Genomic DNA, 72,089 nt, shown 5'->3' on the forward strand with positions numbered 1-72,089 from the left:
TTCTTGCCCAGGCCATGTAGGCCTGACTAGCTAGTGTTGCTCAAGCCTAATGCTGTGGTCAGCCACCAGGGTCACATCTTTTGGTGCAAGAACTTGAACTCAGAGGCCTAAATGTGAACTCTGGCCTTTTTTTGCTTTCTTTACACAATTTACTTTTCGGAGAGAGCCACCAGATAAAGTGACCTAAGTACTGGGTTCTGCACCTGGGCTCAAATCCTAACTTTATTTACTGACTTTGTGACATTGTTCAAGTCCCTTTACTGCTCTCAACTTTTATTTCTTCATCTAGAAAATAAGGATAATGTTATTTGTAAGCAGAACTCCAGGCTCCAAACGAGGATATGGTAAAATGAGGGCCTGGAAGCAAACATTGATGCAGAAAATAAACCACACAGTGAAAAGGTACAAGAATGGGGTCAGGAAATCTAGCACTCAAGCAAGGAATCCAACCACACAAGTCTTCTGCTCCTTAGAAGGAAAGCAGCTTAGTGGAGGAAAACCAAAGAATAAGCACCAGCCTTCCTCATTCCTCTGCTTTTATTGACAAAAACCAGGCCATACCTTAGGGTGGTAGAGAAATACCAAGTAGGGAATAATCCAATAATCCCATAACCAGATTACACCCTATGATGGAGTATGAATATTGATTAGGGTAGGACCAGTAGTTTAATAGTCAATGACTTCTGAGCAGTTTCTGGTTCAGTTAAAGGGGCTGACTTATATCAAAGACCTTGGCCTGGTTCTGAAGAGATGTCCAGTGAGTAGGGCACTTGCCTTATATGCGACTGACTCAGGTTCAATCCCTGCCATTTGATATAATTTCTTGAGCAGCACAAGGAGTGATTGCTGAGTGAAAGCCAGGAGTCATCCCTGACTATTTCTTGATGTGGCCTCAAAACAAACAAAACAATAAACAAACAAAAGGCATTTTCCTAGAGACAGAAGCTTTTTCCCTTGTCATTCCTTGGAATCACCCATGTCAGGTTAAATTGTTGGTCCTGGGCCACCACCTCTGACCATCTACTCTAATTTTCTGGGCTCTAGAAGCTTCAGGAAGTACAGAGCACCATTGGGTCCTGTGTTTGTAGCCAACATTTCCAATATCTGACAAAACCAGATCAGATCCTCAAGCATCACCATTGAGAGGTAATTCAGACCCAGAGGATAAGATAGAGTCCCTGTGTGGATAGCACAAAGTACCAGGGCTGAAGATTTTTGTACTGTTCAGTCATAGCTCCTGGGAATGAGGCCTGGTTCTTATTGATTTTTCTCCCTTCAAGTTTTTGACACATTCAAATGCCAAAGCTCTCTTGTCAGTATTCAAATGGTTTTCATTTGAGGTGGGACAGGGTGGAATAAACACACAGAAATAAAAAGTGGAAGACAGCACTTGCTTAAAAAGAAAGATAATAAGGGCCAGAGCAATAGCACAGAGATAGGATGTTTGCCTTGCATGTGGACCGATCTTGGTTCAATTCCTGGTGATCCATTTGGTTCCCTGAGGCAGGAGCGATTTCTGAGCACACAGCCAGGAGTGACCCCCTGAGAATCATAGGGTGTGGCCCAAAAAGCAAACAAAAAGAAAGATAATAATAAATATTGTAATATATTCCTATATAAATCTCTTACATATCTTGATCCTAGGATTATTTTGATCTGGATAGTACAGAGGAAAACACTTAGTCAATGGTGGAGAAAATTCTAAGTCGTTGTTTTCCTTGGTTTTGGATTTGACTTTTGCTTTTGGTGAGTTTTCCCAGAGAAGACTAGTGGCTATTGTTTGGACATTTTGGAAGATGCTAACCAACATATTCCCTCTCTCTATTTGGGTCCTTCTTGTCTACTTTTCATTTTTATGTTAGCCCTTTGCAGATTTTGAGGGACCACACTGGTCCCACAGGAGAATAGACTTCAACTAAATCAGCTGGAATTAAGAGAATGGCAAAAAGCATGCACTTTAAGCTGTACAGATGCGATCCAAATACTAACTTTTCCCCCTGCTTGCCCTGTCCCCACGGACATCTTATTTAACTACTGAAGACTCAGTTACCTGTCAGATGGAAATAAAAATAGCACCTGCTCTATTTTGCAGAAGGAAATACATAATTATGTAAATCACATCATAGCATGTCTGACTTAAAAAGCCTCCCAAGAAAACCTTAATTCTTAGCTTATTGGATTATTCACAGACTCAGGAGCTCTAACCACCAGCAGTAAGCGGGTCACACTGGAGGCCTCCACAGCGCTAAGCATCTCTGGGAGGCGAGAAAGAACAGTCCTGTCCCTGGGCTCTCGGATACCTATGAGAAGCAAGACTAGAATCCTAGCTCAGGAAGTCAGTAGCCAGACAAGGGCATGGCTGTGCAGAAGATGCTGAGTTGGCCAAGGCAGGTTAATAAGTGGAATTAGAATAAAAGCTATGCAAGAAGTGCCTGTAGGCTTGGCATTTATTGTGCACTACCTCATTCAGGTTTTGGGGTATGGGCCCCTCAATCCTTCCCATTGTCCTAAGAAATAGATCTTCTTTCCTTGTTTCCTTTATGAAAGGAGAAAGAAAAACTCCCCAAGGTCACATGGCTGGAATAAGCTCGAGTTGATACTAATACTTTGAGGTACCACATGACTTTCTCCTCAAAAGAGGGCAGAGGTCAAAAAGGTGCTTTGTTTCTTGGCCCAATGGGGCTGTGGAAACAGGTCCCCCAGGAAGATATTAGAAGTGCCACCCTGGGGGCATGCTGTGGGGCTTGTCATGCCTGACAGGCCGTGGGCAGCAGTGCTGGCCAGTCCTGGCAGGTGAAGACCAAGTGCGGCTCCTTCCTTGCCACCACCCAGCACTGAAACTTGACACGAACCTTGGCTTCATGAGGTGCCCTGCATTTGCCTTCTTATCAGATTGGGCACATCCATGGCTGAGTAGCCACCTGGGTCACCAGTGCCAGGACACATCCACCATGGGCTAGCCCACATTTGCATGGCTGCCCGCCTGGTGAGTTTTGCATTTTTGCAAGTCTGGCCTGGCTAGTGGGGAGGGGGTGTGGAGTCCTGACAGCAGTGACACTCAAGGTGTCCTGTACTAGGATCTGGATTTGAATCTTACCCACTTTTCTTGGTTGATGACCTTAAACAGGTTAGTTTTTTCCCCAGGACCTCTTCCTTTGCTCTAAAATGGGAGTAAAATGGTTTTATTCTGAATATCAGATATTATAAAGAACCTGAGTGACCATGTTCTTTATCCCATATCATTAATTGTCCTTTTTTTAGTTTTGTTTTTGTTTTATTTATTTATTTATTTATTTATTTATTTATTTATTTATTTATTTTATGTTTTCCTTTCCCTTTCAATTGGTTGTTGTAATGACTAGGTCACACATACATCTGGGTGCTGTACCCTGGAGATCTAACACTGTTGCAGTGCTGGACTCACTAATGGTCTTGATAGCATGGTCACACTTGAACATGTGGGTGGTACTGGGAATCAAACCCCATGCCTGCAGGTGAGCACTCTAGAAATGAGCTATTCATCCTAATTTTGGGTGGGATTAGAAATTTGTAAGTGTTGGGGCCGGCGAGGTGGCGCTAGAGGTAAGGTGTCTGCCTTGCAGGCACTAGCCAAGGAAAGATTGCGACCGTGGTTCGATCCCCCGGCGTCCCATATGGTCCCCCAAGCCAGGGGCAATTTCTGAGCCCTTAGCCAGGAGTAACCCCTGAGCATCAAACAGGTGTGGCCTGAAAAAAAAAAGAAATTTGTAAGTGTTGAGCTCCAGGACAGTGCTCTGACGGAGGTGGGCAGGAGGGTGTGAGAGTGGTTTGAGGTTCCCTGATCTCACTTGCTCAGATCTGAAGCTCCTGCTTCTGTTCTATTAAGCAATGGAGGTGTTGCATTTGAGGTGGAATCCTGCTTCACCTCTGAGCTGCTGAGACTGGAGAAAAGTCTAGCCCCTTCTGGGGATTACGTCTATAACCAGGTATAAGAGGTGTGTATGTTTCTTGCTCACTATTTTGAAGAGTGTGCAATGGAGGCAGCAGGAATCAAACCAGCAGCACTTAGGCTGCTGTGGGGAAAGTGCCTTCTCTTCTCTGTCCATCTCTTGTCAGGAGGATTGTCTTCCTGCATCTCTTCTTTCCTGCAGATTCACAGGAGCGCTGAGAGGTTGTGTTAGTACAACATGGTCGTGATCACACAAGATAAGCAATAAGCTTGCTTAAGTGACTTCCCCTTAATCCAGCTAAGAAACCCAGAGAGCTAATACATTGGAGCAGTGTGCTTGCCTTGCATGAGGCTGACCTGTATTCGATCCCCAGCACCCCATATGTTCCCTGACCCCAAACAGGAGTGATTTCTGAGCACAGAGCTAAATAAAGTATTTGGTATGCCCCCCCCCCACAAACACACACAAAAGAAAAAAATCTCTAGTTCTCCACAATCACATGCTTTCCCAAAGTGAATTTCTGTTTGCTGTCATAATAACGACTAGATATTGGTATAATGTATCTCTAAGGAAAACTCCAGGCCCAAACTATATATTAGAAGTTAGGAAGTAAAAACAACTATTATCTTCTTCCCCCTTTATCCAAGCCCTTTAAAATATACTACAAGATGGTGCTACTGAGATGTGTTGAGAGAGTAGATCTGACTTTAAGAAGACATCCTGAAGAGTAACATTGATTGGCCTTGGGTTTTGATTCTGATTAAGCCAGAATGCAGTTAGCTTTATTATCACTGGAATTTGATACATGCAGTTGGGTGTGGGTGGTTAGTTTGTGATGCTCCTCTGAGTTTTAAAAAATGAAGGAGTGAAGGAGGAAGACCTGGACCATACTAGAATTCCATTTTCCTCTAGAAAATAAAAGAATAGCTCCTGTCTATCACTATAGAGCTGATGAATTCAGGATCAGTATTATTTACTTCCCTGGGCTTTCTGCCTGTTGGCAGGAGAAGGGAAGCTGCTTAGAGGTACCCGGAGGAAGGTGATGAAGCATAAGACCATAAGTGCAGATTTTTGCAAAGCAGTTTAGGTGGGGATGAAAGGCATAATCTTTATTTTAGGGTGAAGAGGCAGGGAAAGATGAAGGTGAGATGCAAGTGAATTGAGCCAGGCACAGAACTGGAGAGTCCACTGTCAGGACATGTGACCTTGGTGTCAATCCTATGCCCACAGGGCTTGTCACTGTTGTCTCTTGGCTACAGGAAAAGGAACCAGGGGTAATGTTACTCCAAGTCTTCTCCTCTTCCAAAGGTTTTGCCAAGCCCCTCAGGTTTCCCTCTACATGTACAGGCCTTGCCAGAATTCTCATGGGCTGGCTTCCAGACCACCTCAGCAAGGAGAATCTTTAAATAGAACTAGTCACACACACAGTTGTTAACATTTTAGTGGGGAGAAAACTCCATTTACACTCAAATCTGTGAAGTGCACTGAGCTTTGTGCTTCAGAACTGTTCCCACCTTTGTGGGCTTTTACATGAAGCAATGATGTATCTCTAGGACCATCCACAGGTCCCTGTATTCTTGCCAATTGTGTCTCTCCTGAGAGGTTTGTGCCTGAGTGGCTGTGGCAGCAAGGGTGCCAGCTCACCCCATCTTTCTTTTCCAAAGGATGCAAAGGGATTAGCCCAGTGCTATCCTCAGTGAAGGATGGAGCCTTCTGTTCCCTTTCCTTTCAGTCAATCTTGGTGACCAAACCATGAGCCAAAGCCCTTCCTATGTTTCCTCTTCCCAAGTCTCTATTCTTTATTATCCCCATCCTTTCTGTACTTTTATTTCCATCCTTTCACTTCACCCACTGTATGCCTTTCCTTTCTCTCCATACACTCCTCAGGTTTCCAGGCCTGACAATGCAAACTTACAAAATGTTTGAGCATTGAACCCTGGTAGGCCATATGCAAAGCAAACACCTTACAAGTTGTGCTATCGCTCTGACCTCACATGTGACTTTTAAGTTAAAATCAATTCCAAGTAGCTTATTCCCCCAGACTTGATATGCAGAAAGTATAGTGGAGCTATTGATTCCAGATGTGGCATCAGAGAGTCTGAGTTGGAGAACTCTGGCTCTTAGTTACAGGTTATGACCTTGCATTTTCTCTTGAGGCTTCAGTTTTATCATGGTTAAAAAAAAGGGTTATACTAGACTCTGTTTGTGATTGCTTGAGGATAAAAGGCAGAAGGACCACTGTTTAGACCCGTAGAAATAGCTAAGATCATATAAGCTGTTACGGAGTCATTAAGTCCTTTTGCCAAACATTTCAGACATTGACCATGTCACTGCTATTCAAATGTAGACAGAGGACAAGTTCTATCAGACTCAGTGAAGATGCCTATTTTGGCCCTAGAGAGTCATGCTTCCAGAATCTGTGGATTCTCCAGCTTTAAGATATGTGAAGCTGAGAGCATACAAGGTTCTTCTAGAACCTGCCATCTCAGTGGGTAAGAGATGAAGTCAGAAGCAGCCATTTGTGACTACCTACCTTACTGGGTAACTGCTGTCTGAAATTTATGGCATCATCTTAAAGAACCATTTAAGACATAGCTGTTTAATATGATGAAGGTATATAAAGGAAGGCAAATTAGCCTTCCATTCATATATGTATGGATTTTCCCATATAAAATGTAGTCAAAATCTGATGAGGTTAAGAAAGAAAGAAACAAGAAAAGAGTTCTTTTAGAGTTACAACAAGAAAAGACATCTATTAGAGCTGCAACTGACCCACAACAGAAATTGGAAATTAGGAATTAGAAAGAAAATGGCATGTTGGGAAAGGGTTTTTTGGTGTCAATCAATGGATAATTGGGGTTCTCTGGGTTTTTTTCCCCTAGGGACAGCTGCTGGGCATGGCGGTGTGAAGAGGTGTTGGTCTGTGGGAACAAATTTGTTGGTAACGGTCCAATTTCAATGTCATTTTAAAATATTAAGAATTTGGTTTTATTGGCATCTAAAAAAAAGGCAGTCCTTGTTTGGTCTCCTGAACACAACTATCCTGGGAGGCAAGTTATGACATGTCCTGTTTGCCTATGAGAGTCACTAGGGAGGGGCCAATCAGACTGTGTCACTGTCAGGCACAGGCACACACTATCTCCTAAGAGTAGAGGACCACCGAGATGATGGTCATTCAGTTTCCCTCTCATCAATGAAGCAAGGTCCACTAGTCATCCTTGTGCTCTGCACTTACATATTATGTGACTATCTAGCCCATTAGGAGTTCCTGCAGAGTTATGAGGACACACTGTGTGGTTGAGGAAGTTGGACTTGAATGGGTAGCTCTACAGGTTCTTAAATAATCTTTCCCCAAAGCCACCTCCAACTAAACTACCAAAGAGTGATTTAGGTGCAAGGCCTTGTTCTCTTATTGGCTAAGTGCCAGTGGATGAGTAACTTAACTTTTCTGCGCTCCGTAACTTCATTGTATTTTCAGGAATGTGAAGATTAAATGGAATAATATGTGAGAATGGTCTTAAAAGAATTCTGGCATACAGGCTGAAAATGGTAGTCAGGGTCACTTCACTAGTACTCCTAGTGTTGCCTTTACTCTGAACCTTTCAATACTGAAAATGCCCCAGACGTCACTGCAGGGAGTAAGTCCCATTCCTTACTGTCTCTGAAGATAGCATTTAGCAGTATAGTCAAGCACAGTGGGCTTAATATTTCTTTACCTTGAAAGACAGTTAGTTAATTAAAGGAGGTAAACTCTGAAATTCTGTTGTAAACTGCTTTGTTAATTCTATACATCCACCAGTATACATTAATAATTAATAAAGTTGAGAGGCTGTAGTGGTAGTACAATGTTTGGAACACTTCCTTTGCATGTAGCCAACCTTGATTCAAACCCTGGTTTGATTCTTGACACCTCATATGACCGATGAACGCTGCAAGGAGTGATCCTTGAGCACAGAGATAGGAGTAATCCCTGAGCACTGCCCCCAGAAATAGAACAAAACAAAAATAAAGCAGAAGTTCAGACATTTTATAGGTGACAACAAATTCTACCCTTCTTTGGTATTCCAACTATTTGGCAGTTCTCAAGAGAAAAAGAGTCAAGTATTTTCCCAGAAAGCATGTAAAAACTACACTTTGGAAATGAAATGTAGTTCTCTGCAAGTTAGCATTGCTGTCAGTGAGCTGTGCTTTTCAGTTCTTAATGTTTCATTTACTAATAAAGTCTTCTTGGATGTTCTCCAAGCAGTGCTCCTCATTTAGACGTAATTTTAACTTCCCTTTCAACTACTGTAGTAATGTCTATTCTCCCTTCTCATGAGAACCAAGGCATGTACCCAATTTTAAAAAATAGTCAATATAGTACAGTGAGTTAAGGCACTTGCACACAGCTGATTTGGCTCTGATCTCAACACGGCTACGACTGTTGGAAAAATTGAGAAGCACAAACCAACATTTAGTAAAACAATATTATTTATTAGTAAAAAAAAATGAGAATTTGTTCGACATAGAAAAGTGAAACAATCAGATGATTCCTACAACAATTTTCACTTGGAGCATAGAAAGTAGAGTGACCTGAGAATTGCACTCGACTAAGCTAGTGTCAGAACGTGGAAAATGGCGACAGGTGATTGCCCTTGTGACATCTGGTTACCAGTTTGCTGATTGCAGGTTGTCATTTGGTAGAAACATAGGTGAACTCTTACCATATTCCAAGTGAATGCTGTTTCTATTAACTGTAGCACATGTCACAGTTTGTGTCTGTCTTGTAGAAATCACTGGTGGGGGCCACTGAGGGGGTGAACCCCACATAGTCTGTGCTGGGGTAGGAGAAATATTCAGCAGCTTGAAGGGTGTCCAAGCGATCAGCCTCACAGGATGCACAGTAACAGCCGGAGGTGGTGCCTGAGAGGAAGCTGTCATCCTGGGCATGTGAGGGCAAGGCGGCACATGTGTAATCTTCTGAGGGGCAGTCATAGTTTCTAGCGTCTAGAGAAGGGGGGCAGTTGTAATTCTCTGGCACGTAGGGAAGTAACTGAGCAGGTGAGTAACTGTAGTCAAAGCAGCCAGAGAGACTGGAGGAATCCGCAGGTGATTCTGGGGTCTAGAAAAATGGAAACCAAGGAACAAAAAGCTTGAGAACTTAGCTAGGATTAAACTCACTGAATAGAATGACTGTGTTAATTCACACCAAAAATGTTTGGGGTAAAAAATATAACAAAATAACATAAAAATCCATATACATACAACAAAACCCCCATCCCAGACCAGGTCTGCAGACTGTGTGATTTTACGACGTCACACTCTCTGTTTACCCACTTCTTTCCCAACAATGAATTGCTCTGCTTCACTGGCTTCCTTTGTTATATCCCTACTTTAGAGGATGCTTTGTTCTTAAACCACAAAATCCCATTGTGCTTCCAGTCACCTGCACAGCGATCCTGCTGCGTGCCACAACGGAAGCTGCAGGTGGCACCTTGGATGTTGCCCCACACCTCTGACTGGAGAACCAGGTGGACAAGCACAGGTAGGGCCGGACCCAGCATCCAGAGGGCTCCAAGACCTGCAATTGCTCTTCCTGTCACTAAAGTCTGGTCTGTTGAGAGGACGGTGCTTCTGCCTTTGAGAGGCCTAAGTAGGGAACAGGGGAACATGCATTATCAGGGCCATGTACTCAAGGCCTGCAGTGGAGCTAACTTCCTGTCCTCTTCAAAGGGACCCTGATCCCTACACAGACTACTGATGAAACAGAAAAAAAGTAGTTGTGTTTTATTCTTAATAAACAAGCTTTCTGAGGCTTACAAAATTGCTAGGAATGTCCCAAAGTCAGCCAGGAGCACTAATATCTACTAATGGACACTTTACTTCATTAAAAAGTATAGCATAGGGGCTTGAGATATAGTATAGGGTGCTTGACTTGCACGCGGCTGACCCAAGTTGGATCTTCAGAAACACATGTGGTCTCCTGATCCTGCCAGGAGTGATTCCTAAATGCAGAGCCAGGAGTAACCCCTGAGCAACAACTGGGTGTGACCCAAAAAACAAACAAACAAAGAAAAAACCAAAAACAAAAATTACAAAAGCATATTTTCAAATATTCGAGGTTCAGCAAAACTGATCATCTGAATTCTTTCAAGTATCATGGCATAATTTGTTACTCTCAGACCCAAATTTGATCTCATGCTGATAGACTAAAAGAAGCAATTAGCAGTAAAAAGCCCTTTCAGTGATAAATCCCTAACCTCTTATCACAGTAACAGAGAAAACTTCATCAGGCCTTTCATTTTCAAGAACTCAAAAACTATTCTTTTCAGTTAGTGATTGCAAATTAGTAGATTCTTAACTTAGCATTTAAAAACCAGTCAGCTATCATTGCCAGGCAAACCATTTCTATTGCCATCCATAAGCCTACATGGGCATAACTGACTCAGCAAATCATAATTATGAGGGACTCCAGCGGTATATGTCTAGCACTGTGTAACTAATTCTAGCTTCACTGAGTTTGTGCTGACTCTGCTCATGTCTTTGGCTAATTTCCTTATTGATAGTGTTTGTGGGATACCTTATGAGATGAATACCTAAACAATACTCCCCCATAAAGAGAAATCATCAGGATTTGTAAAGAACTGAGATGAATTACCAGGTTCTGGTTAAAGCAGAAAGGGGTGACCTGGAAGCTGTCCGAGAAATAGTGTGGAGCACTTTGCATGAAACTGATTGAAGGGTCCCGATCGGGCTCTGTCTGAAGGTAAGACTCGAAGATTTGGTCGAGGTAGTTTGGGATTTCTTCATAAGAAACGCAACTGGAAAATTCTCGGGGTGGGAAATAATTGGGCGTGGAAGAAGAAATTGGTTCAGGCTCTAAATATATCTCTAAAAGAGAAAGGGGAAAAAGATTATTTTTGTTTAAAAATTGCAATGATGGGTTTGAATGGAATTCTTTTCTCTTATCTTAAATAATTACTATATTTTGGGGATATAAGAGGACTTATTGATATCATAAAGTAAACTGACATGCAGACAGGCCATATGGAATTTTTTTAATCATTTGCCTTAGCTAATTCAAGTTCCAGTGAAATAATTTGGAAACTAGTTTTCAAAGTCACCAGGGGGAAAATAAAAATAAATACAAAAATAAAAAAGAAGTCCCAATCTGTGTTCTTTTTTAACTGTTCAATGGTAGCTCAAGCCTTCAATTTTTATACTATAAAGTGCTTAGTTCCTCTTGCTTGATACCTCTAATAAAGCTTAGAGCTGTTTAAGTTGTTGCTTTCCTTAAATTTGACACACTTCGTAAAAATATTAAGGAATGATGCCAACAGCAAGGGATATGATCAAAATGGAATCTAGAACAGAGAGCAGAAGTTGGAGCTACTTGTTTTAAATTACAAAAAAGAAGAAAAAGATAAGGGGACTGGACTAAGTTGTTCTGCAGCAGAGAAAAATCATTCTGAAAGCGTGATTCCTTTTTCCAATTAGGTGTCAATTTGTGATTTTTTTTTATTCTTAAAGGCCCCAAGAAGATAGTTTTAGAATATGTGCATCAGAAGGATAACAGAATGCTGAAATCTTCAATTTCCAGATTCCTTAAGTTCCAGGCACACTTTGAGCAGTGAGCCAGCATAAGTACAGGCTTCCTTATATGTGACCTTCTCAAAGCCTTCGCTGCTGAGTGGCATAGGCAGGAGTGTTTATGTAATAGAGTTATTCGTAATGCTCTGGGAAACCTATACTTGTTTGAATTGCTTTCCGGGAAGAAAGAAAAGAAGAAGAGGGAAGCCCCTGTTGGCTGGAGACTAAATGGGGGCAGAGGCATATTTCCAGAACCTCAGCTGTCCTGGACTAGTAGTTCACCAAACCGAGGAGGTTAGGGAAAACAAAGCTGATCTTTGAAGCGAGTTTAGTAACTTGGAGTTGAGGAACTGGAATAGAGGTGAGGCACACACTCTTGGACAGAAGAGCCAGCAGAGAGTTGACAGCTAAGAAGTAGGACAGACATTGCATGGGGCTCTTCAGCTGGGACTGCCTCTGTGGCTCTGGCTTTTTGCCTTTTTCCCCTCTCTGAGTAGTTGGACTTTCATGCAATGGCGGTGCCTATATTCATCCCCAAGTCAAAAGATTTTCGAGATGGCCTTTTTTGAGGACTATGTGAACAAATTGTAAAGTTGGCTCCACTGACCTGCAGAAGCGGGTGGGGCTGGCACAGAGAGGGGAGCACTGTTACCTCCGGATACCTGCCAAGGCAAGAACATAAAGGGAAACAGGGTGAGACTGGGGTTTTCGGGGAAGCCTTCTTGCCTCTGCACACAGGTAAGCCAGAGTCTTTCTTCCAAAATCATTAAAGACAACCACAGTTCTAGTTTTATTTCTGTCCACATCTCATTCTTGTTTTTGGGATTCTATTTTTATTCCTAATAACAGGTTCTCTAACTTGAATTTTAAATGTTACTTATCAAATAACATATCAATTCATCAAAATCTTTATCTTTTAAAAAAATCATTATAAGAAATGATCTTAATCTGATAGAAATGTACTTATTTGAGAAATATCAGTAAGCCATCATGTTAAGTTATTCAATTTAAAATGATGAAGGACTAATATTTATTTAACCCTAATCCTTTGTGAGCTACTTGCTTATTTTTCTTAACATTCACATCTACTATCTAGATGTTCAGTTTTAAGAATTTATTTTCTCCAGAGGACTCAATTACTAATTTGGGTTAGTCTGGATAGCAACCAATATTCACAAACCTGTTTTGTTTTGTTTTTTGTTTTTACCAACTCTGAAATATCAAAATAGAAAATATCTTTTTGGAGTTGAATCAATGAGCTGGAACCTCTCCACAGTCTAGTAAATGATGAGGAAATATTTCAACGAAACAAAAAGACTATTTTTATTAAAAAGTTGATTTTTTCTATTACTGGACTGAAAAAATGGAAATTCATGAAATGGCCCCCCATTTAGCTGCTTAAAGTAGTCTGTATCTTCCCCTTGAAAATATAATAGTCCTGACTGAGTAATTTAGGCTTGTATTGTGTTTTGCTTTTGCATTCCAGGTTGGGGTTTTAAAGTTTAAAGGGCTCCATCTGGCTCTGTTTCTGTGCTGGGAAGGAAGCCTTGCTCACCACACCTCTCTCTTGGGTTACAGGGTAGACTTACTCCCTTACAGGAGCCACTGCAGACTGCAAGCTAGCCCCTGCAGGAACAGGAGGTGGTGTTCATTTTGAAAATAATCCATGCTGTAAAGTCATGAACCAGGAAGCTGGAATCCGTCACCAGCTCTTTATGCAAATATTTGACTGCAGCTTGAACTAAAGGACTAGGAAAGAGTGGGTTTTAAAAACCCAGCCTCATTGTAGTGCTCTCATTCACCCTGTTCCTCCTCCCCTCACCCCCAGTAAGGTCTGTTTATCTGCTTCCCAGTTATCTCCCGAAGGTATGTTGACAATATACTACTTGATATTATCTTTCTAGTCATGGGTTCACTTTCAACTTTGCTCCAAGAATATAAAGAAAGACACCTTTCTCCTTGATTTCAAACAATACAGAAACCCACAACCTGCAGTTTATAAAAGTACATCAAGACTGCTTTAAAAAAAAGGAATGGTGAAAATAAAAGGGTAAATGATACCTTTTGAAAACGCTAACTCAAGTTTCACTTCATTCTAAAGGTGAAAGAAGAACTGTGTGTGTGTGTGTGTGTGTTTCTACTGGCATGTTTGAGATGGATTTTTATCAATTGATGTCTTTTGTTCACGATTGCTATAATGAGTCTGGAGGTAGCTTGGCAGTAAAGAACTTGTCTAGTATATGTGAGGCTTGTCCCCAGCAAAACACACACATACACACACACACACACACACTTCCAAATTTAAAACTTATTTTGTTCCTCTTCGGCTATTTGAAACACCAGGAAGGACACTTGCCTTGCACTCAATTGACCCAGGTTCTATACCCAGTACTCTCTAAGTATTCTCTATGTTTCCTGAGCCTGCCAGGAGTGATTCTTGTGTGATCCCCAGGTGTGGACCAAAACAAAAATAAATTAACACTTTTGTTGGCATTATGCATTCCAGAGGTCATCCTTAAACATCTGGAGAAATGTTAAAGCAGAAGGTGTCAGCAAGGAGCAGGCACTATCCCTGGATATCTGTCATTCTTGCCTACTCAACTTACTCCCAAGCTTTCTTAGAATTCCAGATCCTTCTGACAGGTGAGGAACTTTACCTCTGCCTCTTATAATTTAATTATCTGCATGTCATCCTGATATACCTGTAAGGGCCTGGGAACATAGAATCTTTTAGGAAGCAAAGAAGAGTGAGCTCTGCTAGGCATGTTACTGCAAGGCACTGTTCAAGTAGGGCTGGTTTACTTTCTTCATGGAGGGAAATTCAAGAAAACACAGATAATCAAACTGCTGCAGGGAATTTCCTCTTGTTTCTGTTTTTATACCTTGCTAACAAGGAGATAGTGGCCAAACCTACCTGTGAGGGGACGCAGCAATAAAACTAACTTCTGTTCTGCCATGCACCTTAATAACAGGATTCATTTTTGTTATGGACATTTTGATTATTTGGGGGGTTTTGCACCACAAAAATTTATCCCAGGCCCTTGTTTCTGCTTTGATTAATTTTTAACCACCTCTGAACTAAATGGGTTGATAGTTGAGGATATCAGCCCAACTGGATCTGCAGAAGGATGAACTTAGGAAGCCAAGAATAAAGGAGGGCTTAGGGTGAACTTTTCTCTAAAAAAGTAATAACAAGAAGACACTTGTCCTTTTAGCTCTATCATCTGTAACTGCTAGACTTTGAACTTTGGCTGTTAGAAATTCAGACACCACTCTGATCTGTTTACCTCCTTTGGCTGGTATAAGAACTAATTGAAACTATATGTTTGTGAAGCCACTGTAACTGGCCTCATAAACCTGTTGGCAAATGGCCATTTTTTAATTGAAATTCTGCAGTGAGAGGGCCTATGTTTTCCCTCAGACAGACCATTGCCAGATCACACAGGGTGTGAATGGACATTCCCAAGTAACTGGCATTCAGTCCTAGTTTATAATTTTATTTTAGTTGCTTTTTGCAAGTAGTCATAGTGATAGAGTATTTATTGAGCACTTCCCATTTAGAGGAAAACACTCTTCCAAAAGCTTTATGTGCAGTAATTCAGTTAACCCTCATGCAGTCATCACAGAATGGAGGCTGGAGCAGCTGGAGCCGTCTGCTCAGATACCCACCACAAAGGAACTGGACTCTGAACCCCATCCACTATTTCCCTCTTTCTACAAAACGCCATTTATTGCAGTCCTGAATTGCACAGAAATAACCCCCAGTAATAAAACTGTGGCGGAGAAATGCCATGAGCTGAAAGCATAGCCAGCACCGGTACCCTGAGTGTTAGCTATGGGACCCTCTGCTAGACACCCCAAACCAGCGAGGCACAGCTGATACATGAGGGCTTCCCTAAGAATTGCCCTCTTTAAAGCTAAGTCCACCGTGGTTGGTCTCTGATGCTACCCTGGGCATGCTGGGCAATACTCTGTGATAGAACATATAGAGAATATGAGGGTAGCTATAGGTCTACTTTATGACAACCCGACACTGCACTGCATATGGCTCTAGAAACTTCACGGGAAGCAATTGTCTGTGCCCAGACATCTCCATGATAGAGCCCAGGCCCCGTCCCATGGACAATAGCAGGGGCATTTACACATCAGTGACCTCAGAGGCTGTCTCTCTAGCCAGGAGGTTTGCCATATTTGTGAGATACAAACATTTGCTGTATGCCTGTGCCTGTGAGGACATATCTTCAGGAGAGTGACCCCCTTAGCCACCAGCTGCATTCCCCTTCACAGGCCCCACAAGCCTTGTAGACTCAACTCTGCTCAGGGAGGGACGACCTCCCCATCCCAACTCAGCCCCAGAGCCCACACAGCTGTTCTATATGGCTTCACGGGGCAAACCAGAAGGAAGGGGACACGAAAGGTATAAGAACAGTGGAAGAGCCTTGAGCTCCTTCTAAAACTCCTGGTTGCAAGGGCCCTACCATGAAGTGGGGTTAATGAGGAGGTGATGCTTACGGTTCCCCCAGAGGCTGCCTGATGAGCCCTTCTCTGCTGCAGCAGTTCCTTCACGGTGATCTTCACCCGGACACCTTGATACACCTTTGGTTTTTCTGAGTAAAAGCAACCAAGTCAGTGGTCAAATGTGGTGTTTAGACATCTGGTAGGGTGTGAGAGTCCTCTTTAAGCAATTGAAACCAGGTTTCTAGGTGTGGAGAAAGCAGAGAAGGCTAGCAGGTTGGCTGGAAAGGACACCTCCCTCCACCTTGAATAGATAAAGGGAGGTTGGGGGGGGGGGCAGGCCTTTGGGGATCTGTGATGTCTCCCACCTCAGGGTGGCTCCATTCTTAGACCAATAACGCACAGGCTTTTCTGCTCAGAAATGTGGAAACCAATTTTGGGGTGGTGGTGGTGATGAGTGGGTTTATCACTTTAGCTACTTAATCTGGGGGATCCTGGGATTGGGCCCCATCTGCTGGCCTGGCAGAGGGCAGCGCTTTCCTCTGCAGCAGCTGGTCTAAATTACAATCCCCCCCCTTCGTCCCCCAGTTTTCTGATTGTAGAAGCCCTGAGACCCTTCTCCACCTTCTCCAGCTGGACAGGTGCGGACTTCTGGCAGGTTCTGACCTCTAAGTGTCCTTGGTCCGCAGGGATGGGGTGGGGGAAGCAGCTGGCAGTGGGGTTTGGTGAGTTCTGACCTTGGACATTCAGAAACCTGCCAGACCCCTTGAAGGGATCGACCAGGCCAGGGTACAGGGGCCTCCCAATGAAGCCCCCCCCTCCAAGTCTCATTTCTTCTCCGCCGTTCCTCTCCCCATTTCTTCCACCCTGGATGGCCCCTAGAGTCCCCCTTTTCCTCTCCCCACCCCTCCCTCTCGGACAAGCATTTCTGGGCGGCTGCCCTGGAGGGTTTGGGAGTCAGCGGCGCGCCGGGCGCATGGCTAGGCTTTGCGGGGCTCACTCCTGGGGCGCTCAAGGGAGGTGCCCTCGGGGCTGCCGGGCCAGACAGCCGGAGAGGTAGGTAGGAGGAGCCCCCCGCTCCCTCTCCGGCTAGCCACGGCCCCGAGCGGACTCTGCCGAGCCGCAGTGAGTAGTAGCCGGGCCGGGCTGCTAGCCCACGCCAGCCTGGGCGCGCGCTTTGGCGGTCGGGGTGGCCGCAGGGGCCCGGCCACTCCAGCTCTGACCTCGACCCCAACCAAGTGAGCGCACGGGGAGGAGCCGGGCCGGGCTTGGGGCGGCCGCCTTTGGTCCTCATCCGGTGGCAGGCCTCCAGCGCCTCGCCTGGCCATTGCGCAGAGCGCAGCTGAACCGCAGGGAGCCCCCCTTAAACCGTGTCCCGGAGCTAGGGGCTCCCCAGGAAAAGAAGCTGCTTTCTGGGGGCGCCCCGACTCCGGCATCCAGTACGCGGTTCGCTGGGACTGGGCGCCGCGGCCCCTTTGCGCTCTACCATCTGGTCTCCCCATTCCTGGACCGGGTAGTCCCACCGCGGGCTGCCTGTGGGCGCAGCTCGGGGTCCCCAATTGCATGGCCCCAGCACAGCTCTGAGCGGCCCTGCATCCCCCGCTGGCATCCTGGGCTCTCCATGAGTCTCTAGCTCCCCCCTGCCGCTGCTTCTGGGCGCGCAGAGCTCCCGCGGCGGCGTCTCCAAGTTCAGGGTCACTAATGGCAAAGTGGGAGAACGGATAGGGGGACCGGGACACAGATATCTGGAGCGGCTAGCTCGACCTCTGGACCTCTGCCCTCGCTTGCAGACGCCTAATGGTCGCTGCCACGGGCCTTGGCCAGTTCCCTCTCCAGTTCCGGGGCTCAGACTTGCACGCCCTGACTTTTGTGCCTCTCTCTCTCTCTGTTCTGTGCAGGAAAAGCTGTGGCAATCCACCCGGATCGAAGCGCCCCTGGCCCGCGTGACCCTCCCCTAGGAGAAGCAGCTGAGTTACCAGACATGGTGGTCAGCAGAGGCTGGGTCGCTGGCCAGATGCTGTGGCTTGAGGGACTCGGTGCCCTGGAGGCTCCTGTGCAAAGGAGAGAAGCAGAGAGGCAACATTTTTTAAAGTTTCACAAAGCATTCAGGTGCACCCAGGTTCCTGGAGCAGGAGACAAACAGAATTCATGTTTTATACCTTCGGGTATAGGTTTGAGTTTTTCCCCCCTCATGCCAAGTATTTAAAACCTCTAGAAACCCATGATTTGACAATCAATGATTGCGCGATACTTTCAATTTGAATATTCAAAGGCTTAACAAAATGGACTATCTTCTGCAGAAATCCTGCACACAGGCACCCACAGAGAGTCTAGAGAAACAGGGAGTGAGACCCCTTTGGGTATTGGCCCTTGATTTTAGTGGATTTTGAGCATTTTTCCCACTTCCCCACCAAGAGGCCAGCAGCCTTCAAAGATGCTCTGTGTTTCTGGCCCAGCAGCAGCTACAGGGGCTCTGAGTGGCTTAGGCTGCCCTTCATGTCCCTCTGGGCCAGGGTGACTGGCCCATGTGAGGTCCACATCCCCATCTCCATTTTAGGGGGAAACCTCAGGTTTTGGAGAGCGAGTGTGGCAGCTGGTCAGTCTAGTGGGGCTGTGAGTTGTGCTGGGCCCAGGTTGTAGGCCAGAGGCCTAGCGAGGCCCTAGCACTTAGCCTTTGTTCAGCTCCATCTGGCCCTGCCTGGTCCTGTGGTCATCTCTCTCTTTTAAAAGCTGCTTTCTATAAGGGCGGAAGACTCTGGGGTGTAAGCCCAGAAAGATCCTCTGCTGTTCTCCAAAAGCCCTATCTGCTGTAGGCCTCATGCCTGGGAGACACATTTTCTGAGGCTGCTGCTGCTTCACTGGGAATCTCAAACGACCCCCTTTGTGCCATCTCTGCTTTGGTGCTGCAGGAAGCTGTGGAAAAGTGTGTTAAGGAACTGGGAAGAGCCTCATTCCTCACTTAAGCTGACAGGGTCTGGCTTTGCCTTTAAACCTCACTCTGTGAGGCAAGATGTAGCAGGGAATGGAAGTCAGGACTCTTCCATCCTTCAGGCCCAGGGCCCTTGCTTAAGCACAGGGGTTATGCTGGTTTTTTAAATTTTTTTCTTTCTCCAAGCACCTCTTCTGGGGAATTGGAAAGCTGGAGTGGTCTAGAGAAGCAGTGAATGCTTGGCCCAGTTCTCTCCTGCCTTCCAGAGGAAGTGGGCATCCCTAAAAAGGTGGGGTGGGGTCCTCTTTATTGGTAAGTTAAGACTCTCAAGATGGGCCCTGTATACAAAAAAAAAAAAAAAGTTTAAAAAGGGACCGGAGCAGTGGTGCAACAATAAGGCGTTTGCCTTGCACGCGGCTGACCTAGGATGGACTGCAGTTTGATCCCCTGGTGTCCCATATGGTTTCGAGCCAGGAGCAATTTCTGAGCACACAACCAGGAGTAACCCCTCCCCCTGAGCATCACCAAGTGTGGCCCAAAACAACAACAACAACAACAACAACAAAATCTGCTTTGTAATTTGTTCTGAGTTCTCTGAAAATAAGCAGTTGCATAGAACATTATAGAAAGCCTCAGAATGTGTATAATGCAATCGAAGGAAGTCACAGAAGTGTGGAAAGGGCTGGCTGAGGGACCAGCCCCAGGTTTTGTGATGCAGGAATTCTTGGCACTACAGCCTTCTCTCTGGATAAGGGTCAAGGCTAGGGACACCTGTGCTGGTATCTGGCAGAAGATGGGGTGTGTTGGTCTCTAGATTGGTTGAATTTTTTGTGCCAGAAGTGAGGAGCTTTTCAGGAAGGTTTTGCAGGTGTCTGTGTCCTCTTCCTGCCCCACTGTTGGGTATTGCTTGGTCTAGGGGCACAGCAGCATGATATAAGCACATCTCTTCTTGTTTTTCTGACTTTCTTATTGCCCTCCTACCTTTTCTGTACTTATTTTAGGGTTGACTTCAGAGAATCTTGATGTTTCTTTTGGCCTGGATCCCCACCAGCACCCCCTGCTGCTGCCACTACTTTTCTTCCCTTGCATTTCTTCTGGCCACTGCTGTCTTCCATGTCTTGCACCCTTGCCTCCAGTGTGGCTCTGTTCCTGATATGAGGGGTGGTTCTATTTTATTTTTTATCAAACTTTTTATTCTTTTTTCTAACCTCTCCTTTCACCTGAGAATGGACAGAGAGGAAAGGGGCCATTGGCAGCACCACTGAAGTTAGTAGGGGGGAGATGCTCACCTCGGATATTACCTGACCTTCAGGGGCAACAAAAAGTTTGTTTCTGCTACCAGCAGCACCTGCTGCTGAGCCAGATGTTCCAGCATTTTTAGCAAACAGGGCCTCTTCAGGCCAGAGTCCTGTTCACATAGGTCCCTGGTTTTTAGTGCACCATTAAACATTTAGGGTTCTTATTTATTTGTATCATTACAAAACCTTAGCACAGGAATTGAAGATACAAATGGTGTGTGTGTGTGTGTGTGTGTGTGTGTGTGTGTGTGTGTGTGTGTGTATAGGGGTTGCTAGGAGACCTCATTTTCAAAGTGGCCTTGCAATCTTTTGACAGATGCTGATGATACAAGGCTTGGAGCACCCAGATTTCCCCTGAGGTTCTGTGAAGTTGGGGATTAATCTGAACCTAGAAAGTGTTGTTCTGTGGATACTCATTCACTGTCCTCTTCACAGATGAGATTCAGTGGAAGAAGCAAACCCAGAATTATTGAACTCAGAAGTGGCAAGGCAGGAATCAAACCTCACCTGACTTTTGGCCCATACCTGGGGCTACTCAGAGCTTACTCCTGGCTCTGTGCTTAAGAATCACTTCTGGAGGGTCTTAAGAAACCATATGTGGCACCAGGAATTAAACCTGGGCTGGCTGCATACAAGGCAAGTGCCTTGCCCATTGTACTATCTCTCCTGCTCATTTGGCAATATTTACAAGACAAAGTTTTCAAGAAACAATATTCACCAGAATATATAAAGCACTCATAGTTTATAAGTTTATATTTCATTTCATTCCTCCATTTTTTTTTGGTGTTTTGGGCCACACCTGATGATGCTCAGAAGCTACTCCTGACTGTACACTCAGAAATCGCTTCCGGCTTGGGGAACCACATGGGATGCTGGGGGATCAAACTGCAGTCCATCCTAGGCTAGTGCCAGCAAGGCATATGGCTTATCGCTCCACACCACTGCTCTGGCCTCTCATTTCCTCCATTTCACTCTTTCTGTGAAAAATATAAGTTGTTTGGGAGCCACTAAGAGAACTGTGAATGACATTGGAAAAATAACTGCTTCTAACTGATCACCTTGCCCATGTGATACTTGTAAATGTACTTCCTGCTAAGTGTGTGTGTGGGGGGGGGAGACTTGGGTTGTGCATAATATGCCTTAGGACCAGCATATCGGGAACTTCTGAGTAAGACTCTTGTTAGAATGAGGGTGAGCTGCTGACATGCATTTGGAGATGGAAGAGCTCTCTTTGTCCCAAAGCCTGTTGGACTGTGTTAACACTTGATGGTTAGCAAGAGGGAACCACAATCCAGAGGGATAATCACTCCACCAGTTCCGCCCCAGGCATGGTGTCAAACACTAACATAAATCACTCACTCTGCTTCCTGCCGTCAGCTTCTCCCATTTCTGCACACTTCTTTATCTTGGGGTTTGGGCTTTATTCACTCACTGACTCATTAATTTGGCAGCAGAGAATGATCTGCTCTGACCAGACCTGGCCTGTGATAAGACTGAAGAAGTTACTAGGCCTTGTCTCACTGATGCCTGAACTTTCTCTTTTGAGGTTCACTGTAATTTCTATAGAGACCCACATATTAGAGATTTTCAAATCTCTCAGCTATGGAGTTCAGAGGCCCTTTCATTTGTTACTGCATATTGGTCAGAAACTAGATTTTTAAAAAATTATTGTGTGTGTGTGTGTGTGTGTGTTTTTGGATCACACCTGGTGATGTTCATGACTTACTCCTGACTCCGAGGTCATGGGTCACCTTTTGCAGCCTTTGGGACCATAGAGGGTCAAACTTGGGTTGGCCAAGTACAAGGCAAGCACGTGTGCTTTACTCAGTGTACTTCTTCGATCCAGTTTCTTTAAAATTTAAAACTGAAGATAGTCACTGAAAACATTTAGCAGAATTTTGTATGCAAATCATATTGCAAAACATTGTATTTTTATACCCAAGTAGACTACTCAGCATGAATATGAAAAAGTTTTCAGTAAAAATTTAAGTGATAGTTTATTCTCTTTAAATTTGACTACAAGTCTAAATTCTTTCTATGAATGCAAAGTTCTTTTGTCATTTTGCCTTTGGTACACTATTACCAAACCTTGGGGGAAATATCAAGTTCCAAAAACATAGAGGCAACAAATACCTACTTGCATGCAAGGGAATACTTGGTTCATAGGAAAATGGCTGGGAAGACTTGTAGATGAGGTTATTTGGTAATTTATGCCAATCTCTCCCCATAAAACATATTCAAACTGGGCTGGAGTAGTAGCACAGTGGTAGGGTGTTTGCCTTGCACGCAGCTGATCCAGAACAGACCTGGGTTCCATCCCTGGCATCTCATATGGCCCCCAAGCCAAGAGTAATTTCTAAGCACAAAGCCAGGAGTAACCCCTGAACGCTGGTGGGTGTGGCTTAACAACAACAACAACAACAACGACAAAACCCAAAAACAACATATTCAAACATTGACAACTTTTCTATGAGATTTCCATGGGAAAGAGCATTTGATGACATATTTGAGATAAAGAATAAAACACATCAAACACTGCATAAAAGGTCTCATCATTTTCTTAAAATGTTTTTATTATACAGTAATAAAGGTAAAATATTAATATTACATGATAAGAGATCTATTATTATTTTAATAAATAAGGCAGTTAAAATCTTTTATTTTCCACTAAACTTTGATAAGCATTTAAATTTTGGACTACTTCACTTATAATATTTGTTTACTGGATAGATTGTCAAAAAGATGTATTAATTATTGTAAAAGAGTTAATTTTTAAATATAATTTTTGGTTCAATATTGTTGAATTTGTAAAAATATTATTTTCTTTGGCTTGTGATATATTGAAAATGCCAGTGTATATTGAAAATGCACAGATTTTATCAGAGGTTATGATTAGATGGCAAAGATCAAAGTTCACATGATGTCAACATTTACAAATAATTATAAAAGATGTTACATTACAGCTTCTATAACTGATTTGGAGAGGATTCTAATTCTTGATCTAATTTTCATATTTGCTTTAAACACATCAAAGATAGTGCTGACTATTGAACAGCATTTATAAAACTTTTTCAACAGTCTTCTACATGTAGATCATAAATGAATCATAAACATTTTCTTTGCTACTTCAAAAGTGTAGTAATGTTACTTAAGCATTTATTTACTTAACTCTATTATTAATTGAGATTCTGTGATATATAATACTGTTAATTGTGATTTCCCATGCACCTATTTCTTTCTTTTTTTTTTTTTTGGTTTTGTTTTGTTTTGTTTTTGGGTCACACCTGGCAGTGCTCAGGGGTTACTCCTGGCTCTATGCTCAGAAATCGCTCCTGGGGGGCTCAGGGAACCATATGGGATGCCAGGATTTGAACCACTGACCTTCTGTATGCAAGGCAAGTGCCTTATCTCCATGCTATCTCTCTGGCCCCTCCATGCATCTATTTATAACATCCCACCCATCATTAGTGTGCTCACCTCTCTGGCCCAAGGACCCCAGTGCCTCCCTCTAGTTTGGTGATTTCTCCCATTGTGTTGCCTTCGTTTTTGCTCCCACATATGGAAGAAATCAATATGTGCTTATCCCTTTCCTAATTCAATTGTCTTAAAGTTATTACCAATGGTGGTCCAGATCTACCTTGTGACTGTCTCAGAATTGACTGAGCGGGTGACTCATGTTGACTATACACATGGTCTTCTTGTACATCAGATTCAGGGAGCCTGAAGAATAAGATCTAACTACTTCATTTTTTGGAGATAATTTTTACTCAAATAAAAAAAATTCTACTAAGTTTTCTAAATAATTCTTTTTGATCTACTGAACACTAAGCCTGTTTCTGGGGTTACAGAGAAGAACTGTTCAGCAATTCTCCCCTAGATGAGTTATCAGACACTTTTTTTTAGCAAGAGTCTGTGATATTACCTTTCCAGACAGGTACTAATCATAGACCCTAAACAAAGTACAGAGTTGATGTGAATTGGCAGAATTATTTGAACAGCATTCTAGTAAATCTTGGACTTCAATGGTCATTTTAATATTTTAATCTCTGTATTCTTTAAATACAGAGATGCTATAAGTTAATATGCTATTCATATTCACATATTGAAAATGAGTCACAAAGATATTAGCTGTGTATATACACATATATTTATATAAAATATATCTTGTTATTGGGGTTAGTTATTCTTTTCCTATAGTAGAATTTCCTTGAGAATAGATACTCTGATGACTTCAGTATGGCTCAATAGTACCATCATATTGCATTAGTAACTGGACTGAAACAAGACCTCATGCTCAGTTGAAAGTATTTATCAGGTGAGGTAAAGCTATGGTGTTCTTTTGTTGTTGTTGTTGTTGTTTTTTGGGTTGGGGGCACTCCTGGAGGTGCTTAGAGTTTATCCTGCTTCTGCACTTAGGAAACACTCCTGACATACTCGGGGGACTGTATGGGGTGCTGGGGATCAAACTTTGGCCAGCTGTGTGCAAAGCAAACTCCCATCTGCTGTACTATTGCGTTGGCCCCTTCTTTTAGTTTTTGACTTTATTATCTAGCCCAGCTTGAATGAGACATCACTATCTCTGCTCACTTTGAATCTTGAGAGTCCTCAAAGAGACAGCATTTAGAACTGGAGCTCTTCAGTTTTCACCCACTTTGCTAGGAAATCTGGTTTCAGATAGAGAGTGTAAGAAAGCAGCATGATTCTTTTTTCTCCCTTAGGCTGCTTGTGTATTACTAGGAAAAGGTAATTTCCATCCAGGTAGACATGGAGAAGAGAAGACTCAGAGGGGGAATGAGCCAGGGAAATAAAATTAATTTTCCTGTCATGATCCGGTAGTTGGTTTCATTTTTTAACATAGTATTATTGAGTCTCTAAAATGAAACAGAAACACAATAAAACATGCCATTCAGGAATATATACTGGCAAGCTAAATAGAAAAAATAATCAGTCACCATTTGGAATTATGAGCACTGTACCAGTGGGTGACCTGGGGGCCCCTAACCAGGGCTGCCACTCCTTAGGGTTGGCCAGGTTTGGTTGGCTAGGAATTGCATGGGAAGGAGGCAGCACGTGCCGAGAGTGGACCTGTGGAAGGAACCACGTGCCCAGGGTGGCACGGGAGTTGGCACATGCCAAGGGTAGGGTGGGAGGTGTCTTGTGCCGAGGGTCCAGCCAGAGACAGTACGTGCTGAAAGTAAGTGGTTGGAGTTGGCACATGACCAGGTCTGGGTGGTAGGTGGCACGTGCCGAAGGTGTGGTTGGAACTGGCATATGCCCAGGGTCTGGGTAGGAGGTGGCACGTGCCAATGGTGATGATGGTGGTGCTGGTGGTGGGGAGGCAGCATGTGCTGAGGGTGTGGCCAGGGGTGGCACATGGACAGGACCCTGGCAGAGGCTCCAGGAGCTGTGCCCACTGTGGTGCTTTCTCCTTCTTCTCGAGCAGGTGCTTTGGCTATGGGTGCTGTGGACAGGCCCGGGGCATCACAGGGGCTGGTGCACTGGGCCTGCCTGGGCAGAGCTGATCCCTGCTTTCTACAAACCCAGGAGTGGGCCCCCTGGGGAACCTGCCTGAGGCCCAGGCACCCCTGCTGTGGCTGCCACCCCTGTTCGCTCCTGCAACCTCGCAGGTCTGTGACAGGACCAGCTTCTGTGGACACACCAATTATGGAAAGTGGATCATGTACAAGAGGGCCCAGTTGTCCCCTCTCGGAGGGTTGGACAGACACTTCGAAAGGACTTAGGGCAAAAAGGACAGAGATCTTCAGAAGTTGCGAAAAGTGCTTCGAATCCATGTGTGGACCAAGCAACTTGCTTTCATGCTGTGGCCGCTTCATCACTCATGGGAAAGTGATAATGCATTTTATGTCACTGATCTAGAAAATAGGTGTTGAGACCTGTTAATTTCTTTGGGTGAGATTTAATTTTGTGGGTGGAGTCTCCAATGGTGCTTTGGAAGCCTGACTTCCTCATTTGGAATCTCACCCAGACCAGACGTGTGATGTAGGTGGGCAGAAAGTGAAGCTGCTGGACCCTACAGAGTAGGGGGTGAGGGGCATCCCGAACCTCTCCAGTGAAGCTGGGGACCTGCCTTGTGGGATTGAATAGGGGTTGACCCATGTAAGGTCTGACCCTTAACCCCTGCACTTTCACCTGCCCAAGATCCTGGGTCTTTCAGGGACACCCGTGGACACACAATTATGGGACCCTGGGTATGGGACCGAGGTGCTCTATGGCTTTAGGACAGCCTCTCTGTTCCAGCAGCTGTTGTATGAAGCATTGCCAAGGTGGGTGCAGTTCAGGAGGGAAGGTGTAGGCCAATGCCAACAATTGTGTGGTGTAGGGGTAAAGGCCCTCTCCTTGTAAGCTTGAGGGATTGTCTGCCCTAACAAAACGCTCAGAAAGACCTGGAGGAAGAGAAGTAGCTGTTGATTGTTCACTTCTTGGTGCAGATTTATATCCTTATTTGACTTTCTGGTCTCTTCCACCATGGACCAGAGCATGGGACACCATAGCAGGACATCCTAGAGACTGATTTAAGGGGCTTTGATAAATCAGGTGGAAGAAAGAGAGGATTAGCCATCCCAGGAAAAGATGGAGGCATCAGAGTCATCGGGAAAATGAGACAAAAGGAGAAAGGAAGGGGAGTAGCTGCTCCACATGCACTTTGAGAAAACCAAAAGTTCTCAAAACCTAATTGCAAAACCAAAGTGTGTGCACAAAGTTTATGAGGGTTTCTTGGTAACTCCCCTGGGTGGGAAGTACTTTGGGAACCTTTTGGGCAAAAGAGCGTTATAGTAGTTAAACTTGGGAGACAGGTGAATGTTTCTGGCACCAGTTTCTTCATTTGTACACAGTTCCAACTGTAACAACAAGTCCTCTACACCCCCCTTTCTTCCCCTGGAGGATTTTGTGTCTAATTTACTGGCTTCTATTTGACAAAATGCCCTGCCACAAATCCTCTTTGCTCTCCATAATCTAGCCACACTGTTTTCTTCAGAATATGTGCATTTGTGTTTGAGCCCAGAAAACCCATCTTCGTAATCAGCGCTGGAGAACGCCAGGCTTATTCCATCAGAGAAATAGTATCTAGCTGTCTAAGATTATCAGTCAGACATATTTGGTGACTTTCACTGTTTTTGGATTAGAGTCATTTTTGGACATTGTATTTGGTCAGATTCAAGACAGTATTTATGCCGTCAGTCTCTTGATATCAGTTCCGTGGGAGTGAAGCATTTCTCTATGGCACCATATTTATTCCTGGTCACAGGCAGGAAGAAAGTATTAATAAGGTTTTCCTTCTGTAACACCCCATAGCATAAACTGACCTCATTTAAATGTAACCTCATTTAAATTACAGACTATGTACTTTCTTCAGCAACAGTGTAATACAAATAGTTCACACCTAAGAAAAAAGGAACAGAGAAAAGGAGTATGTTCAATGATCTCATTATATTTTTAATGTAATTTAAGAAAAAATTATCATTGCCCCCCCCCCCCAAATGAACTCATCAGAGCTAACAGGAAATGTAGCATGTAAGAAGTGCTGAGATTTCCAAAGGTCTGATTGTCAGGCTGTGTCCCTCTAATATTGGCCCTGATACATTTAACAGTTGTGGTCCACTGGTATGATGGGGAGGATTACAAGTAAGTGGCATGACCCATTGACAGATGGTGACAGGGTGGCTTACACAGAAAATCCAGTTCTGAATGGTCTGCCAGAGGGATAAGCCGGGATCAGGAACCCAGCCTGAAAGCATCGGTGGAGTCCTTGGGTGCTGGCTCAGTATGTTCTGCGGCATTCAGATGACCCCCATGCCATGCTCCCATCTTCTTTGTTCCATGGAGTAGGGTCCTGAAGGGTAGAGGCATTGGTGCCCTCGTCCATCACCATCTTGGTTGCTTGGTCATTAGACATTGTCATGAAGGGGCTGAAGGGGTAGGAGGATGGGGTAGGGTACCCTGGGTTGTGGTACAGATCTTCCAGTGCATGCAATGCATAGGATGGCGCCGTAGGCATAGCCCAGCCTGAGCTCCTTAGCTGGGTGGTGCTCCCAGACTCCATCTGAGAGAGGCAACTTGTGCTTGGTGACAGGGTCTGCAGGGCATCTGTAGGCACAGGGTCTGGCTGGCCAAGTCCCTCGGACATCGTCTGCTCCCACGAGTCCCTCTGGGGAGAATGCAAAGATCGTTAGGGTGAGTGGCAGTTTTGAATGGAGACAGTGTTTTCTCTGGGGCTGGTGCCACCCTTCTAGCCTCCTTTTAGACTTCAGTCTGCCCACACTGTACCTCTTTGGAAGGATGGAGAGCAAAATTATGCGGGATTAGGAATATTGGGGGGGAGGGTGAGAGGATCTGAACCCCATCTGAACTGTTGCTGTAGAGCCCTTTGCTTAAGGCTGGAGAATGATAGGGAGCAGCTATAAGGCAGTGGGGTATGAACACAGTAGCACCTGTGGCCCCCTGACCAGTCCCCTATATGGTCCCTCTTGCTGCCCTGTTGGGCACGGATCTTTGAGGCAAGCACCTGACAATGTATCCTGGTTGAGCAGCCAGTCACAAAGACTTCAGCTGCGGGGTCAAGTGCCCAGGCTGGTCAGATGCAGTACCCCAACCTTAAGATCCTGTCGACCCACTCACCAGCACCAGGTGTGCGGGGTCTCCAGGGAAGGGTGGCGGCAGCAGTGGCGGTAGGGGGGAGGCACTGAACAGAGAGCTGGGACTGGGGGTCAGCGCTGATGGCCGGTGGTCGCCGTAGGGCTCCTGGAAGTAGGGTTCCAGGAGGGCCGGGTGGCTGGGCGCTGCTGAGGGCTCGCAGGGGAAAGGCTTGGCCACTCCAGAGTTGCAGGCATCGCCAGGAAACTGCTTGGAGCTGTGGAAGTCCGAGTCGGAGAGGAACGACCGTCTGATGCCATAGAAACCTGACATCACTGGAGAACCTGTTACCGACAGCAAGTATGGGGTAGAATAAGCCTTTTTCGGGTTTTCTCTGGTATATCTGTGGCCATTGAGTCCATTTGGGAAGTGTGGGTCAAAAGCAGGTCAGGTGCCAAGGCCAGCATTTAAATAGATTAATGTCACTGGGGAGGTGGCGTGCATGGGGGAGCTTTGTGTTGGATTTTCAGTACTGTGTAAACCCCTCAGCATCTCAGGGAGTGATTCTCCCCAATTCCTAAAACAAAAATAATGTCTCAAAAACTGGTACTTATCACCACATTGCTACTTTTAGTTGGTTTAATCCAAATAACACCTTTGTATGAGTTCATCTTAGACTGTCTTAGTTCATTTCAATTGGGTGCTCAGTAGCCCTTTGATTGTACTGAATCTGCGCCAGGCACTGTGCTGGGAAGTGTTACGATGAAGGAAAAACCTATTCCTGGGCTAAAATAATCTACATTTTACCCACGGAGGCGAATCCCACCCTCATTCTTCCCCCAATTCTGAGCTGTCTCCACATACACTGGACTCTTAGCAAAGCTCAAGTTTCTGGGTAAGTTGCCTGGGATCTATCTGACTAGGCAGCATCATGCTTGTGCAGCACCCATCTAGAGGAGGGTTATGCTCTTCTGTGTCTTCCCACATCCCCTTTTCAAGCTACAGGGGACTGTGATCCAGGGCAGGCAAAACAGACAAGGAGCCTAGTTACAGGGTTCTGAGATCCCCAAATTGTTTGCTGCCCTCTGCTGGCTACAGTGGTTTTATGTTTCTCTGTGTGACTGGAAAGGGAAGAAAATGTGGGGCCCCCAAATTTCCCCAGACTTGTGAGAGCTGAAGAGACCTATCTCCCTGAGCTCACTTGGGCTCAGACCAGTGATGCTGGCCCAGAAACGTGTCTGCTGGGACGCATCTTTAGCTCAGTTGTGTCTAGAAGCATTTGAGAACATGTTCTGGGCAGGTCTGGAGGGAAAAGCCCCACCAGCTGTGGGTGTGGTTCCTTAGTAGCGACCCGAAACCTGAGCTCAGAAACCCTAGGAAGAAGATGCAAATTTGAATCTTTATGCCTTCCCATCCACAGTGACCTGCTTGTGAGCTGTGTCCCTGCCTGTAATATAGACAAGAGATTTAGGGAGAACCTGTTATTGGTAATTAGGATGTATGGGATGCTCAGCACTTGGGTTCAAACTGCACAGCATGTCACTTCCTCTGGAGCCTTTCCCAAATCACTTTCCACCTCCTAGGGCCCTGGGCCTTGGTCTCGTTTGTTTTCTGCAAGGATCCATGCTCATATTTGTTCACAAGAAACTGGGCTTGATCCTGAAATTTATGTCTCCCATGTCCACTCTCCATCCTCCAGTCCTATACTTCTAATCAGCTCATAAATATGAAAGTGGCAGTAATGGGTTACAGAGAAAATGAAAATTCAATCAAGAAGGTTCTTACACCGTGGATTCACATCTTCTAGAGTGGTAAACAGTGAAAGAAGAGAAAAGCAGCCTTCAGCACATAAAAAAGATTTTTTTTTTTTGGTCTTGGACCATACTTGGAGGTGCTCAGGATTTCTGAGCACTGTACTTAAGTATTTCTGACAGGGACTAGATGTCATACTGGATGTCAGGGATTGAATCTGGGTTAGCTGTGTGAGAGGCAAGTGTTTCACCTTTTGTTGTTATCTCTGTGGCCCCCTTTTGCTCCTTTAAGTGTGTATTTTTCTCAAGAGAGAGAACAGTTCTGGGTGGAAGGTGAAGCTTCAGGCCTTGCTGCAGAAAGGGGCAGTAGTAGCTAGATATCACTGGCAGTGACCACACCATGGAAAGACTGTAGAGACATGTCCACACATGGACCCTTTTCTGGCAACAGCTCCAGTCCCTCCCGCATCCCCGAAAGTCACATAGTTACTGGGCACTTCTGAGAGGGAAAAGTAGGAGGCACATGTGTTTGTACCTATGATGATGAGAGTGTAGCCCCGTGCTGAGGGTGGCCTGTGGGCACCTGGACGTGAACAGGGAGAACAGAAGGAGAGCCTGCAATCTCTTTCTCTGCCTGCAGGACCACCTCTGTTCTCTGAGTATTCAAGCCCCTGAATGATCTAGATATCTTTAGACTGCCTGAACTTTAGATATTAAAACACTGGCTCTGGGGCTGTGTAAACTGCATCTAGATGAGGCAACAAAAGATGCTTGAAGCAGAGTATTAAATTCTATAATAGGTCTGTCTTCACTGATTTAAGCTTTGGCAGCTAAGCAAAGAAGTAGAGCGTGATGTATGCCACTTAGAAAAGTATGGGAGGGAGCTCATAGGCTAGGGAGCTAGCACAGGGGTAAGTGTACATGTCTGGCAATGCACCAAACCTGGGGATAGATCCAGGCCCCACATCCCTGCAGGGATGAGCCTGGCTGAGTCTAGCTCTGGACCATCAGCCCATCACTCCAGCCCACCACTCCCAGGTGACCTGGCTTCCAAGTACCATAAGACCTGAACAGCATCCTCTGGCCTACTCATTGCATCCATTGCATGCACGGTCTGCTTGGCTGTGAGCAGCTCAGAGAGGCCCTGGGTCTCCAGAGAAATGCTGGGAAGATTCTACTGGTCTGCTGCCCCAAACAAAACCACAGCCCAGGAGCCCAAGTATTTCCCTTGAGAATTTCAGGGGGAAATGAAGTGATTGCTGGTGGAAGGAAGGTACTGACCTGGCATCTGGGCAAAAGGTGACTGGGAGGAGCTGACGCCACCCTGGAAAGCAAGGAGAGCACAAAACCCATCAGGAATGCATTCCCTATGCTTGGCTTCTAGTCTAAAGAGATACCTTTTGGGGTAGGTTTGGTGGGGGAAGCAACTGAGCAGTAGAGAAAGGAGGCTTTAGGCTCTGGGAAACATCCCCGTGAGCTCTGGCTAGCTGAAGTGGAATGGTTTACTCTTTGTATTTTGCTGTGTGCTCTAATATTCCTCATCAAATTGAAATGGAGCGATGGTGCATTTGCATGTATGTAGATAGATGTGTGTGTACATCTATGCATGCTTAGCATTGGATTTCACTATTGTCACTGTCTGCATTCATGTAGACTAGAAGTTCCTTCAAAGTTCAGACCTTTTTGAGTCCAGATGCAGTGAGCAGCTGGAAGGTGGGTGGTTGTTGAATTATTATTCATGCCCCTTCAGCACCCCACTCTTCTTTCTCAACTCCCTGAAGCCTATTGATCCTAATCCTGTGGCCTGTGAGTGAATGTGACTTTGTTGGAAACAGATCTCTGAACTGTGGCCTTTGGTTGAGCTAAGGAACGAGTGAGTGATAGGATGTACTAGGTGGCCCGTGTTTTTGTAAGAGCAGACAGGGGGAAGCAGAGGACCTGAGGAGCAACACCCCCCGCCCCCCAGCATTTGGAAGCAGGTGTGCTCCTAGGGTGCTCTCTGGGCACATCTGGACTGCTGCCTCCTTCACTGGAGACTTAGTCCCAAGCCTGGTGTCTGCTGTTTTCCCCTCTGCTCAAATCTAACTTCTTTTTGTGTATCTCTAGGAGGGTCTGTGAAGTCACTGGGAGGTAAAAGAGGTGGGCCAAATGCAAACTCATACTCCAGAATGGGATGGAAAATGTAGATAATGTAGCTGCTATAACAGATTAGAATTATTGGTCTCTAGTGCTTTGACCCTGTGCTCTGAGTTCTGGCCCTCATGTCCCTGATGCACCCGATCTGGGCAGGATTTTAGAGACTCTCCACTAATGTTGGAAGCTCTCTCTGCTCTCTGTATTATGTGTATGTGTGTGTGTATGTGTGTGTGTGTGTATGTGTGTGTGTGTGTGCATTTGACCCTTTGTGAAAGGGGTCCCAGTGCTCTCAGAGCAAGCTCTCCTACTCTTCTTATGCTCTCATATATTTTCCTGTCAGTTAAAAGACAAAAGATAATAAAGGGGGCTGGAGAGATTGTACAGGAATTAAAGGTACATGCCTTGCTTGCCTTTGGCCAATTCTGATTCCAACCCTGGCACTGACTATAGTGCCCTGAGCACAGAGCCACGAGTAATCCCTGAGCATCACTAGGTGTGACTTATACATTTAAAATTAAAAAAAAATTTAATATGGGACAGGCTCACTGGTTTTAGCTCTAGGGTTTTAGCTGGCAGTGATGGGATCAAACTTAGGGCTTTGCACATGTGAGCACATGTTCTACCACTCTATCTATCGCAGGCCTCTGTGCAGTCAGTTTTTCATGACAACCTTGGAATTGGCAGCACTCACTCCTCTCAGACCTTTTTAACAGCTGAAAACTTCACCAAGATGTCACAATGATAGTCTAGTTGGTTTTATATATTAATTGCATTTAAAAAGCCACTTGTCCTTGTTTATTCTATGTAATTTTGTCTTCTTTCTGCTGTGGATAATCACTTTATCTTAGTTCTTTATGGTTCCCCATAAAATTTTACCTTGCATATTTGTGAAAGCCTCAATTCTCCCACTGACTGAAAAGATTCTTAGAAATCAATGCTCTCTCTTCTATTTCCCTGAATCTAATTTCCTGCACCTGCAGCTATAGAAGCTGTCTTATCTTTTCCATCACCAACAATACCTACAATCTTCTGATACTAATTCTCTTCTTTTTATTAAAAAATCTGGCATCCTAACTGTTGTCATCATTAAATAAATGCCTCAACACACTTAGGTACATGTTCACTGTTTTTTATTCTTCTCCCAGATGTTTTTCTAAATTCATTTTCCTTCTAAAGTAATTATTTAGATAATTTCTTTTAGGTGGTAAATTCGATTTTATTTATGTAGCTGGAAATAATTTTTTGGCTCTTGAACTTAGTCTATATATATATATTGCTGCTGCCCTCAGATTTTAAAGGTATATTTCCATTGTCTTTTTGCTTCCATGATCGCCATTGAGAAGGTTGTTACACATCTTACAGCTTCTGTTAGGGACAATTTTTATTTTTGACTACTTTGCAATATTAATCACCATTAAGAGTCCTCAAGTTCACCTTAATACAGAAATGGATTAGAATGCATTGATCCTACTTGGGATAGCATATGTTGGAATTTATGTCTTTTATTAAATGTTTGGAAAGTCATCTCTTTTAAATGTTGCCATATCTATTCAGGTACTCTTATTTATCATAACTATCTGATATCCTTACCCTCTTTTCTGGGAATCTTTTGTGCTTTATATTTAATCTTCTACTCTTGTCCTCAGTAGTCTTTTTTATCTCCATTAATTTCTCTATATTCATGGTTCTTTGTCCTTTATTTTGGTATAGATACAGATTTCTTAGCCTTGTATCTACTTCACTAATCAATTTGAGCTATCATGCGATTTAATTTTTAATTATTAATACATATTTTATTATTTCTAAAAATTTCATTTAAAATATCTAGTTTGTAGAGTTTCCTTATTGAGAGTGTATTCTTAAATAGATGTAAATTTTGTAATTGGGGAATTATAATATCTGAAAGTTTTTGGAATGTAAATCTCATTTGTTGTTTATGCTGATCCCTTCATTGTGATTTGTTTCCTCTTGTCTTTTGGTGATTGTCAAGCACACATCTGTGACAGTCTGGGTTGAAGCCCAGGCTGTGTCCTTTCAAAAGATGCATGTTTTATTTCTTAAGTGCTCCCCACTTCCAGTTACTCTTGTTAATCTTAAGATTCGAGTTCAGCTTCTTCATCTTGTCAGCCTTCTAAGGGCCAATCTTCTTGGACCAAGTTGATACAGGGAGGACACAGAGGAACCAGTCTTTGATCTGATCGTCAGTCCAACTTTTTATTTCTACTCATAGATTTCCCCAGTCTCCCTTGCCAAACTCTCTCCCTGCCTCTTAATATTAGCTTGAAAGATTTCTCCTCCTTTATGTTGGCTCAATAACTACTAAAACTGGTTTCCAAGAAAGATCTCGATCCAGAATTATCATTGAGATGTCCTTACTCCTGGTCTATTTGACTATAGTAGAGTCAGTAAATGTTGAAACTAGATGTTTATATTTTTCAAACATGGTACAAAGGTTGTTGTCATGATTTCTAGTTTTTTTTCCCCAGCAGATATTTAAACTCTAGTGAAAGTAATTAATAAGCATATACTTGTAGTAGTTTCACAGATACACTATCTGACACACAGCCATGCAAATTAAATATATTGTGTATCACACAACCCCAAGAGATAAGTAGTGATGTTTTGATCCTGCTGAGGAGGAAGTTGAAACAGGAAAAGTTACTATGGGTTATGGTAGGTGAGGTGGACAAGGACCTTTCTGATTTCAGAGCTTGGTTCATAGAACCTTATTTCTAATTACTATTACACACATACCTACATATACACACATACATACACATTACTTTTAGAGAGTCTGCTGAGGTTTATTTTGTAGTAAATTTCATTTGGGGGGCATGTTAATTTTGATGAATTTTGACAATTTGGGGGGAGTTCCCTTTGGGCCACACCCCAGTGGTGCTCAAGGTATCACTCAGGGATAACTCAGGGATCACTTTTGGCAGGGCTCTGGGGTGGTCATATGATGTGCAGGGATGGAACCCAGGTTGGCCATATGCAATGCAAATGCCCTATCTTGACAAGATCCTCTCAACTTCCACCTCAATCATGATCTAAAGTATTTGGTTCAAAATTATTTTATAGCTACTCCTTCTGGGGTGGCCTGATTGAGACGAAAATGAATGAATAAACAGATGATAATGCACCGCTTTGAATCCCTATCCTGTAGACCACTAACGAGTCTTGAAGGGTTCATTTTGGCATCAGAAGGATTTCTCAGGGCATGTTTTCGATCTGGTCCCTTGTCTCCCTTCACATGCATAGATTTCATAGGAAGAGAAAGAATGATTTAAAATGGAACGTCAGGCCTTGATCCTTGCCATTGTTCCCATGTAAAAGAAGAAATTGCATCCTGAGTTTCCTTCTTTAATCACCACCACACATGGTCACCTCACAATCTGACGCTTTCAGAAAGAATACTGAAATTAATATCGAAGAGCCCATAACTTTTGACCAAGCAAGATGGAATATAATTTTTATTTTGCATACTGCAAACAACAGGATCCTGCAATGCCAGGTAGCCAAATTTAAAGGTTCGTATTTGAATGAAATTTGCCAGTCTGCAACTTCCTGTAGCTAACACAGCAGCTTCACAGCTGCCCCAAAAGCCCCTCCATGAAAATGAGTTAATTTGAACTAATAGGTCACCCAGGCAGTAAAGTGATAAGATTAGAAGTTTTCCTGGAATACAGTTATAGTCATTTTTATGACCCTATAATATTTTGTAGGTGCCAACCTGGTGAGATGAATACATTGAAGCGGGCTAAGCAAGATATTGTCAAGTAATTTAAAAAACAAGTTTTGTATGATTTCTTTGCTATTCCCAATTTTATAGAAATAAAAGTAATCCTTTTAAATTTAACATATTGCTACTAGTGCTTAAATAATAATGATAATAGCCACTTGCAAAGAGCTAGGAGCTTTTTTCAAGGAAATTATAGCATTTTATACACATAATTTTTCAATGTACTTGTATCTGACGGGGATGCAGGGGATGCTGGTACTATTTTGGATATTTTAACACCATATTTTGTAATTTGAATTTAGACTTACACTAGGTCACATACTTTTTATCCAGTTTTAAAATGAATATAATGTCAAATCTGGATATAACAAAACAAGTCATAATGAGTTCCCAAGTGAGGTTGGAATTAACTTCCTACAGAAAGGAATTGGCACAGAGAAACAGAATGGACAAATAAGTATAACTGAGAGTAAATAAGTAAAACTGGGGTTATTCAGGTTGGTGTGAAATATTGAACAGGCACTAAATTATCAAACCTGACTGAATAGATGTTACTAGTTTTGCAAGCTTAGAAATAGGGTTGGCTTATGTACCACTTATCTACCTTACCTACATATTTATCTACTTTACCTACACATTAATATACTTTGACCACAAGTAGAAAAAATATAATGAAAAAAATAAAATAGAACAGCTAGGAATGCTGTTAGCAGTATCTTCCATATGTCTGGTGCTTGGTATAATACTATCTTGACATAAAGTGATGCCATCGTCAAGTTTACAAGGGAGGAAACCAAGCTCCGGGAATTAGGTGATGTTCCCAGAAGTACATAGCTTGTAAAGTACATTACTAGGTGCTGAACCCAAGACCCAACCCCCCAAATTTAATCTCCCTTAACCTGTCCATAGCATTAGTGGATTTTTTGGTAGTGTTGGTGTTGGGAATACACACCCAGAAATGCTTGGGCTTATTCCTGGCTCTGCACTCAAGAATTACTTGACAGTATTTGGACCATATGGAATGCCAAGGATCAAATCTGGGTCAGCCACATGCAAGGTAAACACCCTTCCTACTGTACTTTTGCTCCAATCTCAGCACTAGTGGGTTTTCTGCACAGGTCTTCCTGACAAACTGTGAGTGTGGTTGAAGGACTAGTGCCATGCGAGGTGCAGAAGTACCAACTGTGGGTGCCAGGACAAGTGCACCACTGGAGCCTAGATTAGCCCTACTTAGGAAGACAGGCCACTTCCATGGCAGTGCACACATCACTCCCACTCTTTTGAAGCTCTTCCGCTGGAGAGGAGTGATGCAATTTCTCTGTCCTGGTGCTCTTGCTGTAGCTGACCCCAGCCACTGGGTCATTTAGGAGCCATTGTGGGGTTCCAGCCTGGCTGAACATATTGGCCACTACCATGAGCTCTGAGGACACCAGAGATGTTCCCAGCCTGCTGAGAACTATGGGAAACTGGTAAATCTGCTAAGGTTTGGGGGTAATAAACACAATGAAAAAAATAGGGAAAAAGAGCCTGTGGGACAGATAGGACACCCTTCATTTCCAAGCTCATGAGCTCTACTCAGTCATCTTGGGAAATTCATGTGGCAAGGCTATGCATTATTGGGCACTGAAGGGTAAGAGTGTGGAATGAAGAAAAGGACTCTTAGATGTGAAACAATGTGAGGCTACTGGTGGTGGTGGTGGTTGATCTCTCTCCTTTGGGGAGAGTAATTTGTTTATTGCAAGAAGTTTCACTTAGTTGATTACATGGACATGCATTTTATATACCCATACTACATGAATATTGTAGTAATTTCTAGAAAAGCAAGGAAGGCGGCATGAATTCGGCTCTGGGAATTTCTGAGGGAAGAATATTGCATAAATACATATGAATCAAGTACAGTTGTAGGTACATATTTATTTCATGGCCAGACTCTGTGTCAGGCACTGCACGAGTCTGTATTTCGTCCTTCATAATAACCGCCAAGGTAGACTGGTGTGCCAGATGCATTCTACACTGGCTGCTATGAATAATATGCTGTGTAGCTGTTATATGTAGTTACAATGCATGTTACACTATGCTGTGTATATTGTCATTATGTCATATATCTAGCTTGTTAAATGGATTGTTAATTATTTCTGGATTATTGATTGGGGAACTAATAGATAGTATGAAGGATTTATCCAAAGTCACAAAACTAGTAATGTGCCTTAGTCTAGGGTGATGCTCTGAAGCAGTGATTAGAGCAGGTGGGAGCAAATGAGGTGTGTTTAAAGGAAAGGCCCAGGCAAGTTGTGATTTGGCAATAGGGGGCTAAGTCCCTTAGACTATGGGTGATATAGGCCAGTCTAGCTTGGAAGGATGAAGGGAACTTGGACAGCAGATCAAAAGGTTGTTATAAGGGAAGAAAGTTCAGGGCTGGGGTACTAGCTCTGTGGTAGACTACATGCTTCACATGTATAGGCTCAGAGTTCAACCTGAGTACCACTGCAAAGTATGTTGGGGTGCATGTGCAGGGTGTGAAGATGGAAAGCTGAAGAGTGGCTGAAGTAGGGTAGGTGAGTCAGGGCACCTGGACTGAACCCCACTAAGGAGTGGGGACTTTCTTTAAAAGTAGCTTAGGCAGTGATGATGTGGGAATAGCATTGGGAGACATTTAACTCAGAGCTGACATATTGATTGGTGGAATGGTGAGGGGGGGAGGAGGGGAGGCCAGGTGCTCCCTATAAACAGTGATGGGGGACTCTGTAGATGAGGTGGAGATGAGGTTTCTAGAGACCAGTGGGCAACATTTCTACCTGACTCTCCTTGGCTTTGTTCTTAGCCTGGCAAAGACCAGTCATTTACCTGTGGGTGCTGCAGGCTTGCTGGCCACCTGTGCCAGTGGTGCCAACTCTCAGGGTTCGTTCTCTCTCCTTTATCACAAGCCTCCATACTGATACCTGTGTGTAAAGAGGGGACTGGCACGTCTCCTCAGTACTGCCCTATTTGCAAAGGGAAAAAGTCCTCCCTTCTTAAAAGGATTTAGCTTCCCGGGATATTGTATAGATCCAATCCTAAAGTCAATATGAATTTGTGAAGATAGAATATGGAGAGCTATATCCATGAAAACATTCACCCTGTATCTACAAAGCCTAGATTATGGGGGATTTGTTTCACAAAGCAACCTCATCTGATCCTATGCCACATGTTTAATTACCACCAGACTTGGGGACAGTAGGTGCTATGTAACTGGCATAAAAAGGCGACACAGAATCTTAGCAAGATTTGGGTGAGGCCTTCAGTTGTACAAAGGCCCAGTGAAGGCTCCACGTCGCTTTAAATTGTCTCACAAGAAGGACTTGTTTCAGGAAGTCTTTCATTAAAGAAATTTTGCCATGTTACAAGCGCATATACACATCAGTTTTGACATTAACAAACTTGCTTAATTTTCTCATAAACTGTTGTAGGGAAGCTCTGGAAGATTTTGGGAGAATCTCAGTGTGGTGTGAGCCCCACTGGAAGGAGAAGGAGGGGAGGGAGGAACAGGATCTGAGGGGAGATGCATTAACATCTGATTTTTACTTTAGACTCTTGTAGTTAAGATAACCAGTGAGCTAAAGTTAAAATATAGAATTCAAGCCTCATCTCTTTGTAAATGTGTTTTTAAAAACTATAATTTCAGTGTCTTCAATTTCTAGTTTCTGAACTAATTCTTGACATTTCACTGTTAAAGTCTTTTGTTTGGCACTGAATGGTGTCCAGGGTCTAGGCTGTTATGTGAGAAAGCAACCTTTATTGTCCACACCACTGAGGAAAGCCTGCCTTGTCTTGGTTTGAACATCTGGAATTTTCTTTGTATTTTTGTAACTAAGTTCGAACCACGGGAGTTTTGGGGAGACATGTTGATAAATGGTCCTGCTGGATACTTTGGCCAGAACAGAATCTGCAGAGCTTTAGCCCTGCCAGATGGAAGTGCCATGGCTGTTTTGCTGCAGAACCTGATTATTTATGCAAGTGGCATGAAAGAATCCACCACCAGGAAATATTTTAAATTTTATGACTTAAAAAATGACAGAGCCAATTGAACAGCTGAAAAAATAAGTTGCGAAGAGTTTGCCATTATGATGATTATTTTTTAAAATGTCTGTGCTGGGAATGAGCAGGTGACTGGGTTGGAGGCATGGAAAATCCTGGAGATGAGGCTCAGTTCTCTAAAAAGGGCAGGACAGTGGGCTAATGACAGTCAGACAGTGGGTCATTTCTGAAAGTCAGAGGAAATAATCTTGTTTCCAATGGATGCCAAGGACAAGGTCCTTGCATTTAAACACTTATTTTGAGTTTACTCCTTTACTCCTTGCTTCAATTAAAATTTTTTTTTCTGAACTTATGAATGGCGATTAGTTGGCAAAGTTAACAAACAATATGCAAAGCTCTGCACCATTAGAGTGAGTGAAAAGTGTGGGGAGACAGACACTCCCACGGTAGACCCTGTGAACAACGCAGAGGAGCAGAGCATTGTGCTGGCAACTTGGTGGGAATGTTGCAAGAGTAAATGAGATGGATTGATTGAAAAAAGCTGTAATCTTTGACTCCTAAGAGGTTTTGGAATCAAGCCAAGAGTATGGGTGCTTCTAAAATCTAAGACCAGTGCAGACAACAGAAGGAGAATAAAATAGCAGCAAAACTTCACTTTGTTGTCTGTTGATGCTGGGCAAGTCCTGACACCTCAAGTTGGTGCCCATTGGCATGTGGGTAAAGTTAGTCAGAGTGGCAAAGATGGGAAAGAAATGGATAAGAGGTCAGAGGTGTAGCTCAAGGGTATCCACATGTCTTATATTTGTGAGGCTCTGAACATCTTCCTTGGCACCATGTACCTCAATCCTCGCACCCTCAGTCATGAATATGTCGCTTAAGTCAAGAAAATAGGAATTTGAGAAGCTGTTCAAACTACCAACTACTGTTCTTACACTCATGCTGTCAGAATGTGGGTTACCTCCTTCCAGAGCTCACTCTTGTTCTAGCTTCATATCCCAGTTTATGCACAAGCTCTGCTCTTTGGTTTTAGGGAGCACTGATGGCTGCTACCCTGAGAAGTTGCCCTGGAACAGCAAAGGCTTCCAGCATGTTGAGCATGGACAGCCCAGTGTCTTATTTACATTCTGTCTTTTCTAGCAGGTGATCACTGGCCTTAGCACAGCAGAGTAAAGGATCACAGCATCTAATCTGCACCAGTTTGAACAGGGTTGGGGCTATATAAGGACAACACTTAGATTCTGATACTAGCCATGGTTCTGTTTTCAGCAGAGCATATTAAACATTCGCTTAGCGTCTTAGATATTGTGACTCTTATGGCACTGCAAGTAGTGCATTTGTCTTGCACGCAGCTTGACCTTGGACAGACCTGAGTTCAATCCCCTAGTGTCCCATATGGTCCTTCAAGCCAGGAGCGATTTCTGAATGCATATCCAGGAGTAACCCCTGAATGTCACTGGGGGTGGCCCAAAAACAAAAAACAAACAAACAAAAAAAAGAAATGAGACTAATGGTTGTCTCCCTCTCACAAGTCTTTTCTCACAAACACCTAAGATGGCCTGGAGTGTGCTCTCCCTATACCTGATGGACAGAGGTGGCATCCCAGAGACAGTAGGTATGTCCTAAGAGCTGGTCAGCTCCCCCTTTCAAGAGAGGCAGGGGGCGGTACAGTATTCCATAGTTCCAGTTGGGCAGCTCAGTTGCCTTCAGGGAAAAAAAAGTCAAATTCTGGCTCCTGTGGACTCTTTTAAAGGCACAGTGGGTGCCATCAAAGTGTTGGGCCAGCACAAAGGCTAGAGAAGTGCTGCTGAGGGAAGTGGGCCTGAGAGGCCCAGGATGATCATGGAGTCTCCTGCAAGATCTGATTTCACCTCCCCTTTCCAGAAGGAGCTCTGGGAGCCATGGCAACCTCAGAGTGCTGGGATTGACCTGGGGGAACATAGTAAGCAGGGGCAGGAGAGAGTTCTAGAAGAACATGAAGACCATGCCTCATCCTTGGAGACATCTGGGTGTTTGAGAAGAGGAGGAACCTAGTACTGATGTGGGCTGGGCCTGGACTCACAGCATCAGCCTTCAATGGGTGCAGGGACCATTCCTGTTGGACCCTTTGAGGGCCCTTCCAACACTGGATGGTAATTCCAGCACTGCTGCTCTGTGGGGGCAAAAATACACCTTGAAGAAGGGAAAGTGTTAGGGTTCAAGGACAAGACCTCAGAATTCACATAGCTCAGGCCCAAATCGTAGCCTTCTCAGCCTCCTGTGTGACTACAGAAGAGAAGACCTGCTTCCATGCTCAGGGTGAAGGAAACGTCTTCAGTCATCAGTGAACATGACTGCAAACTTGTGTTTCAGAGCTGTGCTGGACATGCCTGCTGTTTACTGATGGATTCTTATTTGATCCCAGGGTGGCTGGGCTGGAGGAGGGATGAGGGCCTTATGCTTCGCTGCTCAGAGGGAACCTCCTGAGGAGGCCCTGTAGGATTCAGAAACTAGTGGCTGGATCCTGTGGTGTAGGCAGTGAAGTAGTTTCTGGCCTTGGAGCCTTCCTACTGTCTGGGACTTTTTTCTTCTCTGTGTGGCACTGCCCCTGACCACATGGCAAACACTGCCTATGCCACCCTTGCATCATGCCATTTGGCAGCCTTGACTGAGTCCTCCACTGCCTCTGTACAGGCCCCTGGGGTAGGTCTCACTCAAAGAAGGCTGAGCCCTAGTAGGATTGAGTCCCAGCCTCTGACTTCCAGGATTCTTTTTTTTTTTTTTAGGGCAAACTGGGGAATTGATTTTGTACCTTTGGGTATTGGGGGTGATAGTATAGCAGGTACCTGTGCTGTACATTAGGGGTAGATCTGGGTTTCTGGGAGACATTAGCCTGTGGGGCTGAGACCCTGAAGATATGCCCTGGCCTGTGATCTCCACCTCTTCTTCTTCTTCCTCCTCTTCCTCTTCCATCTCCCTGCAGAGTCAGGCTGCTCCTCCCTCTGACAGGGTCTCCTCTACACATTTGTGAATCCCACCTCCCTAACTCACTGGTCCTACACACCTGTTTGATCCATGGCTTCTATGGGTTCTTTGTCTCTGTTCATCACTCTTCTCTTCTTCTACATGTTGCTCAGCACTCATCTCCTCCAGAAAACTTCTCAGCTGCCTCATGTTCTCCCCGCACCCTCCCCTTGTGCTCCTGGTCTGATCTCCCATGTATGCACTGACCACTACTCTCAGGCATTCATTTGGCATAGGAGGCAAACTGAATCTTTGTCATTCTAAAACTGGACCCTTCTCCCACTCTGTCCTGCGCAGTGCTCACTTTGCTTGGGAGCCCAGGCGGTTTCCTTGCAGGCTGCTTACATTTCAGCAGCACCTTGATTAAACACATCCTCCATGCCAAACCCTTGACAAACAGTGAGTCTAACCCCTACGATAACCTCCTTAGGCAGGTACTCTTATCTCCCTAGGGCAGCAAGATTAAGTGACTTTATTCATCAGCATGTGATGGGGAGTTGCTGAACAGGGATCTGAATTCAGGGCACTTGGGCACAGAGCCTAGCTTCTCCAGGTCCTTCTCCATGTCTTAGGTCTGTGAGATGCAGGGTGGATTGCTGAGGGGTTCAGCTCCAGGCGAGGTTCCAAGCAGGACCTAGGAGATCTCATCAGTTCTGTTGTAAATCGTAAACCTTAGCCAGGAGCATTCATGAACTTAATGGCCACCATAAAGTAGGAGCAGATGATACCCCTTAAAGCTGGATTTTTTAAATTGAAAATTGAAGTGGGAGATCCCTGGCCCTAACCCTCTGCTTTCATGGGCAGGGGCACAGGCTGAAGCGGGTGTGGCTTCTCATTGGGGGCCAAGATTTGGGCTTTCTGGTGTGTCAGGGAAATCAGGGCCACTTTAAGATACACTGCTCTGCGGGTCCCAGTGGCAGGTTTTCATTTTCTGTTACTTCTCCAGAAGTTATCATGCAAATTCCAGGGAGGGGCCTGAGACTGTTTCCATGCCAGTAACTGACACGTGCTTGTGATTGGCGTCTCCAAACAGCAACTGGCATGGAGGTAAACACTCCTCCTCCCATCTAGCAGTCCAGATGGGGAGACTGTCAGTTGTTGGGGAATGGAACAGGCAATGTACATCTGTTATGCAGTTAGTGCCTCCCCATCTTGTCATCCAGATCAAACACTTGGAAGTACTCTGGGCCATAAACGCATTGACTTGGCTGGTCCCCCACGCACCTGCTGTTGTTCATCCCTGTTTTCCTATCAATGTGTTCGATTGTCAGGCTTCTCTCTGTGTGTTGACCATGTTTTTCTAACAAAAGATAGGGAATATCATTAACCTAGTTCCCCAGCTGGTAACACAGCCCAGGGTAAGGGGTTAGGAAAACTTAAAAAAGCAAAATAATTGCAATTAGGATTTGAAAAGCAAACACTAGAGGCTCATGAGAAGAGGCATGCCAAGTGGGAACGGTTACTCCTGGGACCCTATTGACAGATAGCATGACTCTGCACTCATAAAATTCAAATTGAATTCCTACTTGAGAAATTTTCTTCAACATTTTTCTCAGTTCCGAAATCAGTTCCGAAATCTTCAGTTACTTCAGTGCAGAATATTGATTTAAGAGTAAATTTCATGTCTTATTTCCTCGTTGTTCCTCACTATAAAGTTTTGATATAAGTTATAGCTTATAAGTATTAGCTAATATTGGCTCATAAGCCAGTAAGATAGATTCAACATCAGTCTCTTCTCCAATTCTTTCTGCACTCCCACCCACAGTTAGCTTATATTCTTCAAGTTCATCTGAGTTTAATTCTCAAATTAGCTTCTTTTACTACTTGGCAAGTTTTTCTAGGGAAATAGTGTCTGTATTCACTGTTATATATTCAATGATTTTAAATAAATCTTTATGATCACATAAGAAAAATTTATTTAGAACAGTCAATAACTTGAACATCATTCACTGAATTTCAAAAAAACAAAAAATTTCTGGCTATTTATATTTTTTCTTCTCTTCTCTTCTTTCTCTTGATTATCCTCAAATAACTTTGGAGTACATTAAATTTGATGATTTATTATTTTTTAATGATTAGCTCTATATGGTGCTCAGTTAAAATAGAATATTTTAAAACATGCAACAAAATTTTTATTACAAGTCTAATGACCTTTTTGGGTACTAGATGTATGTGAATGGCTCATATTTCAGTATTCTGATAGATGGATCTAGTGATATAGAGAAGAACAACAGGATTTTGAGAAAGATAAAAGCAATTATTTAAAAATACTTGCAGTTCTAGTGTGAGATCTGCGCATTATGACAGAAATGCACAGAGTGTTTTTAAGTCCAATGTCTGGCAAATGTCTCTTGATGCAAGAGATTCCCTCCCTCCTCTTATTTCTACTGTAAAGAATTGAAAAATGTTTTATGGTATACAGATGTTCTGAAGGGAAAATCGTGAAGATGGACCTACAGAACCACTTGGAGAGCAACAATTGGGCATCAAATAACTACTTCTTAAGGCAGGTATATGGGGATTTTTTTTTAATATATGTATTTTTTTGTATTTTTTTTCAATATATGTATGTCCATGTCTTTAGACTGCAGTGACTAGGATCAAAGAGTGAAGCTTAACCAAGAGTGACCTTTACTCTTGCAGGTCTGGAGTGTGAATTGAGGTACAAATTGAGGTACTGGTGTGGTTGTGAGTTAGGTGGTCTCTGGGATTTGTTGGGAGCTATCCAGATTAGCTTGTTCCTAACCCTAAGGCTAGCTCCAGCTTCTATCTTGTCAGTTATGTTGCTTCTGCTTCTTTTGCGTCTTTGTGTTTGTGTATGTATTACTCTCGAAACTCCTGCTTATGGAGATTTGTGGGATGCATTTGGCACCCACCACCTGCCAGGGTAGAACTTTTCCTTGAAATTTTTAACTTCATCTTGTATTTTATCATGTGAGGCGACATTCTGAGGTTCTAGATATTTGACGTGGGATCTTTGTTAGTTTTTTTACCCCCCTTTTTCTTTTGGTCTCACACAGTGTATCTGGTGAAATGGCACGTTTGACTTCTCATCCCTTAAAGTAGCTTTTAGTACTTTCTTGCTCTTCCAGTGGCAGCATCTAAACATGACTAAATTGATCTTCCCTGTCCAACAAGTCCTTGAGAGAGAGGAGGTGGAAGGAATCCTATTGTGACCTTTTTGAGGATGCTGATATTCTGGGGTGGGAACTGGGGAGACAATCCAGTCCATTCATGGAGATAAAACTACAGTCTAGTTCCCCATATTTGGGAAGAATCACAATGAACCACCCACATTTGCTTACATTAGTTGCTGATGTGAGGTTGAGAGTTGGCTATGTTAAGATGTTGGGCCACAGATAGGATCTCAGATGGGGCACACAGTTCAGCTGCCCGCATGCCAGAGGTCAGAGAGGAGCATCACCTTTAGAATGTATCTGCATCCTGTCTGGCCCTATAACTTTGTTCTGCATCATGTATGTTCCTAGGTTTTAGTACCCTTTGTTTGCAGGTGCTGTGGTCCTAGAGTTATAAGTTGAAATGTGCTAATTGAATGGTAATGGGAAGCAAGGCCTTCGAGGGGATTAATTCCGGAGGGTGGAGCTAATCAAAGACTTGGGAAAACTGATTGTCAGAGATCTTTAGCAAAAAAGTCAATTTAGTAATTCTTCTTAAGAAAAAAATTTATATTCTATTTGTATATTAGACTTATTTTCTTTTTAATGTAACTTTGAGCCTTTCCATCTGTTACAGGAATTGATGATAATGCCGAGGACTGAGTTATCGCCTCACTCTTTTCTGGGCTGATACAATATGTGGTGCTGGACTCTGGTGTTATCCTTATTGTGACTCTAAACTTCTCTCGCCTGCAGTTTTATCAGGGTTTTATCAGTTTTATCAGTTCACAATGCTACCCAGAATTCTGGTCAAACAATCCGCATTACTTCCATGACACTGTGGCTTATTTTGAGTAGAAGTTGAATTCTCTCTCTCTCTCTCTCTCTCTCTCTCTCTCTCTCTCTCTCTCTTTCTTTCTCTCTCTCTCTCTCCATCCCACTCCTTCCTTCTCCCCTTCTTCCCCAACCCCCATCAATATTGTCAAGAATATAACTGCTGGAGTTTGTTGTCAAACTTCAGTCTGGACTTTGGACTTTGAAACGATGCTGATCATGACATTGAGATGTGGGCAGATTCCTGGGTTGGGTGTCACACCCCCTTTCCCTACTGGGTACATTTGCTCTTGTGTCCTGTTCCCATGTTTTTTGTTTTTTGATTTTACTTACTAGAACAATACTTGGTAGCCCACTACCATTTCCATTCTGGAATCAGTTTTAGTGCAACTGAAACATTTCAAGCACAGTTAAAGATGACCTTAAGTCACCTCCAGGTGGGATGCATGTCTCACAGGGTGGGCAGCTCTAAATTGTCTTTAACAGAGGAGGGAGGGCTGCTCGGGTATTTTCCTGCCACAGAGCCTTCAGTAATTCAAAATAGGGGGAAGGGTCCAGCCTGGACATGCTGCCATCTCCTTGCCATGAGCAGAAGCAGCTGGCCAGGAATTCACAGAACTCTGGACATGTGCTGGAAGCTTGATGGATGTGGGTGTGCCCTAATGCTTTTATATGTTTACTTCTTTGGAGGCCACACTCTATGGTGCTCAGGGCTTACTCTTATCTCTGTTCTCAGGAATCACTCCTGGCAGTCTCAGGGGACCATATCGGGTGCCAGAAATCCAACCTAGGTTGGCTACATACAAGGCAAGTGCCTTACCTGTACTGTGCCCCACCCTAATGTTGACACAAATAATTATATTACAAGGCAGCTAGACCAGGGCTTTACTATGGAGCATCTGATAGGTGGGAGGAGGAAATAGATGGGAGAGGGGACACTGTATGTAGTAGACAATTACAAACCCCAAAGCTTCAGAAGGGATCAATTCGAGACTTACATGAAATCTTGAATTGTTTGTCATCTGTCGGGATCTTTTTTCTGCCAGGAGATCCTTGACTGTATGTTTAACTCTCACTCCTTGATACACACGTTTGCTGAAGTCTCCTGGGACTTAAGCAGAAAAGAGATCATCAACTGGGATAGAATAATTAAGAATAACTTCATACTCAAGGGCTAAACACTAGAATGCAGTTTTCTCATCCATGAAAGAGTCTCCTTAAATTGAAAGTGCCTGGAACTGTGGTATTTTTTGTCCTGATTCCTGCTTTTTGATGGAAATTCCTCTGTGCCAAAGTGAAAACAACAAAAAACAGCAATATTAAACATATAAGTTTGATCCCAGCACTGCTTGGCTGGTTGTATGGCCCCAGTAAACAGAACAAAACACTATTTCATTCCAGTCCTCTCTCTAATGTGTCAGAATTTACCACAGGCAGACCTCTGGTTTATGCTTTTCTTACAAAAGTAGAGATCAGTAGTACAGGTCAGATATATCTAGAAATAATGATTTTTATTACTTATTCTGTTCTGAAGCAAAAGCTAGATTAAGATGATATATTATGTAGTATTTTTGCCTGAGGTGGGGAAACATTCTTGTTACCTGTTTACTGCATGCAATGAACATTTTAAAATTTTTAAAAATACAGTGAGTGACTTACCTGTGAGATCATTGAGCACAATACTAATATACATATTAAAGATTCTGTAGCACATGACAATTTATCTGTATCATAAATGATCAGTTTATAATTTTAAAAGAAACCCACGTTTGTGGCTAAGTTATTTGCTAAATGCCTCAGAGCTGCTAATAAGCTTACAGCTAAGATTCCAACTTTGGTGCTCGCTTTGGCAGCACATATACTAAAATTGGAACGATATAGAGATTAGCATGGCCCCTGCGCAAGGATGACATGCAAATTCATGAAGTGTTCCATATTTAAAAAAAAAAAAAGATTCCAACTTTGGTCAGATGTTTGAGTTATCAACTCTTAAAATTTTGCCATTCTTACTCTGAAGATCTTAGAATGGATGTTCCCCTGGTTCTGGGTTTGACAGCATTGCTTGGAGGGTCAGAGTGTCCCTTGTCCTGAGCTACATCTGGCCGTGACAGGGTCAGTAAGCCCAGAGATACTAACACAGGACACTAAGCCATGAATGAAATGTGGGACTCCTGAAGTATTTCCTAACTGGGAAGTACCCTCTGGCAAGTTAGATGGTTTGAGTCCATTTTAGCAGAGGTGTTACCAGCACTTGCAGCTGGCACAGAAATTGGTATCTGCATGAATGGGAGGCCCCCACCAGTACCAGCCCAGCAGTATTTAACTAAAAGAACTCTTTAATCTGGCTGAAACGGCAGGTCTTCTTGGCTGTATTCGATGAGGCAGAAACAAAGCCAGAGGCCAGATAGAGCCTTTAAGTCCAGAGGCTGCATGCTGTATCCACTCTCAAAAGGCCTGGTGCTCCCAGCATTGGGAGAAGCCTGCTGCTGTGGCCCTTCGAGGAAGCACCCATGTGCTTTGAATGTGCTGTGACACTAGCAAGTTTGATATAAAAATGCTGGCATACAACAGAGAAGTCTTGACTTTCAAGGTGATTTTACTCAAACAAAGCTACAGCAGTGTAATTTCAGTAAAACTTAAGTCAATGCTAATTTTGGTCTAATTTTGACAGCTTTTGGTCTCGGTATACATTTTTTAATTTAAGACTCTTTTACTAAAACCAGTTTCCAATTTAAAGGGTGATGTTTTCATGCTTGTTGCAAAGGAATCTTAAGTGCTACTCCTGGAATTGTACATGGGTACCCCACTTTCTTTTTTTTTTTTTTTTGAAAAGTCTGTGGCTTTTTTGAAAAGTAAATGTGGCTACATTTACTTATCTTGGCTTTATTAGTTTCTGTGTGTCAAGCGTTGTGTGTAGAACTGGGGAGACAAAAGAATCTGCTGTCTAGTGGGCGGAAAGAAATGCTTATAAACAATCAGAAGGCAGATGTTTGTGGTGCAGCAACCACAGAAGGAAGCCTGGGCTATGGGGGATGGACGCAGCCACAGTGTGAGCTCTTGGAGGTGGCAGGGAGAGAGTTAGGGAAGGCAAGGGGATCGTCACCTGCACTCAGGGCAAGTGGTGATGGCAAAATGGGAAGGAGAGTTCCAGGAATTGAGGGCAATGGCTTTATGGCTAGAGTAGTGGGGTGTGAAGGTGGATGTGGCCATGAAAATGACAGGGGGTGGGGCTCACAGAGTTTGGATTCCAGCCTGTTTTGTTGGCAGCTACACTATAAGCTCTTTTGGGGGGAGGATCTTGAAGAGCTGCTAATGTGCCCTGAGATCCCACCTGGCGATTCTTGGCCAATCTGTGTGTCCTTTCAGTGTGAGGACCAGACATTGTGGTGCTGACTGCTCTGAACTGTGGGAGACTCCTCAGACTGCCCCAACGTGCTCAGGACTGTGGGGAGCTGAGGACCAAAAGGAGTAGTAGGCTGCCTGCAGGGCCTGCAACACCTACCTCAGTCCTTGTACTACCTCTCTAGCCTTCCTTTGGAGGCTTTTTAGCAAGGGAGGAATGTGGTTAGATTTGCACTTTTGACAGACTTCTGTGGCAGTCTCCTGGAGATTTTAGAATCACAAAGCTGCAGGGATAGCATGCAGGAGGATTTTAGATATATGCGGTGAAGAGGTAAAGGGATCTGCATAGGAGAGCAAGGGGCACATGGACACTTTGGAAGGAAGAGACCAAACACACAAGAGGAAGTGTCAAGTTTGCACCTTGGACTTGGTCTGGGTTCTTGCGGTTCATTGTTGCCCTGGTGTCGAGGTTATAGAACCAGGAAAAAGGAAGGAGTTTCTGGGCATACTTGAAAGCTAGAATGACATTCCCCACGTGTCTGGCACAGTGAGATGATTGGCTGCACCATTCACTTCTGATGGCTGAGAGGGTCATTATCTTGGGAGCTGCTTAAGACTGATTCCTGACTCACTGGTTGGGACTGCTCAGGATTTCATATCTGAAGATAAAAGCCTGGGTAGCTTTTGCTTGAGGGTTGTCAGAAGAGGAGCAGATCATCCTATGGGGAATTGTATGGACCAGGGGAATGAGGCACCACAGAATGTGAGGGGAAGTGCTTTCAAGAAAGAAGGAAAGAGTTTGAACCACAGAAAGGCTACTGGGGCCTGGGATGATCAGACTAGCCTAGCACCCCATCTTTGTCCTTTGGTCTACCAAGGGTAGCAGGGAGGCTGGATAGGAAGGCAAGAGATTGAATATATTTGAAGAGAATGATAGAGTCAAGAAGCTGGCTTGCTTATGTTTTAAATCTGTTTATGTGCTTAGAGGGGCAGGAATGTGAGAATATTTAGAGAGAAAAGGAAGGACTAGAGATTTTAGGAGGGAGGAACTCTGGAAGAAAGCTGGTCTGAAAGGTGTCACGGATTTTGGAGGCAAGGGCAGATGTTGGCTCTAGCAGGACTAGGTGGTGATGGGTGGCCCCAGTGCCCGACCCCAGGGAGGAGGGAGAAGGGAGGAAGAGGAGGAGGGACGAGGTGGAGGGTAAGGGATGGTAGTGGTGGTGCTTGTGGTGGTCTAGGCATAGAGAGCAGAGCAGGCAAGGGTAGGTGTGATTAAGAGCGGGTCCTGCCAGGTGGAGCCTGGAAGCTCCTTGTCCTCAGAGTCTCTTCAGTTCCCTGTGTCCTCAGGGTCTAATCAGAGTATAAGGAAGAGGCAACCTGTGTGTGTGTGTGTGTGTGTGTGTGTGTGTGTGTGTGTGTGTGTGTAACATGGGTAAGTGTTGAAGCAGTGGTTTACAAGAGTATGGTTGTTTCTAATTTAGAGGTACAGCTTTACGTACACACTTCACCACCGACGTACCATGCCACACAACAATTGTGCCCCTATCTTTCCACTGTGCCCCTTCACTTCTCCTCCCACCCTTCCCTCACACAGTAACTTCAGCTTTGTTAACATCATGGCAGGTGGTTTTTAGGGAGCTGTCCTTTGCTGCTCTTCTTCATATAATCCTTATATTGTAAATAATCTAGTATTTATCCTCCTTCTGACTTCCTTTTCTTAGACCAGTGGTCGGCAACCTTTTTTTCAACTGAGCCAAATCTCACCAAAACCACGATTGAAATTTATTCTGATAGCCACACAGGGCATGCACTGACAGAGTCTAAGAGCAGAGTCCTGACTCCTGAAGTGGCCGCCCGACACACAGAAGAGCCAAATTACAAGTGTAAAGAGCCACATGTGGCTCGCGAGCCTCAGGTTGCCGACCACTGTCTTAGACAGTTGTTATATGTTGCTACAAAAGGGGAGAATCCATCTTTCTCATAGCTGTGTACTATTCTGTTTTGAATATCCATTATAATTTCTTTACCCATTGGGCACTTGGGTTGTTCCCAGATCTTGGCTGTTGTAAATAGATGCTGAAGTGATCATAGGTGACTACATATATCTCTGAACTGGTGCTTTTTGTATTCTTGGGATAAATGCCAAGGGGTGGAGTCACTGGATTCTCTAGTAATTCTATGTAATTCTAGTAATTCTATTTGACATTTGGAGAAATCTCCACATAGTTTTCCATGAAGGATGAACCAGACTAGAGTTGTACTGATAGTAAATGAAGAATCCTATTTCTCTGCTATCCTGTTTCTGGCCCTTTGGATAAAAATCCTGTGATTTGTGTGAGGTAAAGAAATTTGTGCTGTATACATCATTGAAGTGATTCTAAAGTTTGAGAGCCATAGTTACACATGGGAACGTGGACCTCAAGAATTTCTATGATTCTAAGTGGGACATTGCTGGCTGGGTAGAAAGGGGAACATCTGGTGAGGTGGGGGCAGCATCTTGGAGAATAAGGGGGAGGAAAGACAGGAGAGGTTTAGGCTGGAGTCTTCATGTGTTTGCAGACAATTTTGGCTTTACTTTCCCCCAGAGGGCTCTTTTAATGGATGATTTCAGTCTGACTTACCGAGTTATGCTTTATGAGTTTGCCCAAACAGCCTCTTGCACGTAGAACTGTTCTCTATCACTTTATATCAGTTTAACATTATGATTAATAGAGAAAGGCTTGGAGATGGGAGACCAGAACTTCTTGAAATTTTGTCATAAAGTAGTCAGACTTCTTATCTACCAGCTGGCCCTGACTTAGCGCCAAGTTGAGCACATGGGGGATACAAAGTAAATTTAGAATCTATAGCAGATGTTACGAAAGATCTTATTTTAGTGAGAGAAGACATTCATATGTGCGAGAGGAAGGGAGGAAGCACATACACTCAGGACTATGGGTGAAAGTTCCATGAGAAAAACCTGCCTTGGGCAGGACTAGAAAGGCTGTAGCCCAGCTAGGGCAGGGAGAAGGGGCTGTAGAGATGATCTAGAAGGGGAGGAGCAAGGTGTGTTCAGAAAGAACAGCTCAGGACCCAGGGAATGGAGCTGTCTAAGTCAATCTTTGGCTGGTCTCCCCTGCCAATCCAGTCTGTGTTTTAGGCTTGGGCATCTATCTTCACTGGGGTGTTGGTGTCAGCTCTCTGTAGCCTAATAATCTTCCTTTACTTGTTTGCTCTGCCCTATCTCTAGGATGTCCTACTTATATATGTCCTGCTTGATCCCACAGTTGTAGTTTCCTTGGTTTCTTGCCCCTCAGTCTCCTGCTTCATAAACCATCTTTTCGCATTTCTGATGGTTCCATGAACAAAACAGATCCTGAATCTCCCACCACTATTCTACCTCCACTGCTAGTCACCACTGACATCTGTGGGCCCTCCCAGCTCTCCTGCTTCCGCTATTTATCCTTGCTAGTCTCATCACAGCATGTATCGAAAGAGGGTGCCATCCTATCACTCCTCAAGACTGGACAGAGACTCTACATTTTGCTCACAGTGAAAAACCATAGACTGCACAAGGACCTTCTCCTCAACCGACGGCAAGCTGCAATCTCACCAGCTCCTCAGGATCTCACTTCCTGCCTCTGGCTCACAGAACTTGGAGCTTTTCTGAACTGTAGCAGCTATTCCATGCTCCTGGGAATGGTTACGTCCAGGTCTCTGGTAACCAGCATCCTGGTCTCCTGGTCCCCAAATCTTGGCTCCTGTGCCATCTTTTCAGAGAAAACATTGTTAAAGCTGCACCTTCTTCAGAATCTGGCTATACTTGCTCACCCCCTTTCCCCCTGTGCAACCCCATTCCTTTCTAACACCCTATAGAATTTCCTGATTTATGAATCATGTGGCAGGTGTCTGCACCTTACTGGGAGGGTTTAGTCAGTATTTGCTAAAAGCATCTTTGTTTGCTATTGTGGCTGTTGAGAACAAAAGTAGTAAAGATACTAAAAAGACGGTTGGAAAAGTTCCCCTTTAATGTTATTGGTGATGGAGACTTTTATACATTTCAGTAAGAGGAACATCACATATTATTTTTAAAAAGTATAGATTATGTACTGTTGGCTACTGAATTGCCTTTTTGCTAGATTAATGAGTAGTTGGTTGGAGTAGGTTGTTAGAGATGAGAAAGTCAGTAGCATCATTAGAAACAATGGGAAAGGAGTTCTGCAAAGGACCATCTCTGTTGTAGTAGGAAGCTACAAAGTAGAAAAATCAGTAGTGATAAAACCCCAAACTTTAAGGGATTCTGAGAGAAGGTACAGAGAGTTACCTGAAATCTGACACCGATCAGGGAATGCCACGGTAGGGGGGGGCATCACGAAGGAAGACAACTTTCAGAAATTATATCTAAAACCTCCTCATTCTTCTCATTCTCTTATGATATTGTAAACCCCCTTAGATTTGGTTAGTACTGATTGAGAACTTGTTTATTATCTACCCTTCTTTGTATGACTGAATTTGGCCGAATAATAAATATCCAATGGAGAGAACTGTTGGGGATCTCTGTCCATGAGGCAGTCAGATCCCTGACCCCATGCTTTCACTTTAATATCTGTCTTTTTTTTTTTTTTTTTAATCCTCAGCAACTCTACTTTAGACCATTCACCTGGAGCAGGACTCCAGCATCTGTCTCCTCCTCACCCCCCACTCACACTGGAAAAAACCAGGTTTCAGAGAAAGAACAAGAAGTCTAGGAGCAGAGCCCATTTTGAAGTGGAAAGGAACCCCTTATGTATATGTTGATTTTGAGGTGTGGTAGCATAATTGCATAAAAATATCCTGAAGCTATTTTTAGATGAGAACTTTGATTAGAGTTAGAACTGGACAATCAAAGGAACATCTTTAAAATAATGGTGGTTATAACTGTGAAATCCAGATCTCCCAGGAACACACAGGGGTAAATTCTAAGTCCCAGGCTGTGGGAATGGTTGACTTCTGCTACCCAGGGAAAACTGGGGACCTGAAAGGCCTAGAGGTGACATGGGGCAGCAGCTGAAGGGGTGGGTGTGACACACTGGGAGATGAAGGATGGTGTGGGGAGAATAATCAGCTGACACAGACATCAGAATCCAGCAGGGCCTCAATAAAGACTTGTGCAAAGATTTTTAAAAAGTCATACAAACAGCTGGGGAGTAAATCAAATGTCTCAATGCTTAGAGGAGCCCAGAAGGAATTGGAGATAGACTGCGAGGGAAAAGAGAAGGAGAGGGCAACTTTAGAGGTGGGGCAAGGGAAAGAGAGCCTTTCTTCAGAGCTTCAGGGGCAGAAAGAGCTGGGCAGTGGCATCCCCAAAACTCAAACCCCTTCATTGAGTATAGCAACAAAGTGAATTGAAAGACATTCTTAGCTAAGAGCAAACAGCTAGTACCAATCTTACACCATTGTTTCTCAGCCTTCATCTGACCATGGCTCCTTCCCACCATGTTTCTTTCTGTAATTTCCCCCCCTTCTCCCCAATCCTACTGGATGGCTGCCTAATCATGTGAAGTGATCCCTATTTGCACTTGTGGTGCATTGGGATTATCTTGGGGGCTCTTTGGCTCCCAGTTGAGAGGTGCTGCTCTGAACCATCACCTGGCGTATTCTTCATGTTTGCGGTGCCTTCCGGGTCGTGTCCCTGCCTGACTTTTGTTTGAAAGTGGCACCAATATTCCTGCTCCAAACAAGCACTCCCATGCATTGTATCTATTTAAAGAATCCACCTGCCTAAACCAGGAGTGGCTGAAGAGTTTTATTCAAATCCCCTAATAGAAACTTGCATTCAGATCGGTTGTTGAGAAAACAAGGACGTGTGGTTCCGGAGGACAAGCAAGCAAATTCATTCTGGAGACTGTTTGTTCTGAAGAATGTGAACAGCAGTGTTGGTGAGGGGCCTTTGTGACCAGTGGTCCCCTGGCTTTCTGTTGGTGCCCAGCACATCAGGGCCAGTTGGGCAGGTTGCACGGGCTGTGGGTATTGTCTTGGGACAATTGAAGTTTCTCTGTCAGGTGAACATTCTGAACTTGAATGTTTAAATATTGGTGTACAGTTATGTTTAAAGCCCCCTTCAATCTCCCTGGTGGTCTCAGGTGCAAAAAGTCTCCCCACAATGATACAAAAGACCAGCCCACCCTGTTTACCCTCCCAAGGATTCCAGAGTAAAGCTGGTAGGATCGCCTAGGTGCCTTTGGCAACTCTGGGGATTGCCTGCTAAGCCGTGAGCATGCCAAGCCAGTGCTTTCACAGAGGGTTTTTCACCTTACTCCATTCACAACTCTTTTAACCCTGCAGCATGAGAAACTTTGCCAACCACCCTGTGCATTCCTTACATGTTTGATTTTGAATTGACTTTTGATCGGTTTGTATTAGGAGCCTTTCACTGTTACCAAACTTTCATGACTCCCACATTCAGCTTCAGACTCAGTACAGGGTTGTGATTCACATATCCAGAAGCTGAAGCCACTGAGCCTTCCTCTGGGCCCCAGCCATCTGCATTTGTGATGCCTCATTAGACATAGAAAGAAGTGATGGCAGCAGTGTTAGCATTGGTCCTTCCCAGCAAAGACTCATGACCCATTGGCAAGCATAACAAAATAGCAAAATTCCCACCATGACTTGTTTGTGGGCAGCTTCTGCCATAGAGGTGCCGCTGCCAGTGAGGCCCCAGATAGGCCAAGGCATCAGTGTGTCCAGAGTCATGGGCCAGACTGCTGCTTCCTATCTTGCCTCTGCTAAGGATGTGAGTGGCCTCAATGGGGACAAGAAGGTGCAGAGGACTATGAGAAATTGTATTCTCTACCCTTTAGGGCTCCTGACCCTGTCACTGATACCCCTGGTTCCATATTGCCAGGAGTAGGCCCCAGACCCTCTAAGCACTGCTTAGGAGTCCCCCAGCTGAGAAAAACCAAAACCATAGATTACTTCAAGGTAGTTTACATTTTCTCATTTTTGCTCTGTTATTTCTTTGCATTTCAGATGCTATGTTGTAGTCTCAAATTTGTTCCTGATGGATGGTTTTACTCTTTCAAGACACTGTGTCCCATACAAAATCTGATTGGGGCTATCTGGCTATAGTTCAATTCTGAACAGCCAGTGGATTCTTCACTGTCTCATGCTGCCCATGGCCCTTCAGCCTTGGACTAGAAGCCTCATGCAAGATGTATGGAAGGGATGTATCCTCTCCAAATGTGCATTCTTCTCCTCTCTCTCTCTCCCCCTGTAATTATAGGCTTCCTGGAAGTCGTTACATGTCCCATAGAATTTTGCTAAGCTGGAAAAAGAATGGTTGACTAGCTAACTCCTCACTTTATAAATATGATGGGCAAGAGAGATGGCCTGGAGGACCCAAAGCCTAGCCAAACTCTGCAGCAAATGTTCATTTAACCATTTGCAGCTGATTGTGATCAGTAGGAAAGTGCAGCCATGGTGTTTGATGGCTCTCTTTGGTCTACTTTCTGTTTACATAGGTTCTAGCCATAGGGTTATTTCTTCTTATTCTTTGCTTTATGTTATCTTTGTGAAGCCAAAAATAAATATTAGGATTAACAGATTAAAAACATTTTAATAGTAGTCATTGACTCACCATTTTCCATTCCGGATGGTTCTGGGGACTGTCCTTCGTATTGGCTATGCAGGTCTCCTGGATTGGGCTCCTGGGCTCCTGGACTCCTGGGCAGGTCAGCCGTGGGGATGGGGATGGGGACGGTAGTGGTGTTCACTGATGCTTCTGCAGTGACTGACTCTAGATTTGATTAAATGCAAATCTCCTGGTGTCTGTTATGCTACAATTTGCATCCTCGATGTAGATCATATATGAAGGTACACTTTTTTTCTTCTCCAAGAAGATTTCTATTCAGTGACAATGAGTTTCCATTATGAACAAACTCTCTTACAAGTTTGTTATGGAAACAAGAAATCCATTCTTTGTTTCATGGAGAACAGTGGCATTTTATCTCTGTTTCATTTAGAGGTGGATTTGAAGAACACAATATGTATGCATGAAAAAGCTGATACTGTATTTTTCAGAAGGAAATAGAGTTGCCTTATCAGCCATGATTCTCATACTTCTGTTATAAGCAGTGTAAGCATAAATAAATTTTTTTAGAACATAAAAGTGAGGCATCTTTCAAATATAGATATGATTCTAGGAAGGAAGATGATCTTATTTATATTTTTAGGGGAGATTTTGGCCATACTTTGTGATACTCAGGGCTTATTCATGGCTCCATGCTTAGGAATTATCCCTGTCTGTGCTCCACAGACTGTGGGGGTGCTGGGGATCCAACTGTGGTTGAATGTGGTTCAGATAGCCTTTCTCTCACATTAAAGACACGGCTGGGGAGATGGAGCCATAGTGCAGTCTTGCATGCGGCTAACCCAGGACAGACCTGGGCTTGATTCCCAGTGTCCCATATGGTCCCCCAAAGCCAGGAGTGATTTCTGAGCACATAGCCAGTTGTAGCCCCTGAGCATACTGGTTGTGGCCCAACAAAACAAAACAAAATAAAGAAAAGAAAGAATGAAAGAGAAAGAAAGAAAGAAAGCAAACAAAAAAGAAAGAAAGAAAGAAAGAAAAGAGAAGAAAGAAAGAAAGAAAGAAGAGGAAAGAAAGAAGAAAGAAAGAAAGAAAGAAAGAAAGAAAAAAGAAAGAAGAAAGAAAGAAGAAAGAAAGAAAGAAAAAAGAAAGAAAGAAAGAAAAGAGAAGAAAGAAAGAAAGAAAGAAAGAAGAGGAAAGAAAGAAGAAAGAAAGAAAGAAAGAAAGAAAGAAAGAAAGAAAGAAAGAAGAAAGAAAGAGACACAGTTGTAGCTTAAGTTCAAGTCTTCTAAAGCTGGTACAACAGCGAACTCTCAGGGGCTGGGGAGAAAAAGCCTTTGGAAGTAGAATACAGAGAGTTGTATTGGAAAGTAAATGTTTCTGGATCTTGGGGGGTCTTTGGGAGGCATACTCAGCATTTTTAGCTCATTTTGAAAACAAAATTTTAAGACACATTATAGGTTCTTGATACATCTTTTCTTGAGGAACCTAATTGTCTACAGACACTTACTTCTAAATAACTGCTGATATTGCAGGGCCTCAGATGAATGTTCTGCTGTGGCTGTAGCATGACCCAGACCCAGGCCAGATCCCAGACCTGTGGGAACTGGATAATTTAGGTTCAGAAAAACCCACGGAGCCCAGACAATGCCCCAGAGATCGGCAAAGCCCACAGTAATTTCATAATAATTCTAATTAGTGAGTTATCTTTCATTTTTTTCAGTTCTTTCATAAACAAGCAGTGGAATTTTCTAGAAGACATGATATGTTGATATATATGTATATATATTAATGGATTAAAGTGAAGCAGAATAACCCAACTTTTGTTTCTTTAATGGAGTGAGGCATTTGAAAAATAAAAAAAATTATAAAAACATACTACTCATCTCCAAACATCATTTTTTAAATTGAAAATAAGTTATTTTTAAAATTTAATTATATAACAAATAATTTTATTAAGAGTACATTTCAACACAGTGGTTTGTTACTTGTTTTTCAAATGAGCACTTTTAGAAAAAGCTTAATTTTAACTGATAATGAATATATAGGACATAAGTAATGTAAAAACAGATTTATTTGGGGTCCTTAATCATTTATAAGAGAGTAAAGGGGTTCTAAGGACACAAATCTTGAGAACCAGTTCTCTTGAAAGAGCATCTTTAGCTTAAATGGGTTTCTAGAATATTCTAAAGCACAAATTTGAGACTTTTGTATTTGCTCTTCTCTCTAAGACTCATTCCTTCTGGTCTCTACTTTTGCCCAGACGCAAAATAGACAAAAATGTACTGCATTTACCAATTCCAACACCCATTCTTTACTCCTTCCCATGAGGAGATGAGGAAAATCGTCTTGCTGAGCTGACCAGATTTCTTTTTTCCCAAACAGGCCAGGATCTAGAACCAGCCTAGCCACCTTCCCAGCTATAAGCTCTCCATAGGCTCATTGAGTGGGTATTGGGGGCCCAGCACCAGTGTTAAGTCAGTGTCCCAGTAAAGGCATCAGGTGAGTGATTAGTGTAAAGTATGTTCAACTTTTCTGTGGCCTGTTTAGTATGGAGGAACATCATATCTGAGAACAGAAAAGAGTGGCTCAGTGTATACCTGAGTCCCATGGTAGGAAGCCTGGCATGGGGGGCTACTCCTTCCTGTCATGGCTGCCTTACCGTTGCCTTCTGCAAGGCTACAGAGCACTGAGGAAAATACCTTAAAGCAGGATTCAACTGAAAGTCAAACAAATTGGGGAATTGCCTAATGTAGCGTTTCTCAAACTTTCTCTGACCCCAATCCCTTTCCTACCCTGTCTCCTTCTTGTGATCCCACCACCATCTCCCAGTTGGACTCTCAGCTTAATGTTTGCTCTCTGCAGGCAGGAATTTGGCCTGGGGTTGAGAAACACTGGTGACACGGATGGTGATGGAGGGAGTTGGTACAGTGGGAGTGGTCATGGTAGGGTAGCAGTGTACCCCTAAAATATAAAAACCAATATTCACAGCATAAAAATATATGTTTAAGATCAAACTTTATTAGGCTAACTTGACTGTTTCTACAGTGTATCCTCCTTCTCATTACTACTTTATGAAGGTATAGGGCTATTTACTTTTATTGATATTATTGGCCACACTCAGCTGAGTAAACCAGGGCTTACTCCTGGCTCTGTGCTCAGGACTCACTTATGGCAGAGCTCAGGTAGATTGTGTATATTTCTGGGTATCTAGTCCAGGTAGACTTTTTGTATGGCAAGTGCCTGAGCTCCTGTACTGTCTCCAGACTTAAGGCTGGGCCATTTTGAACCTCATAGAAGAATGGGACCATTTGATACCCTATTGATGATAGGACAACCTGGCTCTGAGTGATCAGGATCTTTTTGTCTCCACTCTCCTTTGCTCTCCCCACCCACCCTCCCAATCTCTGTCTCTTCACAAGGTGGATCCTGGTCTACCCAGCATATTTGAGTCATTGATTTGGAAGACCCATTGATTCTTCCATGTTGATGATATTGTAAGGCACTCCTTCCTGCAATCCTGCACAAACACAGACACTTGAGAGCCCTACTCTGTCTAGAACTGTAAGTCTTGAGTGGGTGTCTTTCATGGACCACTCTTCCTGGCAGGGTACATGACCCATTTTGCTGTGCTGCTCATCCGAATCTCTTCATGATGCTGATTTCATGCTACTTTCCCTTCTGAGCAGTAGCTTGCATCTCTGTCCCTCGGTCACCAACTCAGATGGCTTCCCTGTCCACTTTCCATGAGTGCTTATCTGTGTCCATGGCCACCACACACTCAAGGCCACTAGTGGCTACTGTCCTGTGCATCCTGTCTCAGAACAGTTTCAGGGAAACCGTTTCAGGTTTCAGCAGCAGAGTAGATGCCACCTGGTTTTCCTGCTGGATGGTCAGAGGAACTGAACCTTCTCCTGCCACAGTGTATATATAGCACCAAAGAATTGGTACTGTCTCCCCAGAGGCTGCTCTTTTGCCCTAGACTGCACTCCAAGACACCCACATTCTGCAGAAGTTTATTCAGCAGAGACATTTGGGCTCTAAAATGCCAAGGGAAGAAGAGCCTAGTAGGGATGTGCAGGTCTGGGGTATGATGAGAGAAACTGCTCATGGTCCATGTAAGCTGGCGCTTGAATGCCCTCTATGGCACCTGGACCCTGGTCCATGTCTACGAAGAGCCCAGAGCTGCTGTTGGAGAGGCAGACATTGGGCATGAGGCACCCTGGAAAGGGTTTCTCTCCTCCCTGGGAAGGGGCAAGTCTTTTGCGGCTGGGAGAAGTGGGTTGTTGAGGGAGTTCGAGGGTATTGATATTTGCTGCAGCCCCGAGTGCCTTTGATGGGCCCCATGATGGTCTGAGGCAGCCTGGTGAGCAGCAGCAGGAGGCCAGACTGGGTTTGGGTAGAGTAAACACAAGCTCTGGCTCGAAGGTACCAAGGATGTTTGTCTCCTTTATCTGGGCCACTCCCTGCTGCAGCCTTTCTCTATCAGCTTCCTCATTCGTGCCCTGTGCTGGGCTGGGCACCTGCCGTGTGGGCAGCAGGTCCTCACTACTTGGCAGGGGCTTTGTGGGCACATTTGGTGAGGCAGACCCTGTGGAGTGGAGGGTGGGGAGACAGGTGTTCGGGCGGGGATCAGACCTGCTTAGGGGGCAGCCCAAGGTGGCCCCTACCCAGTCTTTGTTTCTGACTTATCCAAGAAGAAAGGGGCAAGAGTGTGTGTGTGTGTAAGGGGCAGGGTTTGAACCCAGAGTATGTGCTCAGAGGACAAAGACAGTGGCACTTGCCAGATTCTGACATGTAACAGAGAGGCAGTGGTGGTGGGGTGCCATGAGCCATACAGGGCTGGTCTGTGTGATGGGGGGGTGTTCTTCCACAGCTCAAACCTCTCCCTTTCTTGGCTGACAGCACTGCTCTCCTTTGTTCCAATGAGGTGACTTTGCATTGAGGTTCATCAGAAAGATCATGTTGCATTTAGAACCTGTCTCCCCTTCTGGCCCCCGTCCAGTCTCCAATTAGGCAGGAAGGGCCACAATGGAACTAATGGGATGGATGATGCCTACACCAAAGCTCCTATAGACTTTAACGGGGGGTGCAGCTGGAGGGATCCCTCCAGAGGAACAATGGGCCAGCCATTCTCTCCAGTCACCTCTCCTAATGTCATCCTTTATGACAGTTAATTAAATGGGCCCTGTGTGGCAATTCCTGTGGGCAGCTCTTGCACACTGCCCAATCCAGGGGCTGGTCATGGGACAGACTGATGCCAGCAGTGTCTGTAACTGGTATTTGACTGATAGGGGTATCTGATGAGGGTCTGGGTGGATGATGTCAGAATTGAGTTTGTTGGAGGAAACCCTGGCAGGGACAATGGAGGCCTGAATGTGAGCTCGGGGTTGAGGTAGACAGACAGAAGGAGGGGGCCTTTCTCTTTCCATGTGAGCCTGCATAGGCACCGGGTCCAGGCTCTCATGAGATTTTCTCTGTTGACATATGGTGTAAACTCCAAACTCTGAGCCAGACCAACTGGGCTCCTGCTTCATTGAGGTTCATAGTGATCCCGATGAACATTGAGTAGGGTTCACCAGGTGTTGGAGAGGATGGCTGGACTGGGATGACACAGCAGCCATGGAAGGTGCCAGGCAGAGCACGCATCTGTGGACCCAGTTCCATACTATCCTGGGGCATGAGTTTATGGACCCAGTTACATATTATTCTGGGGCATCCTTGCAAGCTGGCATTTGAGTAGGGAGAGCTCAGTTGGAGAGTGAAATATGGGTGCTGTCTTATTCCCACAGGAAGGCTGCCTGGGAACTGGCTACAATGACACCTCACAAACCTGAAGAGGGTGCTGTGCTATTCCCAGGTCCATCTGTCCCAGGAAAAGGTGCAACCCCTGGTGTGTGTGTGTGTGTGTGTGTGTGTGTGTGTGTGTGGTGGATTGGAGACACAAACATGTGGTATCTGTTTGGGGGCCTGCCTGCCAACACACTAATTTTCAGGGGGGTTACCTTTGTTCATGAGATGAATAATGGAGTAGCCTAGGCAATCTAGGGGTGCAGTGACTCCAAAGCTCCTTTGGCATTTGGCCTCCCAGTTAGCCATCCCTTCAAGAAATGCTGAGAAATACCTCTGAATGTCTGGGAATGGGGGCTGAGAAGGAAGTTGGGTCAACTTGGGAGCACTACAGCTCCTACAAGGTTTATACTTTCCCAGTCCCTCCTGGGCCACTAGAGTTTTGGGCTCCAAAAAAGCCCTGGAGCTACAGGTGTACATGCCTTCCCATTGAAAATGCACTTGGGCCTTTTTCTTTGGTGAAAGTGCCAGCATGGGCCTCTAGTCTCTCTACTCTGGCTTGGGAGAGGTGGAGGACAAGAAATCCTCCTTGACTAACCCCCTAAGCCCCATGAGCAGAATGGCAGAATTTCCTGTATCTGATGACCTTGGATCTTGGACTTGCGGAGTGTGTTATGGTCTTTGCAGAAGTGGTAGGTCATTGTCTTCCTCACGGACTCATTCAAGGAAGACTGTGATTCTCCAAGATCAGCACCTACTGTTTATGAGGGTCCTGAGAAGGTGCTTAGAGAACAGTAAGGACATCTACAGAAGTTGGGTTTAGTCTCAAAAGTGTGTCTGTGACCTTGCCAGCACATTTGTATAAAATTAAGCCTATTTCTTCCCCATCCCTTCAGATACTATCTTGTTCTCCACTTCTACAAAACTCAGCACACTGCACTTTGTCTTCTTTTCTACTTTATTTCTTCCTGGCTGTTTAGTGGTCCTACCCTAATCAATATTCATACTGAAAATCAAGATCAAGCAAGCATCTGCCCTTCTGCTCCATTGGGGGTTTCTGTCTTCCCTGAGCTCACCTTAGGACACCTGTGTTACCACTTGACAGGTGTGCCATCTAAGTCAAACTCCACACCTGGCACTGTCCCCAGAGCGGGTCTAGCCTCACTGGTGCATGCAGCTGGGCGCTTGGCACCAGAAGGGAGAGCCCTTTGGGGCTCACCCCTGCCCCCTGCCTCACCAGGTCAGTGAAAAAATGAACAGATTATTTAGATATGCTAGTAGGAATTCTTATAAAAGAGCAGAGATAGTACTCATGAAGTCTTTGTGCTTTTGATAGAACCTGGATAGAAACAGTTGGTTTATTATCTTCCCTGTAGACTGCACCATTTCTTTTGCATAGGTGCATTAAAATAGAAAAATATTGGAAATTAAGAGGAGTTATTATTCATTAGGGATGAGGACTCAATAATTTCTTACTACAGGGAGCCTTCCACTCTGAACATTTGCTTTGGTGACTTGACTTGGGTATCAGCTGTTTACTCCTGAACCTTGGGACCAGCATGGTTCTCTAGACTTACACTAAGAATCAACCATCCACCCTGGATTTCACCAACTGGCCATATCTGGGTCTCTTCTCTCAATATTTAGAAGAGTTCTGGAGATCAAAATCTCTCCCAATCCTGTAGAGGGATGGGATGGGACAGATCCCTTCTAACAGAACACCCTTATAGAGGAGGAAAGGCTTAGGGCCACTTTACATCTCAAACTGTTTGAGGAGAACCTTTCCTGGGATCTTGAAAAAAGACTATGGGGTTAGACAAATTACTGTGTCTGGAGCATGCAGATGGCACTAGGCAGGATGCTTCATGGGTAGGGATACTATTTTTAGGTCAAAAAGTTTTTTTTTTAATGTTTTCCCAACTTTTGCTTTGCCTATGCAAAATATTGCCAACCTTTATATTTAGAGGCATAATAATCTTCGAATATGTGAATTATTTTGTTTTTCTATACATTCAGTAGGGGGAGATATTGGTTTACAGGTTCTACCCTAATCACTATTCGAACTCCACCCAAGGGTGTGATCTGGTGATGGGATATTGGATTATTCCCTACTTGATATTCCTCTCCCACCCTAGGGTGGGGCCTGATTCTTGTCAATAAAAGCAGGGTCTAAGGAAAGCAGAAGCTCATTCTTCCATCTTCTTTCACTTGAGCTTTGTTCCTTCTTAGAAGCAGAAAGCTTGGGTGGTTGAATTCCTTTCTTGAGTGCTAGATTTCCTGAACCTTTTCTTGTACCTCGAATTCCTTTCTTGAGTGCTGGATTCCCTGAACCTTTTCTTGTACCTCTTCACTGTGTGGATTATTTCCTGCATCAACATTTGCTTCCAAGCTTGTGTCTCATCAGATTCTCATTTTGAAGCCCTAGGCTCCACTAACACTGACTTGATTATCATAGAGGTTAAATTGGTTCTTTACTATTTTATTGCACTATTAATTAAGATTCTTAGTCATAAACCTGGGAATAGTTTCAATCTGTAAAACCATTCTCTGAAAGTATCCGTGTAGTAATAGGTAGAGTCATTTCATCTGTGTTTGCGGTTATTACAGACTAGTGATTTTCACCTTTTCTGCACTTATGAACCGGCACTGCTCATTTTCTGGTCAGTGAACTGGTGGCTGAAAATTCCTGGCATAGATTTTCATAGTAGAATTTTAGAGTGGAATTCATCCAATCAACGTTATGCACGTTTAATCTCTCCATAGCTGTTGCTATGTTGTCCAATGGTCATACTTCTGGTGAATTTCCTCTTGACAGTAATAATGATAATGTGCTTCTGTGATCTTGGGAGTTCATGAGTTGGAAGCAACCATAACACGCCACTCCCTATCCCAAAGATATCTAATTTCTAAGCCCTCTCTCCCTGAAACCTTGTGATGACTCATGATCTTGTCCCTTCAAGTTGTTCCTTGACATGTGCAAGAAAGAAGTAGCCACTGCCAACTCCAGTATGGATGGGGAGAGAGAACAGGGGAAAAGAGCACCAGGGGCCATTGCATGTTCTAGGCCTAAGAGCATCAGAAACTGTTCTTTATGAAGAGCCTTTTTTTCTACCTGTTTTCCTTCCTTCCATCAAATATAGTCTCACTACTCAGTTACATCTAGTGCTGGGAAAAGCTCACTGATACACCCAGGATGGGTCTTCTCAAAGATCCCCAAGAATTTTAGGGGACATGTTTTGAGTCTGTTAAAAGGTAACAAGGTCTATGATACAATTTTTCTTGGTTCTGACTCTTGTTTCAGAACCACTGAGGAGAGAACTGGCAAATATAAAAAGAAACTTTTAATGAAGTGTAACCAGAGTCTGGGGTACTGAGAATGGGGTCTGTGGACAGGCAGGCAGGCTCTGTTTTTCACCCTCTTCCACTCTGGTCTCAGATCTCCCCAGTAAATTCTTTGGGAGCTCTTCCAGGTAAAACCACCAGGTGGCACACCATACCTACAAGTTAGCAGCCTTGAGATTGGTTCTTTGCTTCTAAATGTTCCAAAAGAGGTCCTTTCCTGACTGCATTGCTCTTCTCCGGAAAGAAGACGTTTGAGGGTCCAGACGTCAAAGAGCCAAGTGGTTTGGAGCCCAAACCGCATCTGGCTCCCTTGGAAACAATGTCACGTGATTTCTCTCTGCCTTATTTTCCTCATTTGGCATTGCTAAGTGTGGCTCAATGGGGGAAAAACTACAAACAAACAAAAAGGATAATAAAATAAAAGAAGGCCAACATCACCTTAGAAAAGCCAGACAGAATGGTGTTTGGGCAATAGGTGCTTGTCCCATGAACAATTAGGAGTGTTGTAAGGAAGCTCCAGTACTCTTAGTATTCCAATTCTAAGCAGGACTTTTCAGGGATGAGAAAAATAACCAGTGTCTTGCTTATAATGAGGTTAGAGGAGAGCAGGGTCTGTAATGGTGCAAAGGCACCAACAACCAATACAACAGATTCACCTCTGACATGCAGGCCAGAACTCTCAGCAGAGGTTCACAATTTGGAGGGGAGTGAATGTGTGTGTGTGTGTGTGTGTGTGTGTGTGTGTGTGTGTGTGTGTGTGTGTGTCTTTCGGGGATGTTGAGAGTCACCAGAAGCAAACACATAATAGAGAGCTGAAGACATGAGCCACGGGCGGGCCCCAGCTTATACTCATCTCTTTTGGGAAAGACTGGTCCTGAAAGCATCTTTGTTCTTCCTTTAGAAGAAATCTCCTGATTTCCAAGACACATCATTACCTATAGATGGATCATAAATGACAGATTAGGAAAGCAACTGAAGACACTGCCTGAGTCTGACACCCTGAGGCTTAATTAAGGAGGATACTGGCTCAAAGCAGACTCATCAACTCAAAGCCCCCAATGTTAGTCACTTCCTGCTGAGAAAAAACAGTCCTAAGAGACAGATTCCTGCTATTGATTTTGGTTTGAGTTATTATGGAATAGGCACCAGATCAATCAGAAACATTGCAGGAATAAAGAGTTATTGGCATGTGGGTATTTATAACTAGATCCTACTCAAATCTGGTAAAATCATCTGGATTAATGGCTTCAGTGACTAGAAGCTGAGCTGGTTTCTAGAGAAACATTTGCCAGTTGTTGAGTAGTTCAGAGTATGCTGGGAACTCCTATCACGTACATTTCCTGGAGACAAAGGAAGATGATGGTTCTTGGACATTGTTTATTTTGTTTTTGGTTTTAGTTTGGGGGACGTACCTAGTGATTGTCAGGGTTTAGTTCTGACTCTGTACTTAGGGATCACCCCAGGGTGCTCAGAACACCATATGGGGTGCTAGGGATTGCACCCACCGCAGCCACTTGGCAAGACAAACATCTTGCCTGCTGTGCCATCTCTTAGGGCCTCATTAAGAGCTGAATTAATCTAGCTCTCAGGTCTGCCTGAAAACTTTAATCTCATCATGCCTACTGTCCTAGGGAAGTGGATAAAACATTCGCACTGTAAATGATTCCAGTGCAAATGGTTAAAATTATTAAAAATAGGTCTTGGCACTTAAAGGCGAAAAATTATTTGAAACACTTCATTTCACAATGATGTTGAATAAATAAAGCATTACTTGCCTTAAGTAAGACCAGGTGTAGAAACAAATCACTTTTATTTATTTTTTGCAGACCATTTTAGAGATTTATACTTGCATGGGATTGTTTCCATGTAGATCTCAGTGTGGAGTGGAGATTTTGCCGTGATTTGGTGGCTGATATTTGATACTCTTAGATAGTTTATTCTTTACGCAGCTTTTTTTATGCAAATGTTAAGTTTCCATCTATAATAGCAATATAATGAAATGAATAATATCCCAACATCAATTTCTCCTACAGAGACAATACTTACATTGCTCACAATATTTGAAATTCTTAAGGATTATAAAGTTTTCATTCTTGTTGCCACAGTTGACTTAGTTTTTAAAGTTTGTCTGTGACTCAGTATTTTCTTTTCTATTTTGCTCTCCTCTTTGTAATATAACAGTAAATAAGGCACAGTTGCTAAGGACCTTTTAGTACCCACCTTCAGCTCCATTACCTATTTTCCTACTGCCGAGATAACCTTTTGGGTGGGATAAAATGCAGAGTCTGACACATGCTAGGCATGTTCTTCATCACTGAGCTGCTCCCAGTTCTGGAGAAAAATTTTGCCCAACTTTCTAATAAAAATTATAATATATATTTTATTTTTATTTTTTTATTTTTAGTCACATCCAGGTTTACTCTTGGCTCTGTGATCAGGGATCACTTTAGGTGGTCGTTGGGAAATCAGATAGGATTAAACTCAGGTAGGCCAGGTACAAGACAAGTACCCTACCCACTGTGCTATTTCTCTGGTCTTCAAGTTTTGGTATATATTTTAATAGCCAAGTGCCATTTCTATGTATAAATAAGTCACAGTTCTCCACTAAACCACAATAAAATATATTGCCATTTGGGTTTCCTTATAAAAATATTACTAACATCAACTTTGTAATGTTCATTTTTATATTTATATGAAACTACTATTTTTCTTCAATTTAATTTTTTTCTTTTTCAACTTAATTTTTATAGTAAGAGTTCTTTTTTTTTAAATGTGGTTGCAACAAGAAATTGTATACTCAACAAACTTTATAATATCAAGCTTATATCATGCTCTTAATGGGTTTTTTTTTCTTCCCATCTGTGAGGTATAGACACTAATGAACTTCCATTGAAATGTGCATTTTCTTTATTACTAGTCACATTTAGATCTTGCCACCTGTTTTTGCTTTCTTCATGATGATGTTGCAGACCATAGGAGATAATGACAAAATGACAAAATGGGATACTGGAAGGTTTCAAGGACAGGACTAGAATTCTTCCTCCCAAGTGGGGAATGATTCCAGACTGTGATGCCCAAAGTGGTGCAAAGCAGAAGAACCCTCAGGATCAAAAATAATCAAGTGGCTCAGCAGAGGCACCACATTTCTCAGTCCACACGGAGTGGGTCTTATCTAACTCTGAAGTAGGATCTACTAGCTGAGAGTGCAGTCAGAATTGGCCATAGAGGGAAAAGTATAGACATGAGTGTGAGGCCTGGAAGAAGCCATAGGGCCTGGTTTGAGTGGTGGGTGAAAACCTGTCCTGCTTCATGTTGGTTGGGAAAATAGGCTCCCTGCACACTGTCACCCCTGTCAGAGCAGCCAGCTGTGAGACATGCTTTGGGTGTAGTCATTTTATAGGTTGTATCAAAGAGAAACAGCTATAAACTACATGTGACTTTTTATCTGTCACAGTGAGAGAATGACCTAGAGTAACTCTCCTCTTGGGCTTTTCCCCCTGACTTTTACTCCCATTGGTATCTGAAGGCAGCAATCACTTATCCACAAGGTTTATTTTCAGACATGCTCCTCCTTTGAAAGTGGGGGCCTGCATACTGGTGGGCAAAGAGGTTGGGGACTGGATGCTCCATGTATTTGGCCCTGGGAGTGTTGTCTCTTTGAATGGGGACTGTCTTGTTCACTAGAGGAACCATCTCTGATCAACTAGTCCTCTGGATCCGAGCAAGGCTCACTGTCTTTCCCACCTAAAAACTGTCAACTCTCCTGGAAAAGTGCAGGAGCAGCTTATTATGCACTTAGTGGCATTTGGAGCCATGCTCCCCAAATTTCCCCCACTGGGAGGAATTATATATCTCTAAGAGCTGAATAGGAAGTGTGATGACTGATGAAAACAGTTATTTTTACTTACACCAGACAGCTATTCCCCTATAGAATTACTGCTGGCAAGAAAAATGCGTTTTTTCTCCCAGGGTTGTCACTAGCTGGGTTCAGATGTGCTGCCGGGCCTCCAGCGGTTTTTAAGGTTCCACTGGAATGAAAGCAGCTGAGGCCCATCTCTTAGGTTCTAGGCTAAAGGCAATAGATGTTTCATTATTCCTCTTTCTATCCTAAATATCAAATGGAGAGTAAAATAAAATGACCTAACTACAAAACATTTGGTAGAATGGCATTTGCCTGTAATGGACCTGCCATTTGATTTTTTTGTTTGGTTGGTTTTTAATGTTTGTTTTGGGGGTCATTCCTGGTGGTGCTCAGTGATTTTTGCTCAAGACACATTCCTGGCTTTTTGCTCAAGGAACATAGGGAGTACCAGGGACCAAACTTGGGTTGGCTGAATGAGAAGCCAGTGTCATGCCTTCTATATTAGCTCTGCCCTAGGGCCTATCATTTGAAGGTGACAAACAAAACAAAAACAAAAAACTATGTTGATGACATTGCAGATGCTGCCATTCACCAGGGAGGGAGAGAGGGAGGCTCACTTCCAGGTTCTGCATTAAAAACTACCTGAAATCTTCAGTAAATCAGGGACAGAACATTAAAAATCAAACATTGGCCAGAGAGGTAGTGCAGGGGTGAAGGAACTTGCCTTGCATATAGTCAGCCCTAGTTTTATTCCTGTTACCACATGGCTTTCCGAACATCATTGGTAGATGCTATTGAGCACAGTCCACTCCATTCTGAAAAAACAACAGCGTCACAAAAAC

The 72,089-nt window shown here is 43.8% G+C and overlaps 1 protein-coding gene and 1 non-coding gene across 2 annotated transcripts; one reads left to right on the top strand and one right to left on the bottom strand.

The window, feature by feature from the left end:
* Positions 1–27,960: 27,960 nt before the first annotated feature.
* Positions 27,961–51,302, bottom strand: POU2AF2 (POU class 2 homeobox associating factor 2). Its single transcript, XM_049778421.1, has 5 exons — positions 51,128–51,302; positions 48,364–48,476; positions 31,805–31,847; positions 28,818–29,116; positions 27,961–28,347 (listed from the first exon to the last, which is right to left on the bottom strand). The coding sequence occupies exons 1-5, from the start codon at positions 51,300–51,302 to the stop codon at positions 27,961–27,963; spliced, it is 1,017 nt and encodes a 338-aa protein (XP_049634378.1).
* On the top strand, positions 49,203–49,306 carry LOC126017053 (U6 spliceosomal RNA). The gene has a single exon (XR_007498729.1). It is a non-coding gene; the product is annotated as a U6 spliceosomal RNA (small nuclear RNA).
* Positions 51,303–72,089: the final 20,787 nt, after the last annotated feature.

This window comes from Suncus etruscus, chromosome 8 (genome assembly GCF_024139225.1).
Source record: "Suncus etruscus isolate mSunEtr1 chromosome 8, mSunEtr1.pri.cur, whole genome shotgun sequence".
Taxonomy (NCBI): Eukaryota; Metazoa; Chordata; class Mammalia; order Eulipotyphla; family Soricidae; genus Suncus; species Suncus etruscus.

Excerpts from the sequence above, each read along its gene's own strand:
- POU2AF2 (XM_049778421.1), bottom strand. The coding sequence starts at position 51,302 with ATGACCCTCTCAGCCATCAGAAGTGAATGGTGCAGCCAATCATCTCAC. Across the intron at positions 31,848-48,363 it reads CAAACAATTCAAGATTTCAT|GGTGGCGTCAGCTCCTCCCA; the intron begins GTAAGTCTCGAA and ends CTTGCTTTCCAG. Across the intron at positions 29,117-31,804 it reads ACCTTTTGCCCAGATGCCAG|GTTCTCCAGTGATGTCAGGT; the intron begins GTCAGTACCTTC and ends TGTCGGTAACAG.